Below are 72,089 nucleotides of genomic sequence, written 5' to 3' on the forward strand. Positions count from 1 at the left end.
TAAAGCTGGATGACTGTTTGAGAGGGAAAAGGAAAAGAGACTTATCTGAGTGGAACAACTGGCACCAATGATCATGACATGCATTTCGGATTAATCAGCCAGCCTATTAAACCAATCGCCTTTCAGTTGTCATAATTTATGCCCCGAGATCTCCAAAACCCAATTTCTTCACCAAATCACTGACCCTGTTTGGCCTGCGGTGCCCTGAAGGGTTTTCACCAACAAACCTCTCTCATTTGTTCATCTCTCAACTCACTATCGCCATACGGTGCCCGTGAGGGTTTTCACCAATAAGACTCTCATTTTTTATTTTCTTGCTCAAAACAGAGTGTTGCCCCTGATATGAGTCACCTCTACTGGCTCGAATCAGCATCTCTCGAAGACTGGTCAGAAGGTCTTTCTTTGGACCATAATGTGGGCTTTTGGATATGTTTAAAAAGAAAGGATATCAAAAGGCTCAAAATAACTTGAATGGGTTCAAAATTACAACTCTTGGAATCAGATTTCTTACAACAACCACAACTTTCTGCCCCAATTTCTTTACTTGGGGGCTTTTGGATTTTTATTTTGATGGGACCGAACCGTGAGGCTGCCTACGTATCCTTAAAAGGAATCAGGTCGAACGTATAGGAATTACTTTGTTGTTGTGATTCTTTTTCATTCTCTTCTTTTTCTTTCTTCTTTTTCCTTTCTTTTTCTTCTTTCTTTTTCTTTTTCTCTTATCTGTTTTTCTCTTTTCCTTTACTTATCTTGTGCGTTCGCGTTTCTGAATTTTATTATTGATTCCAAAAGAGAGGTATGAAGGAAATAAATAAGGCTCAAAGGGGTAACAAATGATAAAGTGTTTAGATTGCAGAACAAAATGTCTTCATCATTCCAATCTTCAAAATATGTCAAGTACAAACAAACACAATTTAAACCAAAGAAATCATACATAATATCTTTTGACTGCATCAGAATTGATAGCCATATCTACACATTTGCCTTCTATATCTGTTAAATACAAAGCACCATTGGACAACACTCTTGTTATGATGAACGGCCCCTGCCAATTTGGGGCGAACTTGCCTTTTGCTTCAACCTGATATGGAAGGATGCATTTCAATACTTGCTGACCCACTTCAAATTTCCGGGGATGCACCTTCTTGTTGTATGCTCTTGCCATTCTCTTTTGATACAACTGGCCATGATACACTGCTGCCAATCTTTTCTCATCAATCAAACTTAATTGCTCCATATGGGTTTTGACCCACTCATCATCATCAATTTTGGCTTCAGCAACAATCCAAAGGGATGTGATTTCAACTTTCGCGAGTATCACTGCCTCAGTGCCATATACCAACAAATAAGGACTTGCACCTACTGAAATGCAAACAGTAGTGCGGTAGCCCAACAATGCAAAAGACAACTTTTCATGCCATTGCCTGGAACCCTGCACCATTTTCCGAAGTATCTTCTTTATGTTCTTGTTGGCTGCCTCGACTGCTCCATTCATCTTGGGGCGGTATGAGGTGGAATTGCGATGCGTAATCTTAAACTGTTGACACACCTTTTTCATCAGATGACTATTAAGCCCTATTATCTGTGATGATCACCTTTGGGATTCCGAACCGACAAATGATATTCAAATAAACAAAATTGACCACCACCTTCTTTGTCACAAATTTGAAAGTTTTAGCTTCAACCCACTTAGTGAAATAGTCGATGGCCACCAGAATGAACCTGTGTCCATTGGATGCTGCTGGCTCAATTGGTCCGATGATATCCATACCCCAAGCAACAAAGGGACAAAGTGCAGACATTGTGTGCAATTCAGACGACGGAGAATGAATCAAATCCCCGTGTACCTGACATTGATGACACTTGCGCATAAAACTGATGCAATCTCGCTCCATGATGAGCCAATAGTAACCTGCTCGGAGAATTTTCTTTGCCAGAACATACCCACTCATATGCAGTCCACAAACTCCGGAATGTACTTCAGTCATGATAGTTGATGCTTGTCCGGCATCTATGCATCTTAACAAACTGAGATCTGGAGTCCTTTTGTACAAAACTCCTCCACTGAAAAAACCCACTTGCCAAACATCGAATTGTTCTCTTTTGATTCCCCGTGGCTTGTACCGGATACACTCTCATTCTGATGTACTCTATGATGTTGTGGAACCACGGCTCACCATCAAGTTCCTCTTTAATCATATTGCAGTAAGCATGTTGATCACGGACCTGAATATGCAAAGGGTCAATATAGGCCTTATCTGGATGATGTAACATCGACGCTAGAGTAGCCAAGGCATCGGCAACCTTATTATGGATCCTTGGAATGTGCCTAAATTCTATAGATTGAAACCGTTGACAAAAATCATGCAGACATTGTCGATACGGTATAAGCTTTAAATCCCGTGTCTCCCATTCTCCTTAAATCTGATGCACCAGAAGGTCCGTGTCTCCTAAGACCAAAACCTCCTGGATTCCCATATCTACAGCTAGCCTTAAACCCAATATGCATGCCTCGTACTCAGCCATATTATTGTTAAAATAAAACCAAAACTGAGCCATAACAGGGTAGTGATGCTCTGTTTCAGAAATGAGTACAACTCCTATCCCAATGTCTTTCATGTTAGCAGCCCCATCAAAAAAGAGTTTCCAACTGGGATCTTCCTCCTTCTCGACCTCGTCAATGTGTATTACCTCTTCATCAGAAAAATAAGTCTTTAAAGGTTCATATTCTTTATCCACCGAGTTCTCGGCCAAGTGATCAGCCAAAGCTTGGGCTTTCATCGCCGTTCGAGTCACATATACGATGTCGAATTATGTGAGCAAGATTTTCCACTTTGCAAGCCTTCCTGTAGGCATGGGCTTCTAAAAGATATACTTCAAAGGATCAAGACGAGAGATGAGGTAAGTAGTGTAGGATGACAAGTAATGCTTCAACTTCTATGCCACCCAAGTCAGGGCACAACACATCCTCTCAAGGGGAGTATACTTAATCTCATATGATGTGAACTTCTTGCTGAGATAATAGATGGCCTGCTCTCTCCTTCAAGTGATGTCATGTTGACCCAATACACATCTAAATGAATTATCCAAGACTGTCAAATAAAGAATCAAAGGTCTTCCTGGTTCTGGTGGGACCAATACAGGTTGGTTTGACACATACCCCTTTATTTTATCAAATGCTTCCTGACACTCATCAGTCCACTTGGCCGCATCATCCTTCTTTAGCAGCTTAAAGATGGTCTCACAAGTTGTTGTGAGCTGAGCAATAAACCTGCTAATGTAGTTCAACCTCCCTAACAGACTCATCACCTCGGTGTTGTTCTTTAGCGGTGACAATTCCTGAATAGCTTTCCTCGGTCTTGTTCTTTAGTGGTGGCAATTCCTGAATAGATTTAATCTTTGATGGATCCAATTAAATGCCCCGCCGGCTGACTATGAATCCCAACAGTTTTTCGGATGGGACGCCAAATGCACACTTTGCAGGGTTGAGTTTAAGATTGTACCTGCAGAGCCTTTGGAAGAACTTTCTCAAATCTCTGACGTGGTCAAACTGCTTCCTGGACTTTATGATCACATCATCCACGTAAACCTCAATCTCTTTGTGTATCATGTCATAGAATATGGTCGTCATTTCCCTCATATAAGTTACCCCGACGTTTTTTAATCCAAAAGGCATGACCCGATAGCAGTATGTTCCCTATTGTGTGATGAATGCCGTCTTTTCCGTATCTTCCTCATCCATTAAAATCTGATGATAGCCCGCATAGCAATCCACGAAAGACCCAATCTCATGCTTGGCACAATTATCAATCAAAATATGGATATTTGGTAGTGGGAAGTTGTCCTTTGGACTTGCTTTGTTGAGATAACGGTAATCAACACACACTCTGGTCTTGTCATCCTTCTTTGGTACAGGCACAAAATTGGCTAACCACGTCGGATACCGTGTGACCCGAATGACCTTTGCATCAAGCTGCTTTGTGACCTCTTCTTTAATCTTCACACTTATGTCAGTTTTGAATTTTCTCAACTTCTATTTGGCGGGAGGGAATGCTGGATCAATTGGCTATTTATGGGCTACCAGATCGGTACTTAATCCTGGCATGTCATCATATGACCATGCAAAAATATCCTTATACTCAAACAATGCTTTAATTATTTCTTCCCTGATTTGTGGTTCAAGATGGACACTTATCTTAGTTTCTCTCACATTATCTGGGTCCTCTAGATTGATTGATTCTGTATCGTTCAGATTAGGCTTGGGTTATTCTTCAAAATGACTTAGTTCCTTACTAATCTCTTTAAAGGCCTCATCCTCATCATATTCTGATTCATCATACATGCTATTTCTTGGATTATTATTTCACAATTATATTGACTTTTAAGACTAGGCTGAAGATTCCACATGCATGTCATGTCATTGAAATTAGCATAAAAAGAACTGTACAGAGAAGAAATGAAAACAAAAATAAAACTATCAGGAATGATGGAAAAGGGAAATTGCATTTCATTGAAAATAAAGGATAACAGGGTTTGTATATCAACAAGCGAAAAATAAAAGTCTGGATCACAACCCTGGAATGACCTAGCTAGAAAGGAAAACAACACGAACTACCAAGACTCCTTCCGGGTAGGGAGAGGAGTAGCCTTCCAATTGTTAAGCTTTGTATTCGGCCCAACGAACTAAACGTCCGCGTTGCTAGAACCTTCTCCAACCTCTACCAAGTTGACATTGTCAAATAACCTCTGGAACCTTTCAATTAACTCCTCATCTACGTCAATCACAACACTTGGACCTGTCGTCACTGGGCGTTTCTTGGCACTGGGCTTGACAAAAGACCCAGCGAGACGCAAAACAGGCTTTGGAAGTGCCCACACCTTCTATTTCAAACTTTTAGCCCTTTTCACATTTGTCACTGTAGGTTTGAACCCAAGATCGAACGTACCTAAATTTTTAGGGAGGCACACTAGCTGTATGATACCCTGTAGAGATGCACCCAGACCTTTATCGGGCACAAAGCCATTTTTTAGCATTTTAAAGGCCACCATGACTGATGCGGAGGTTACCTTTGGAGTTGGAACACATTTCCCTTCTGGAACTTTCTCGACTGGCACTGTTTCAAAAACCTGATAGACCTAGGGCCCTTTGTCATTTTCAACCTCAATGAAAGGGACAAAGGCATCACTGTGAGCACACAAGTTATCTTCACCGTGCACGACAATCTCCTGTATATCCTATTCGAACTTGACCATCTGCTGCAGAGTGGACGGGACTGTTTTGGCGGCATGAATCCAAGGTCGACCTAACAACAAATTATAAGAGATGGCTACGTCCAGCACTTGGAACTCCATGGTGAATTTCACCGGTCCTATTGTCAACTCTAGCACTATATCACTAAGTGAATTTGTCCCTCCACCGTCAAATCATCGAACGTAGATGCTATTCTTCTGAATCCTCTCATCATCAAATTTCAATTTGTTTAACATAGAAAGAGCAAAAATGTTTGCACTGGAACCATTGTCGACTAACACCCTAGTAACCATAGAATCTTTACATTTTACCGTAAGATAGAGAGCTATGTTGTGTTCATTACCTTCCACTGGCAACTCATCATCAGAGAAGGTGACCCTGTTCACCTCGAATATTTTGTTGGCGATCTTTTCCAGATGGTTTACTGAAATTTTGTTGGGAACATAAGCCTCGTTCAGAATTTTCATCAAGGCCCGACGATGCTCGTCCTAGTGGATTAGAAATGACAACAATGAAATATGAGTAGACGTGTTTCTCAACTGCTTCACGATGGAATAATCTTGTACCTTTATTTTTCTCAAAAACTCCTCCGCCTCTTCTTCAGTCACTGCTTTCTTCACTAGAACTGGGTTATCTCTGGATGTTTTAGCTTTACTTAACTCTTCCGGGGCAAAGCATCTCCCCGAACGAGTTAATCCTTAGGCCTCATTGACTTCTTCTTTCACTTCCTTTCCCTTGTAGGTCACTATCACCCATTCATAGTTCCACAGGATAGCCTTGTTGTTGACTATCAGCAACTGGGTTACAGGCTTAATGATTGTAGATATGTGATTTTTGACCCTCCCCAAGATCTTTTACATATTAGCGTAAAATATTTAATTTAGGCATAATATAGACATTTTAAGTAATTTTGACTCTTTCACTTTATTTTAGTACAAGAAAACAAAATTACAACAAAAAAATAAATATATAATAATATAATAATAAGTTCATTAATATTTGTAGTCATTTTTAATCCAAAAGAAAAATATAAAAATAGTATCGTATTTTTATTTTTAATATAATGTTTGAAAATACAAAAAATAGATTTGTTTTAATGATTAGTTTTGTTTTAATAAATTATTTTAATAGTAGGACTAATTAATAAATGGGCGCGTATTTTTAATCTCATTCGCGGCAAAAGAATAGAGCTTGGGCTCGAGCAACCCATCGTTAGGCCTAATTTTGGACCTAGCCCACAATTGTCAAGCCCATAATTCCTAGGCCCATACCCCTTAACCTAAAACCCTACAACCTAGACTCTACACTATAAAAAGAAGAAAAAAGAATAAGAAAGAACGGGGAGGAAGAAGCTGGAAAAGCAGCCAAGCTGCGCAACAAAACAACCCACCCCCACCCGGATCATCTCCTTCGCACCCCACCACCTCCCTGAACCCAAACATCCCTACACCTGAAAGCAACCCCTCCTGACTTCGTCGGAAACAAGAGAAGGAAACGCAGAGGAGCAGCAGCTGGAAAAGCTTCGCAACACCAACGACCCCACCCTCCGACCATCATCCTCTTCACGATCCACCATCCCTTGCGTCGTCTTCTTCGAGCACCCAACGACCCTCGACCTCCCCTCCTTTTGCGCGTCGTTGTTCAGTCCGAACGACCAGCTCACACATTTAGCAGCCATACACGACCCATGCACGCCAGAGGAAACACCAACGACCTCGTCTCAGCCCGAAACTCGCCGGGAAAACAAGCTTCACCTGCTCGTCGGATCAACGAGTTCTAGACGTGACAAACAAAACCAAGCAACCTCATCCCACTCACCATCGTCGCTAGACCCTCACCGCAAAGCCACTATTTCTGGCAAAGCTTCACGTCACAAACAGCTTGCCATAGAATCCGGCGAACCGGGTTCGAACCCAGTGGTATACCTAGCTCCAAAACTCCCTGAAATACCTCCGAACAGACACGAAAACAAGCGTAAGAGCTATGTTTCCACTCTAGAAATCAACTGGTAAACATTCCAAAAACCCATGGTCGAACAAGGTCAGTCGAGGTCGCCGTCTTGCGTCGAGGTCCAGTCAAGCGCTCGTAATTTGTTGTAGGCAATTCACTGTGCAGCAATAAAGGTCCATTTCTGAGCTTCTCTGTTTTGTTTTAATGGGTTCTTGTTTCTCGTTTGATTTTAATTGATGTTCGGAAGTAGTTGGTTCATCTCTAAATATCATTAGGTTAGATGATTGGATTTGATTGAGTGTTTCTTGGGTTGCTGTGATATTTTCTAATTTCTTGACTTTTGGGTTAATAAGAGTTTTGTGGTCACAATTATATGTTGAAGTCATTTGCTCTAATATCTGTGTTATTGCATCCTAAAACAAGTGAAGATGATAACTGCATTAACTAAGAAATAAGGCTCAATAGATGACTACATGTTTCTGCTTGTTATGAGAGTTGCGGATGAAGTAAATTTCCTTTGCATCTTGTTTCATTTAGTTGGTTCATTAGTAAATTCATAGTTCATATTATCACGTTGGTTATCTTAATTAGTTTTAGGAGATTAGTTAATTCAAAGGCATCGTAGTCTCATTTAATTAAGTAAAAATCCTTTTAAAATAATTCAGGCGTGCCATGCCAAATAAAATTCCAAAACTCATGGCCCTCATTTATTTATTTACTTCAAATCCTTAGAAATCGAGGTGTGCCATTTAGTTGAAATTTCATGGCCCTCGCAAAGTGCAAACGTGTTGTTGCTTTAAACGCGCTCTTAATAGAATTACCTTCCTAAACTCGAGTGCGCATTGATGCGACCCAAATCCAAATCTCGATGAAGTCGAAATGTGTTGACAATCACGGGCGCACTGATTGCGACGGGGTTCGATACGCGTTTTCACGACATTGTAATTCTTAAAAATAAATAATGATAGAAAAGAGGTTCACAATTGAGACGAGCCTCACCGCACAAAAATAAATAAATGTGGGGTCCTCAATAAATAATTATCGAAATAATTAGAATTTGGAATGGCCGTTTAGCGAACTTCATGGCTGTTCCCCAAAATAATATTACGTTAGAACCTTTAGGCGCGATTTAATTAAACTACTTCCTTAAACTCGGGTGCGCATTGATGCGACCCAAATCCAAATCTCGAAAAAGTCGAAATGTGTTGACGACCACGGGTGCATTGATTGCGACGTAGCTCGAAACGTGTTTTCATGACGTCGCAATTCTTTTAAAATAAATAATGATAAAAAGCGGCGTAAGATTAATAAAAGGCATATAAACTAGCATGTATTAAAATCAGATAAAATCAAATACAATAGTTAAGCGACCGTGCTGGAACCACGGAACTCGGGAATGCCTAACACCTTCTCCCGGGTTAACAGAATTCCTTACTCGGATTTCTGGTTCGCGGACTGTTAACATAGTCATAAATTTCCTCGGTTTGGGATTCAACCGGTGACTTGGGACACCATTAATCTCCCAAGTGGCGACTCTGAATAATTAATAATTAAATCCCATTCCGATTGTCCTTTAATTGGAAAAACTCCTTTACTCCCCTCTTCCGGGGGTGTAGGTATAAAAAGGAGGTGTGACAGCTCTGGCGACTCTGCTGGGGATCGAACCCACGACCACGTGGTTCAGGGTTCAGAATTCGAGCTTAGAAAATTGTTGTATTTAATTATATCTGATTTTCATACATATTTTGTGCTGAATGTGCTAAATGTTACCGCTTTGATATTATCTGAATTGCATATAAACTGTGACGACACCCTTCTCTCTTCACCTCCGGGGATGTGCTTACTGGTTGAGACTACCTATTCTGTTAGTGTCATACCCTAAAATAAGAAAGAGGTCGGACAAGTTACGAAGCCGGATGGCCTTTTTGTTCCCGGTAAGTTGCCCCCTCCTCGACTCGAGTTGTCCGCTCGGGAACATAGTCTAGAACACCGACCCAGGTTTTGAACATAGAATAACGTGACTTTATGCCGGATCCCTAGTAGGAATGCTTATTTGCATCACGTTGCATTTGACTTAGGGGACTCAACACAGGGGTTGGGTCCGTCTAGGACTAGCAACCTGAAATGAAAAGACCATCCTGATGCATCCTACTTGCTCTGTACATATATTTGTTTCGAACCTGCATGTTGACCGATTTCTGAATCTCGGGAATGTTGGAAAATTGAGGAAAAAAAAGAAAAGAGGAAAAAAAAATATCAGTTAGGGAGTTAATTGATTATTTTTGAAATAAAAATCAATGACCAATTACTGGCGAAACTCTGCCAAAATTTTGAGGAAATAAAAAAAAGGGAAAATATTTTATTTTGTTTTACTAAAAAAAAAGAGCAAAGAAAATAGAAAAAAAAAAGAGTCTTTTAATTTTGGAAAGTTGGTTGTTGAAAAAGAAAAGGATAAGAAGAGTCATTGTTTTAGTTTGAAAAACATAAGTTGTTTCATTATTTGTTGAAAAAGAAAGGAAAAAGAGTCTGTTATTTTTAGCTTGGAAAAATAGGCTGTTTTATTTGTTGAAAAGAAAAAGGAAAAAAGAGAGTCTTGTTTCTAAAAATAGTTTGTATTCGCTTATGAAATGCCAAAAATAAAAATGGAAAAGAGTCATGTTTTAAAATAGTTCGGTTAATTCGCCCGAACTACGCATGGTTTGATTCTCACAGTGCGTGAGATACGTAGGCAACCCTCATCGGGTCCAACCTCCACTTTGCAAAAATAACCAAAAAATATCAAAATTTTAATTTTTGTCATAAATAAACCAGGTGATGCCGTTTTTGTCAAAAATAACCAAATGTTCCCAAACGGGGCGCCGGAAGGCTGACTTTGCATAAACAACCACCTTTGGTCGTATTTTGATTTTTGACCCTCACAGCCTTAAAATCTTCGCCCCCGAGGCTCAGGGAGGCCGTGTTTGCAATACCGGGTCATTTATTTTAATTTGAAAAAAATAAGAAAAAGAGTTAGTGGTCAAATGAATACCGTTCAGATTTTGGGTCAAAATTGGCATATAGGGGAAGGAATCTGTCATTTTGGGGTTTGTATTTCTTTTGATTAGAGTATATGGGTCTTTTGATTTTCGAGTCTGTATTTCATCATTAAGTTGGTTAGTTTTGTTGTTATTATGAAAATGGGAAATTCCAAAAAATGTTTTATTGTCGTTTACCTTTTATTTGCAAGAACTACGCACGGTCTGATTCATGCGGGGTCATGATACGTAGGCAATCTCCATAAGATTCGACCGCAACCAAAAAAAAAGAAAAAAAAGAGAAAAAAATGAAAAGTGAAAAATAGAAAAGAAGAATTGAAAAAATGGGAAAAGATGTTGTTAATAATGAGGACCGACTCAATCCATTCTAACATGTTTTGTTTTGAATTGTGAAGAAAGTTGAGGTGGTCGGTTGTGGTAAGCTGGAAACACAAGATCCAAGGAAAATGATAACTGACATCGAAGCTGTTACGAGTGCTCAAGAGACTCAGGGTCAGAGGGTTCAACAAGGGTCTACTGTGGTTGAGGAAAATAGAACACTGAAACAACAAATGACCAAAATGCGTCAAGTCTGGGCCAATGGCCAAGGACAACCTTGTCACGAGTCACGATTTGCTACACAGCAAGAACAGTACCACTCTCCCGAGTACCACTCGTATTCGTTTAAGCTTCCTGTAAACATCGAGAAGCCTGCCCGAAAGAAAGTACATGAAGAAATAACTCAAAGAGTGAAAAGATTAGAACAACGGTTGAAAAACACGCAAGCAATGGCAGGTCAAAAGAGTGTTGCCTTCAGAGATCTATGCATGTTCCCCGATGTCCACTTGCCGCCTGGCTTCAAGATCCCTAAATTCGAAAAGTACAATGGAGATGGAGACCCATAGCCCACCTGAAAAGGTATTGCAACCAATTGAGAGGTGTGGGAAGAAATGAGGAATTGCTTATAGCTTATTTTGGGGAAAGCCTCACGGGAGTAGCATCTGAATGGTTTTTGGATCAAGACACATCTTGCTGGTACGTATGGGATGACATGGCAAGGGCCTTTGTCAAACAGTTTCAATACAACATCGACATCGCCCCAGACCGCATTTCCCTTTCTAACCTAAAAAAGAAACCAACTGAGAGTTTCAGGGAATATGCCATCAAATGGAGAGAGCAAGCAACTAGAGCTAAGCCACCCATGGATGACCACGAGTTAATCACTGTCTTTCTACAGGCTGAAGAGCCAGATTATTTTCAATACATGACATCTGCAGTGGGTAAATCCTTCTCGGAAGCAATCAAAATGGGAGAAATGGTGGAGAACAGTCTTAAGACAGGCAGAATTATAAGTCAAACAGCTCTCAAAGCTGCAGCTCAAGCTGTCCAAATTGAATCTGGTAACACGAATGAGAGGGATGAAGAAATCATGGTGATATCAGGGTCGAGAAGAGGTCCTGGGAGAACATCTCGAAGGTATGTGCAGCCTCATCAGGTTTTCCATTACCCCCCTAAGCATTACTATCCACCTCCGAACCCCTCATACTCACCACCAAATCACCCAAGAAAGCGAGCACGAGTATCACAAAATCTCCACCAACCTCCGCAAAATTTTCAATTACCTTGTAACCCACATCCAAGCCAGGGGTATAGAAGGGAACAAAAGTTGAAAGATAGTTTTACACCAATAGGAGAGTCCTATGCAAGCTTATTTGAGAAGTTAAAACAACATGACATGATTGCACCCATTCCTCCAAATCAGGTGGACCGACGTGCGAGAAGCTTTGACTCATCTAAAAGGTGTGAATACCACTCCAATGCTCTGGGGCACAATGTGGAAAATTGTCGGGATTTGAAAAGAGAAATAGAAAGGATGATCCAGGAAAATTTGATTCAAGACAGTGGCACCCAGAATATCACGCTGCATCCCTTACATGAGGAGGCACACTTGGTGGGGATGATGCCCGGTGACATGGGGTATGAGAATACTCTTGGGAACTTGTTGACTGAAGTTGAAGATACTGAAGCAGATAGTGGTCATGGCAATATGGATGCGAAGCTTAGTGGCTAAGATGACGTGCTTGTAATTGGAAAGACGCTCCATTCCCAAGTCAGCTAGGGAGGAGCTTTGGTGGTCCATTTGGCTGTCATTTCTGTTATCCGGATTATTTGCAGGGTTATAATCCGGATATTGTCTTGTGATCAAACCCTCTTATCCTTTCATTTTTGTCTAGCTTGTTTAGTCGTAGTGGTTCGTTTAGTGCTGTCCATGGGTGTTTTAGGTTCATTCTAGGGTTGTACTCCAGTTTCTTTGCTTGTTTGGTTATTCGAGTTATTTCATCGTTGTTTAATGCAAATTCCGGTCTTTGTTACTTCCAATCATTTTTCTTTGTTTCGTTCTTTTCTATCCTTTTGTTTGGTCTTTTGTCCAATGCTAGTTCTAGTGACATGACATGCATGCATAATTCTCAATCGGATCTTTAAAAGCTATGTTAGTCGGGAAGCAATGAAACCATTTTTGAAACTATGGGGGTACTTGAGAAAATGAGAACAGATTGGGACATTTTGAGATTGTTTGACGTCCGAACAATGTGAAACTGGGGCAAGTAAAATATAAAAATTCCCGTAAAAGCAAGTTGGCCAAATTGACAGGGGGTCGGTCGTGGTAATAAGAGTAAGAGTGTTGTTGAATGGCACATTATATCTGACAGATGTAGAAGGAAAATGTGTGGAAATGGCCGTCAATTCCGATGCGGTCAAGAGATGATGTGTATGGTTTCTTTATTCTGATTGTACTTATTTGTATTTGGCATATTTTGAAGTTTGAAATGACGAAAGCGTTTTGTTCTGCTATCTAAACACGTTACCCTTTTGTCAACCTCTTTGAGCCTTATTTGTTTTCCTTCATACCCCTCTTTCGGAATCAACGGCACAATTAAAGAAATGCAAGTTCCGGAGATACGCTAATGGAAAAAAGAAGGAAAAAGAAAAAAAAGGAAAAGGAAGAAAGGAAAAGGAGAAAGAAAGAAAGAAAGGAAAAGAAAAAAAGAAAAGGGGAAGAAAAGAAAAGAAATAAAGAGAGGAAAGAAAAAGAAAATGAAGAAAAGAAAGGAAAAAGAAAATAAAAGAAAAAGAAAGGAAAAAAAAAAGAAAAGAAAGAGAGAGAAAGAAAATTGCAACAACGTAGTTTCTATGATGTGAACTACGTTTGACTTGATCCCGAAAGGGTACGTAGGCAGCCTCTCTGAGGTTTAGTCATACCAAAACAAAAATCCAAAAGTCCCCAAGCAAGAAACTGGGGCAGAAATTGTGGTTGTTATGAGAAGTCGGATGCCGAAAGTTGTAATTTTAACCCATTTTGAAATTGTTTTGAGCCTTTTTATACCCTTTCTTTCTAACCCATCCAAAAGCCTACATTACGGTCCAAAGAAAGACCTTCTGATCAGTCTTTGAGAAATGCCAAGTCAAGCAGGTAAGGTAATTCATGTCACGGGCAACACTCCGGTCCAAACAAGGAAAATGAAAATGAGAGAATCTTATTGATAAAAATCCTCATGGGTATCGCAAGGTGATGAAAGCTGAGAGAAATAAAAAATGAGAGAGTCTTATTGGTGAAAACCTTCACGGGCACCTTGAGGCGACAATAAGTTGAGTGAAAGAACGAAATGAGAGAGGTTTGATGGTGAAAACCCTTTGGGGCACTACAGGCTGAATAAGGAATGCGAATCAAGTTGGATAAGTGGAGCAATGAAGCCCAGTTTCACGGCAAAAGGAACAAGAGATGAACATCAGATTTGCTTAACAGAATAGGTCGCAGGTGCATGTCAAGGTCATTAGAGTCGGTATCCACATCCGATAGGTTTCTAAAGTGTAGTTTTCTTGTTAGGAATCATCTCTTTCTATTGTCCTTTACTCTGTTCCTTTTGTTTTGTTTATTTCCCCTTTCTGAGTCTTTTGGTCGTAACAAGTGAGGAATGACTTTAAAATTGGCCACCAGCTTTCCAATTGCACAAAATGGGGTCGCAAGTTAGGAAAATAACAAGAGCACTGAGCTGGTAATAATCCACATACTTTGGGATCCTTATGAAACACAAAGTTTGGTAGATGTCGGTTCAGGAATAATGCAACAGATAGAGGGTATTGGGATTGAACGGGGAAAAAGGGTATTTCAGTGACACAGATGACGGGGAAAATGGTTAATCAGTAAACATGCAAGACCTTTAAGAAGAATCAGTTGTCACAGAAAACATATGGGGGTCAGGTAAGAAGACTAGAAGTGATAATTGAGAGATAGTCGTCAAGAATGGCGGAAGTTATCAGCCAAGTTTCAAAGATGGTCGGACCACGCAAAGCAGGGAAAGGAGAAAAGGAAAGCCATCCCAGCGGGAGTGCCACAACCAACCACCGTACTTTTAAACTGACAGAATTTTCTTTGATTTGAAATAGGGGCATGGAAATGTTATTGATGGCAGAAAGATATGCTATAGGAGGATTATCAAACTGGGGCAGAAAATGTTCTGTCGTGTTGAAATTTTTCTTGAAGTCGGGTACCTATCTGAAGAACATGAAGGTCAATACAAGTTTATTTTTTTAAAAAAAAAAAGAGAGAAAAAGAGAGGGAAGTAGTTTTCAGGAAAGAAACACCAGTTCTAAGAAAAGTAATTTTTGGAGGAATGAAACACTAGTTTTTAGGAAAGTGGTTTTTTGAAGGAGGACAACACCAGTTTTTAGGGAAGCGGTTCTGAAAGAAGATAATTCAAGTTAGTGGGTAGATAAAGCAAATTTTGAAGGAAAATGGTTAAGATGAAAATCTTAGTCTGATGAATTTTTCACCTAAGATAAAGAAATCTTAGTCTGTTGAATCTTTCACCTAAGACAAAGAAATCTTAGTCTGTTGAATTTTTCACCTAAGATAAAAATCATAGTCCGATGAATATTTCACCTAAGATAAAGGCAGAAGTTGAAAAAATGAAAGGAAGGCATAATTTGGAAAAAGATGAAGGCAGAATTTGAGGAGAAAGAAAGGAAGGCATAATTTAAAGAAGGGGAAGGCAGAAGTCGAAAAAAAAAGGAAGAAAGGAAGACCTAATTTGGGAACAAGAAAAGAAGGCAGAATTTGAAAAGAAAGGAAGTTGGAATTTGGAAAATTAAGAAAGTCGGGATCACACAAAAATGGACCTAGTCTGATGAATTATCTCCTAGAGTCAAAATCTCAGTCTGATGAATTTTCCTCCTGAGATCACACAAAAACAGACCTAGTCTGATGAATTATCTCCTAGAGTCACAATCTTAGTCTGTTAAATCTTTCTCCTAAGATGAAAATCTTAGTCTGATGAATTTTTCACCTAAGGTAAGGATAAGAAATCTTAGTCTATTGAATCTTTCACCTAAGATAAAGAAATCTTAGTCTGTTGAATCTTTCACCTAAGATAAAGAAATCTTAGTCTGTTGAATTTTTCACCTAAGATAAAATCTTAGTCCGATGAATCTTTCACCTAAGATAAAGGCAGAAGTTGGAAAAACGAAAGGAAGGCATAATTTGGGAAAAGATGAAGGCATAATTTGGGAACAAGAAAGGAAGGCAGAATTTGAAAAGAAAGGAAGTTGGAATTTGGAAAATTAAGAAAGTCGGGATCACGCAAAAATGGACCTAGTCTGATGAATTATCTTCTAGAGTCACAATCTTAGTCTGTTGAATCTTTCTCCTAAGATGAAAATCTTAGTCTGATGAATTTTTCACCTAAGGTAAGGATAAAAATCTTAGTCTGTTGAATCTTTCTCCTAAGATAAAAATCTTAGTCCGATGAATCTTTCACCTAAGATAAAGATGAAAATCTTAGTCTGTTGAATCTTTCTCCTAAGATGAAAATCTTAGTCTGATGAATTTTTCACCTAAGATAAAGTTTAAATTTTAAGATACATTGCAGTATTTAACTCTTTAAAAGTTGCATTTCAGTCTTATCACAATTCAAGTTTTAGTTCTTATTAGTATGTGGTAACAAACAACCAGTTTTCCAAACTGGGGCAGAACGTTTTCTTTGTTTTGTCTATTTTTGTGAAGTCAGGAACCCGCCTGGATAATAGAGGAATACATTCGATTTCTAATTTAGCAATCAGGAGCCCGCCTGAAGAACGGAGGTGATATAATTCAAAGTTTAGTTTTCATTCGATTTTTTGTCTTTTTGAAGTCAGGAGCCCGCCTGAAGAACAGAGGCATACAATTCAAGTTTCGGAAGTCAGGAGTCCGCCTGTATAATAGAGGTATTTCAAGTCAAGTTTTAATCAAATTCTTATTAATATCAAGTAACATGTACCCAGCTTCCAAACTGGGGCAGAAAGTTTTCTTGGTTCGTTTATTTTTATGAAGTCAGGAGCCCGCCTGGATAACAGAGGAATACATTCAGTTCAAGTTCAGTAGTCAGGAGCCCGCCTGAATAACAGAGGTGATACATACAATTCAAGTTTCAGAAATCAGGAGCCCGCCTGGATAATAGAGGAATACATTTCAAATTTCAGAAGTCAGGAGTCCGCCTGGAGAATAGAGACATACAATTCAAGTTTCGGAAATCAGGAGCCCGCCTGTATAATAGAGTCAGGAGCCCACCTGGATAACAGAGGAAAACATTCAATTTCAAGTTCAGCAGTCAGGCGCCCACCTAAAAAAAAGGGAATTCAATTCAGAATGCAATTCAGAAGTTGATGAAGGATGTAAGCTGCTCAAGACATGGCCGAGGTCACAAGCACTACATGCCCGGTCCTGACCGAGAAGCTATAGAAGAACGAGCTAGCACCTGCAGCTAGCAAGTGTCAAGGTTCAAATCTAAAGTCTGTATGAAGAACCATTCAAGACTCAAGATCAAGCTTCAGGAGACTTGTAGATAGGAATCTTGTAGCTCGTAGTCGATAGGCTTAGCTAGTCTTTTTCATCTTTTGATTTTTGATGTAATAACAGGGACCGCAGACTGGAACCTCGACGGAACGGCACCTCGACCGGATCTCCGCCTCGGCATACCTCGTCATCTCACTCATCTCTGAACTACACGTGGCCTGATTCCTTTATAGCCAAGGATATGTAGGCAGCTCAGATACCGGGGCTCGGTCACACTCCCTTCTCTCTTAGCTTTAGTCTCTCCAAATAAGGGTCGGGTCAAAAACCTGTCTAGTCAGTCTTTGTCTGAAAACTCTGTACGTTTCCAGTCAAAGAGGGGCAGCTGTAGACATGTGATTTTTGACCCTCCCCAAGATCTTTTATATATTAGCGTAAAATATTTAATTTAGGCATAATATAGATATTTTAAGTAATTTTGACTCTTTCACTTTATTTTAGTACAAGAAAACAAAAATTACAACAAAAAAAATATATAATAATATAATAATAAGTTCATTAATATTTGTAGTCATTTTTAATCCAAAAGAAAAATATAAAAATAGTATCGTATTTTTATTTTTAATATAATGTTTGAAAATACAAAAAATAGATTTGTTTTAATGATTAGTTTTGTTTTAATAAATTATTTTAATAGTAGGACTAATTAATAAATGGGCGCGTATTTTTAATCTCATTCGCGGCAAAAGAATAGAGCTTGAGCTCGAGCAACCCATCGTTAGGCCTAATTTTGGACCTAGCCCACAATTGTCAAGCCCATAATTCCTAGGCTCATACCCCTTAACCTAAAACCCTACAACCTAGACTCTACACTATAAAAAGAAGAAAAAAGAATAAGAAAGAACGGGGAGGAAGAAGCAGGAAAAGCAGCCAAGCTACGCAACAAAACAACCCACCCCCACCCGGATCATCTCCTTCACACCCCACCACCTCCCTGAACCCAAACGTCCCTACCCCTGAAAGCAACCCCTCCGGACTTCGTTGGAAACAAGAGAAGGAAACGCAGAGGAGCAACAGCTGGAAAAGCTTCGCAACACCAACGACCCCCCTCCCCATCCGACCATCATCCTCTTCACGATCCACCATCCCTTGCGTCGTCTTCTTCGAGCACCCAACAACCCTCGACCTCCCCTCCTTTTGCGCGTCGTTGTTCAGTCCGAACTACCAGCTCACACCTTGAGCAGCCATACACGACCCATGCACGCCAGAGGAAACACCAACGACCTCATCTCAGCCCGAAACTCGCCGGGAAAACGAGCTTCACCTGCTCGTCGGATCAACGAGTTCTAGACGCGACAAACAAAACCAAGCAACCTCATCCCGCTCACCATCGTCGCTGGACCCTCACCGCGAAGCCACCATTTCCGGCAAAGCTTCACGTCACAAATGGCTTGCCATGGAATCCGGCGAACCGGGTTCGAACCCAGTGGTATACCTAGCTCCAAAACTCCCTGAAATACCTCCGAACAGACATGAAAACAAGCGTAAGAGCTATGTTTCCACTCTAGAAATCAACTGGTAAACATTCCAAAAACCCATGGTCGAACAAGGTCAGTCGAGGTCGCCGTCTTGCGTTGAGGTCCAGTCAAGCGCTCGTAATTTGTTGTTGTAGGCGATTCACTGTGCAACAATAAAGGTCCATTTCTGAGCTTCTCTGTTTTGTTTTAATGGGTTCTTGTTTCTCGTTTGATTTTAATTGATGTTCGGAAGTAGTTGGTTCATCTCTAAATATCATTCGTTTAGACGATTGGATTTGATTGAGTGTTTCTTGGGTTGCTGTGATATTTTCTAATTTCTTGACTTTTGGGTTAATAAGAGTTTTGTGGTCACAATTATATGTTGAAGTCATTTGCTCTAATATCCGTGTTATTGCATCCTAAAACAAGTGAAGATGATAACTGCATTAACTAAGAAATAAGGCTCAATAGATGACTACATGTTTCTGCTTGTTATGAGAGTTGCGGATGAAGTAAATTTCCTTTGCATCTTGTTTCATTTAGTTGGTTCATTAGTAAATTGATAGTTCATATGATCACGTTGGTTATCTTAATTTAGTTTTAGGAGATTAGTTAATTCAAAGGCATCGTAGTCTCATTTAATTAAGTAAAAACCCTTTTAAAATAATTCAGGCGTGCCGTGCCAAATAAAATTCCAAAACTCATGGCCCTCATTTATTTATTTACTTCAAATCCTTAGAAATCGAGGTGTGTCATTTAGTTGAAATTCCATGGCCCTCGCAAAGTACAAACGCGTTGTTGCTTTAAACGCGCTCTTAATAGAATTACCTTCCTAAACTCGGGTGCACATTGATGCGACCCAAATCCAAATCTCGATAAAGTCGAAATGTGTTGACAATCACGGGCGCACTGATTGCGACGGGGTTCGATACGCGTTTTCACGATATTGTAATTCTTAAAAATAAATAATGATAGAAAAGAGGTTCACAATTGAGACGAGCCTCACCGCACAAAAATAAATAAATGTGGGGCCCTCAATAAATAATTATCGAAATAATTAGAATTTGGAATGGCCGTTTAGCGAACTTCATGGCTGTTCCCCAAAATAATATTACGTTAGAACCTTTAGGCGCGATTTAATTAAACTACTTCCTTAAACTCGGGTGCGCATTGATGCGACCTAAATCCAAATCTCGAAAAAAGTCAAAATGTGTTGATGACCACGGGTGCATTGATTGCGACGTGGCTCGAAACGTGTTTTCACGACGTCGCAATTCTTTTAAAATAAATAATGATAAAAAGCAGCGTAAGATTAATAAAAGGCATATAAACTAGCATGTATTAAAATCAAATAAAATCAAATACAACAGTTAAGCGACCGTGCTGGAACCACGGAACTCGGGAATGCCTAACACCTTCTCCCGGGTTAACAGAATTCCTTACTCGGATTTCTGGTTCGCAGACTGTTAACAGAGTCATAAATTTCCTCGGTTCGGGATTTAACTGGTGACTTGGGACACCATTAATCTCCCAAGTGGCGACTCTGAATAATTAATAATTAAATCCCATTTCAATTGTCCTTTAATTGGAAAAACTCCTTTACGCCCCTCTTCCGGGGGTGTAGGTATAAAAAGGAGGTGTGACAATGATGACAGGATCCGTACGGGCACCCTATACAATTATGATACGCTTGTTTTCCACTCTTGGCACAACCACTTTTGACTTTTCTTATTTTGCGGTGACATCACTTGGGGGGCCTTTGACTAACACAGATGGTTCACCGTTTGCCCTGCTTAACTTGTTCTCTGATCCTTCAACTGTTGGTTTTTTAACCGGCTTGACCTCACTTGACCGAATCATCATGAAGGCCTGTGAAGGCTTCTTGGGCTCCCCTCCCTTATGTACTATCTCGATCATGTTTGTTTCATGATGGGTTGGCAATGAGTTCTAGTTGATGTTGGGTGCCTTTGGAGTTTGGACTTCAATCCGGTTTGTGTTAATGAGCTCCTGGATGGCATTTTTCAAGTGCCAGCACTTCTCCGTATCATGCCCCGGAGTGCCAGAATAATTGGCCTCAGCATATCCAATTGCCTCAGTCTGTGGAACAAACTAGTATAAGACTCCCCTAATGGGGTAAAGGTTTTTTTCCGCTGTATCCTCTCATTTTAAATGCTGGATTGGGTCGGAAACCTGGGTCGGCAGGGTTTCGGTAGGCTCGTGGAGGTGGGTAAGCATTCTTTAGAGCTAGGTAGGTGTTTTATGGGGCACGCCATTGTGCGTAAGCAGGAAGTTAAGTATATGTCTGGGCGTGGTGGATAGAAATATGAGGGTCTGGTGATGGGAAGTAATGCTGGGGTAGATTATACGGGGTTTGGGTGTAGGTTTGGTGGTGGGTTGAGGCTGCGTATAATGGTGTGACGGGCCCCTAGGTCCAAACCATGATCCTGAATCAATTGTTGCCACATCTTCTTTCCGATCACTCCCCCAGCACCGTTTTGAATGGCTTGGGTACTTGCCTTAATAGCCGAGTAACTCATGATTTTGTTTGATTTAAGCCCTTCTTCCACCATGCCACCCATCTTCACTACCTCGTTGAAGGAATTGCCTATGGCCGATACCAGTTGGCCGAAGTAAGTGGGCTCTAGAGCCTGCAGAAAATAATCCACCATTTCGCTCTCCTTCATCGGAGGGTTAACTCTCGCCGCTTGTTCTCTCCAACAAAAATCGTACTCCCTGAAACTTTCGCTAGGCTTCTTCTCAATCTTAGCCAGAGACAAACGATCTGGAACAATCTCAAGGTTGTATTGGAAATGACAAGTGAATGCTTGAGCCAAATGATCCCACGTATACCATCTGTTGTGATCCTGACAAGTGTACCATTCCAACACTGCGCTGCTCAGACTCAGGCTAAAGTATGTCATCAATAGCTCTTCTTTCTTGCCGGCTCCTCCCATTTTACTGCAGAATCCCCTCAAATAGGCCATCGGGTCTCCGTGCCCGTCATATAGATCGAATTTAGGCATCTTGAATCCCACCGGCAATTGAACATCGGGAAATAGACACAAATCTTTGTAAGCCAAGCTCACCTGGCCTCCCAATCCAACTCATCGGGAAATAGACACAAATCTTTGAACATCGGCATGTTTCTGAATGACTGTTCTAGGCTTTTAGCCTTCCTGAACATCTCTTCCTGTTCTGGATTTTTAGGTGGTTTATCAGTCTCAACTGGGAGGTCGAAACGAGGAGTGTAGAAGTAAGGTTTTGGGGCCTTGAAAGTCGGCTTCGGGGGGTAGTATTGGTTATCCTGGGTCTAGAATAAGGACTCACTGGAGGATCAGTGGAGTGTAGCAGGTGGGGGTGCCACGAAGAAGGGGTGGCTAGTGGAGGAGGGTATGGGACTGGTTTGGGTGGTGGTGCTTGTGGGGTTTGGGAAGTGGTGCCTTGGTAGTGGTGGTAAATGGTAAAGCCTGGAGATGAATCAACAGTGGGAGTTTCTTGGGATTGAGCCAGCAGTGGGACGAAAGCAGGGTTGGCGGGGTATGATGTTGGTGGATGCCCTTTCACCCATGACGGGTCAATAACACTTACATCCAGTTCTTGGTTAGCCATGATCAACTTGTCTTTGGACCTGGTATTGTACGGGTGAGTTACCAGAATGCCAAACAAACTAACCACCTGCCTGAACTTGATGACAACAACAAACTTGTTAGTGATTAGAGCTTAACAGATAGGCAACCGCACGTTGGTGATGCAGTGCACCTAAGCAGTTAACCATTTCTATTATGCATTTGACTGATTGCTTGTGTCATCTCGGCTTTCCCTAATTTTCATTTTGCAACTTCTTCTTCTTTTTTTTCATTCCTGCTTTTCTTTGCTTGATTCTTGCTTTTCTTTAGTCTCTCATCTTCCTCTCTTGTTTTGCCATTATTTCTTTCTCGATCTTTCTTGTTTTCTCTCTTTTCTTTTGTTTCTCTCTTTTTTCTCTTTTTTTCATGGTTATGATCGAATCCTATGGGGATTGCCAATGTATCATGACGCCGCATGAATCAAACAAAGCGTAGTTCTGGGGATAACTGTAAAATAATAAATAAAAATAAAGAAAACATTTTGGGATTTTCAAATTTTCATAAAATAAAAACATCTTGATTACAATGACTCATCCTACAGAATTTAATCATAAAAGCTAACAGACTCGAAAAAGGGGACTAACAGATTCCAACAGAAAGATGAAAATACTGACTCAAAAACAAACTAACAAACTCCAACTAAAAAATATGAAAATAGAGACTCGAATAAAAATCATGAATACATCAATGCTTCAACTGCTCCAAGGGACCGTAGGACATCAGTCAGTCTCGTTACGAGCCTATGCGCAAGATCCCCTTGAAGACGCTCCAGGTCACTTATTATTTGGCGAACAAAGGTCATTACCGCAGCAAAGGTGGTTCTAGTCATGTCTTCACATTCATGTCACTTCATGACGATGTAGTAAGCGATGGCTCTAACAGCGATGGCTCTAACCCTCTCCCTGATGATACCCTTTTCTTGGAGCAAACGCCTATTTGCTGAGTCCTAGCTTCTAGCACCTGAGCATCCCCATGGTTTTGACCTTTCAACTGTTGCATATCTTCCTCTAGCTGTGACATTAATGCATAACAATGTTCCCTTTCTGCTTTAAAGTTCTCAGATTGCTTGGCCATCTCATTTTCGAGGGTAGTTAGCCTTTTCTTCAAATTGGTGGTTGTTCCCTCGTATTTCCTCTTCAACTGCAGGACAAACTCTGTTTGCCCCTTGCGTTCTTCACTAACTGTGCTCGGGCTTTCGCTAGATTACCCTCAGATTTTTTCATATCATCCTCACACTAGCTATTTTCCTCTTGATACCACTTATTAGTCTTTCATCCTTCCGGCTCCTTTCCTGATTTTCAGCAACTATTCTCATTTTTTGGATCTGTGCCCGGAGGGCCTTGTTTTCTTGAACCAATTTCTTCTTCTCCCCTTCATCGGCCGCGGCCTGTACACTTTTGTCAAATTTAAGATCTCGGATCTGTCCCTCCAATTTGCTTATGGTGGCTCTGTAGTTTGCCTCTTTTGCTAACCAATCATATTGCTCCTGTGCTCCATTAGTGAATTGTTGGACATGAGGCCTTTTTGCAGGCCGTTCGGGCTCTAGATAGATTTGGGACATTTTACCGTACCAAGCTGTGTAACTAGGCTCCCACTCACCTCTGGATAGATCTCGTACCTGAGTTTTTGGCTCTAAGAACCTACATTGATACCAAATTCGACGCACCCTTTCTTCTGGGAAAGCAGCTTTTGGTTCCAATTCGATGACCTGCTAACTCAAATCCTCGTCATGTGGGATGGTCTGGTACCTACCTAACTAGCATAGAACTTTGTGCGGGGCATAAGACTGAATGCTCCAGAGACCCATAAATAGAAGAAAACACACCTTGGCCAACATATAAATGACTTCACTGACTGAGATCCACTCGTATCCATTCAATCTTTTTTGCAGTCAAGGAGCTCAAGTGTGCAAAGCATGCTTCCGTACCATCCGGGAACTCATAGACCTCCACCCGTTGTTCATGTTTTTCAATGCATTCAAGACCGGTCATGCCACAGTTCATGTACCCGGGACGGTGGCAAAGGTGTTCCTCCATCCAGAGTTGTAAAAATATATTGCATCCTTCAAAAAACTTTCCCCCTTCTCGGCAGACAGTTAGAGCTCGGTAAATCTCCGCCAAGATCATCAGTACAATGGTGCCATTTGCCTTTTTAGTCATGAAGTCGGCTATTCCCATGAGCCCCAATTCTATGTTTCCATCCTTTCTTGGACAAATCAAAACACCCAAGAATGCCACTATAAAAGCCAATCCCCGCCTAGCTTCCCACTTGTCTTTGTCTCCCAAATGTGTAAGATTGGTATCTGGCATCCCAAAAACGCGGGGATTCCCGTAAAGTCGGTACAAGAAATAGAATGTGTAGAATCCCTTGGCTAAATTTCCGTCTTGAACTTCTCGACTGATGCTTAACAGGTCCAGAAACTTATGAGGAGTCACTGTTCTAGGTGCCTGCTATTTCACTGATGGAGCACAGGAGCTTAACAGGTCCAGAAACTTATGAGGAGTCACTTATGAGATTCTCACTGAAACCAGCGTAGCCTGCTATTTCCTCAAGCGTAGGAGTTAGCTCAAAATCAGCAAAATAGAACATGTTATGTGCTGGGTCGCAGAAGGGTATCAAAGCCTCAATTATATCCTTCCTTGGCTTAATCTTCAAAAGCCGAACAAGACCACCCAAAGCTTTTATCACAGTTTTTCTGCTGACTTCTCCCAAATCATGCCACCACATATATAGTTCTAACGGGATTTCCTCGCGGACTATGAAAGGTTCATCTTCAATTGTGCTCATCCTGCACATTTGTTTAAGGTGATTGATTAAAAGACTGTGATTTACTTTGACTCAAGAGAAAAACACCCATTTTTACAAAATTTAGAACAAAACATTCTTGCGAATACAACCCTTCAGCACCTCAAGAGAAAAAAAATTTACGGATGTTTTTTGTTTAATCAACTAAAATTTTGAAAAAGGACTCTAGGTGGCTATTCTTGCAAAACCAGCCTTCCGGTGCCTTTTGGGGCATTTTTGGATATTCTGGACAAGAATGGTGCCCCCTAATTTATTTATGACAAAACAGCGACACTTCATATTTTTGGGTTATTTTTGCAATAGGAGTTGGACCCGATGAGGGTTGCCTACGTATCCCGCATCCGGTGAGAATCAAACTTGCGTAGTTCAGCCAATTTTTGACGCAACAGAAAACACAATATTTGAAATAACTTTTTTTTCTTTTTCTTTTTTCTGAAAATTTCGACAGAGTTTCGGGGTATTTTGGACACCAGGTTTTTCACAAGCGGGTAATTTCCTCTCTTTTACCTTAATTTGGTTTTTCTCAATTTCTCCCTTATTCTAGAAGCCAGTCAACATGCAATCCGAGTTAAATAAATGAGCAAGTAGCAAGCAAAATGCATTAAGATGGTCTTTTGATTTCAGGTGCACCTGTCCTAGTTGGACCCAACCCATGTATTGAGTCCCCAAAGTCAAAATGTGCATGGTGCAAACAAGCGCTCCTACTAGGGATCCGACATGAGACTATGTTATACTAGGTTTGAAAACCTGGGTTTATTTGTTCTAGACCTGGCTTACCCGAGCGGACAGCTCGAGCCGGGGAGGGGACAGCGTACTGGGAATACAGAAGCTTCACCGGCTTTGCAACTTGTCGAACCTCGTTCTAAAATTGGGATATGGCTCTAACAAAAAAGAAGTCACACGAAGTGCACACTTCCCAGGTGATTTAGAAGACTCAGAAAGAGGAGAGATTCGTAACAATTTATATATAGTTCAACAATATCAAAGCGGTAAAAAGCAACATTTAGCACATTAGGCCCAAATATGTGAATAAAACCAGATAATAAATAAAGCCAAATATAATAATTATTCTAAGCTCGAATTCTTGAATCCTGAACCAGAAGTTCTGGGTTCCGTCCCCAGCAGAGTCGCCAGAGCTGTCACACCTCCTTTTTACTACCCACGTAAGGTATATAAGGAAGTTTTTGTTCAATTTAAATGACAATCGAAACGGCATTATTTTATTTAAAATTCAGGGTCGCCACTTGGGATAATTTATGGTGTCCTAAGTCACCGGTTTTAAATCCCGAATCGAGGAAAGATTGACTCTGTTTTACAGTCCGCGAACATAGAAATCCGGGTAAGGAATTCTGTTAACCCGGAAGAAGGTGTTAGGCATTCCCGGGTTCCGTGGTTTTAGCACGGTCTCTCAACTGTTATTATTGGCCTAATTATCTGATTTTAAAACACTTTAAAACCTATGTGCATTTTTAACTTATTAACCGCTTTTAATTATTTTAGGAAGGTTCAACGTTATTTAAAACATGCCTCGAACCGTGCCACATGAAATGCACCTGCGGTTCGCGACACGTTCTATTTAACGTTATTAAGAATTGAAATTGGGTCACATGAAATGCACACCCGGATTTAATGAAAGAAAATCAATTTAAATAGCACGCCTAAAGAAACTAAGAAATTTCAAATTGAAAACAAGGTTTGCGAGGGTCATGGAAAATTCAATTGATGTCACACCTCGATTTTTAAAGAGTTAAAATTAATTAAATGAGGGTCATGGGTTTCAGGATTTTATTTGGCATGGCACACCTCAAATTATTCTATAAGATTTCTTTGTCTAATCTCTGGGGGCCATAAGTTATAGGTTTTGCTAATATGGAGCACCTCGATCTAATTGAAGGAGTCTAATTAATTGATTAAAAGACTAAAGAAATTCTAATTTATTTTAAGGCTAATGTTCAAACTAAAGCTAATAAAATAAAGGCTTGGTGTTAAAAGAAATCAGCATTTGGTTATTTGAAAAACCCAATCTGGCAGCAGGTCCAATTGCCTTTGAAAAATAGGTCCATGTTGAAGCACAAGGGACAACCGGGCTCACAAGAAGCCCAGAACGTATATTGGACCAGCGAAGGGGTATTTGGCACAGCTAGGCCAATGCCAAAGGCCCAATTGCATGATAATTGGTTGAAACAAGTTACACTTCTTCACAAAAATCTTAAGATTGAAACAGATACTAGCAATTCTTGCCAGTTCTATACAGATGCATAACACATTTTTTAAGCCCAAATCACATTCCATAATAAAATGCAACCCTTAATGTTATATAACTCGTACACCAATTGTTTCATCATTTAATATAACAGAACTCGAATTTCAGCCAGAAAAACTAATATGATTTTAGAAAGAATACATCTACTAGCATGGACTTAAACCTGTCCAACTCCAGATCTTAAAGAAGAAACGAATGCCTACTGATTTCATCAAAGCCAAATAGAACCCAAAAACTGATTTAAGATTCAAAGTTGATGCTTTTCAGCAGAATGTCTAACAGTAAAGGCTTCAGACTTTTGCCTTTGACATTTACAAAAAATACAAACAATAAGCATTGAAGTTATTTGAAAACCAAAATTAGAGCAAACAAAATCATAATGAAATCGACCTAGAACCTTAACATCACCATAAAACTTAATGTTATCCATCTAAGTTATGTCCATATCACAACAGTCCAGGATCAGATATACAATGATAAAAGTTCAAATGACAAGACCCAAAGTCCAGCTACAACATACATGACAAGAATACTGGACTCACATGCTAAGTAAAGACTTAATACAACCCCTAGAAGGGTACTATCAATTAGCACATGAAAAATACAATTAATCAAACAGTAAAAGAACAATGTAGTGCAGAAAATAAGGCTAAATTCTAAACAAATAAGTTGACGTTGTGCTTAAATTTCAAATTTCAATTTCATGCTTCAAATCGATCTTCACATTCAGTAGGATCCAGAAAAGTACCTGGATGTCAAAAGAAAACAAAGAAAATGAAAAGCTTAGCAGCAACAACAGAACAAGTGAAGCAACAGCTCCAAACATAGCAAGATTCAACTCTTTTGAACTATTTTTAAATCAGAATAAATCAGAAGTGCTTTGAAGATTTCAACTATGGAGATTCAAAAAGAAAACAGGAAACCAAAGCCAATTTCTTCACCAAAATTGCAAGAGACTTCAGTATTTTAGAACTCAGCTATTTTCTAAAGTTTTCTGTGTTATAATTCTCTAAAATATGCCTTGAAAGAGAAGAAAACATGCCCTTTATAGAACACTTTTAGGGCAGCAGAATTAGTTTCTAATTTTACCCATTACCTAAGGGTGGGCGTTCGGTACTTCGGTACGGTATTTATGAATTATGGTTCGGTACTTCGGTATTCGGTATATCAATTATGCATGCCAAATACCGTACCCAAGTAGTTCGGTACGGTTCATTATTTTCTTGTTTGGTTTGGTACGACTTCGATACGGTTTCAGTATCACATCATCCCTATCTAATATGACAAGTTGTAGCACTGCCTACTGGTAATTCGGCGAATGAGTGGCACTTGACATATTATGTCTTCCATTGAGCAGAAAGAAGAGTCAAAAGGGATCCAATATACTCGTCAATTTCCATAATTTTCTCCACACTGCTTGGCTCCTAGAAGAATATCAAAACTATGCCATGAATAAAGAATACACCAAAACAAAATATCTGGAGATTAGTGGTTTCTCTATTTTTAAGCACACAAATTTGTGTCATAACCAAGCAAGCTAATAAAAATATTACTATTATTCATTATCAGGAAGATCTCCAATCCTATATTCCACAACATCCATAATTCAATTTATTAGGTGAAGCTCTACTAGCACTTCTAATGGGTGTTCTGGTGCTAAATAATTCAAACTTCTCAGCCAATAACAGTCTGGGAAGTATAAAAATCAGCTCATGCACAAAAACATGAACCTAATCATCAAAACCATATAGAAGTACTATTAAATAACCATCCCCAAATAATACTAATAATTAAAAAATACAAGAGAAAACAAGGTTTACAAACCAGAAGTGGTGAAGTAATGCGCTTCTCCACAGCAAGAATGACTCATTCGTTATTCTTTAATTCGGTATTTCGGTATACCGAAATATCGAAACCTCAATACCGAGGACCGTACCGAAATACCAAAAAATTGATACCGAAATACCGAATTAATTCGGTCCGGTTCGGAATTCGGTTTTTCGGATTTTATGCCCACCTCTACCCCTTCTTCAATTTTCAATTTGTTCACTTTTACCCTGAATTTTGGTTCTGTTTGTTAGGTCAGTCCCTTTCCCCACCTTCCTAGCAGCTTCCTATTCAGTTACACAAGATTCTTTTATCCAAACTCCCCAAATTACCCTTTAAAACTCTATTATTTACCCTCCAATTGCTAACATGGGTCAGAATAAACTAAGATCCAACTGAACCAGTCTCTTAACTAGGTCAGTGATGACCATAGTTAATATGACAACTTAAACAATCAGAAATGATAACATAAAACCAATGAAAAGGAACAAATCCAGAAAATAGAAAACAACTCAAACAATTCTGATTTTTGGGATTGAACTTATTTTAACTCTAAACTTAAAAGGAACTCGACTAACAAAGAAAATCGGTCAAAACAAAGAAACAAACAAAAACTAAACAAATGAAAGTAGAAAATCCTACAATGCATGAAATTAGTAAGAAAATGAAAGGGAAAATACCAAAATGCCGGAATGCCTTGACAATGTGAAATACATCAGCGGGAGTGAATATGTGACCGGAATCCGATGAATTCTCCCAAAATCCGGCATCTTCAGAATGAACTAGAACCAATGCTAATTGATTGCTCTCATTAAGAGCAATCAACTAGCATAGATTATGGTTCAACACGAGTCTGGCCTTGTGCGGAATCGGAAGAAAAGAGAATATTAGGGCTTGAAATTTTTTAGATTTGGAATTGGGGAAATCTTGTTGAGATTTTCGGGAAATAGGTGCGGGGATAGGTTTTGGGAAAGCGTGGGGATTACCTGGTAGGAATTTGGGCAAATTAGGGTTCGAAGGCCCAAGCTTTGATCACAGATTCGAGGAGCTCTGCGATGATTCGAAGGAAACGGGTAATTGATTTGATATGAGGGGACGAAGGGGATGCTGGGGCGTGATTTTGAGACGGATTGGAGTGGCATAGGGCTGCGCCGCCACCGGAGATGGTGAGGCGTTCTAGGGTTCTGGAGTCTCTGAGGTTAGAGATGATGAGTGAAGAGAGATGAAACGGGGGGGGGGGGGTAAGGCCATTCGGACACTTATATGGGGAACTAAAGGCCAATTCCGGGACGTCTGATCAAATGAAATCTACGGCTCAGATTAGAGGATCGAAAACGGGGTCGTTTGATTAGGTAAGGGTTTGGACCGGGTTAGGGGCATGGTTTGGGCCTGGATTCAAACAGTTTTGAGGAAAATTATTTGGGCTGGCAAATTGGCCCAAAATCAAAGCAGCCTTTTGATTCTTTTCTTTTTTCTTTTAATTTCTAATTTTCTTTTTCTTTTTACAAATTAATTTAAAACCTAAACTAACTCTTAAAATTAAATTAATTTACCAAATTAAGCTAATTACTAGTCATAGTATTTACAAAAATTAAATAACTCCTAAATTAATAGAAAAATTATAAAATTCAAAATTTAAAAGTTAAAATGCAAAATGAGTTATTCTTTGTAATTTTTTTCATTTTTGTAAAACAACTAATTTACTAATTAACCTAAAAATGTAAAAATAAATCCAAAATGAAAATACAATGTATTTTTGTATTTCCATGAATTAAATAAAATTAAATATGCACAGAAAAAATACAAATAATTAAGAATATTCTACAATAATTCCTAAAATGGCAGACAATTAAAAGAAAAATCTAATTCCTTGGGATTCTGTGGGTGTATTTCATATGGGCCAAAAATCACGTGCTCACAATTAATATTAAAATAAATATTAATATTAAATCCAATCCGTTTTTCAGTTGTGTAACTGAAAATTAAACTACCCTCTTCAATTTTCCCTCTTTATTGTTGAGTAAATAGCCATTTATGTTATGACATTTATGATATGGCCGTTTTGCATAAACAACCATTCTGAAGAGTTGCACCTCTTCAGATTTCAGCCCAACTTTGGCTATAAATACAAGACTATTCTGATCAGAATTCCATACGATTTTCTGAGTTACTCTTCCTTCTTCTGCATACTTTTAACATCAAATAAAGCAACAGTAAGTGATTTACTACCGAACTTTGTGTTCACTGAAACACTGGGGTTTGAAGTACCACTACACTAGTGTGTAATTCGTTCTATCCTGAGAGGAAATAATCCATAACTTTGGGTACTAGGAGGGGATTAAATTCCTTAAGGAAACACTGTGAATTCAGTGGGCTCGAATTGATTTTTATATCTTTACATTTTCTATTTATATATTATTCTGCTTTTTTGTTTCCAGAATTAGTTTACAAATACAGTTTACTAACAAGCTTAAGAAATTTAATATATTTTCTTATTTGTACTCACTGTTTCTGGGGAGTAAAACCTTTGTGGTTTTGACTCTATTGGAGATTAAAATCTACGTGATTTTAACGTTTGTATCATTCTTTTACAGAAATGACTAATGCCTCAACGAGCCGAACAACGCCTGCAGCATTGGCACCGACGGAGAAACCTAGAAAAATTTTCGGGATTGATTTCAAGCGCTAGCAGCAAAAGATGTTCTTCTACTTGACTACTCTAAGTCTCCAGAAGTTCATCAAGGAAGATGTTCCTGCGTTGTCTGATGAAACTCCAGAGATTGAACGCTTTCTCGTGATTTAGGCATGGAAGCATTTTGATTTTTTGTGCAAGAATTATATTCTAAGTGGGCTGGAGGATGATTTGTATAACGTCTATAGTGGCGTGAAAACGTCAAAAGAACTGTGGATTGCTCTTGAAAAGAAATACAAAACTAAAGATGCCGAGTTGAAGAAGTTCGTTGCTGCAAAGCTTTTGGACTACAAAATGGTAGATAACAAGTCTGTTATTACCCAAGTCCAGGAATTGCAAGTGATTATTCACGATCTCCTTGCTGAAGGTATAAGTAGAATTAATACTAGTGTTGGTAGTATTAATTTTATTATGTTTACTAACAGAATATTCATTGAAGGTCTTGTTATCAATGAAGCATTCCAAGTAGCAGCGATGATTGAGAAGTTGCCTCCGTTGTGGAAGGACTTCAAAAGTTATTTAAAACACAAAGGCAAGGAGATGTCCCTTGAAGATCTCATTGTTCAGTTGAGAATCGAAGAGGACAATAAAACTGCTGACAAGAGAGGTCGTGGAAACTCAACAATAATGGGAGCAATTATTGTTGAAAGAGAACAAAAAGAGGAAGAAGACTTCTAGACCGAAATATAACCCAAGCAAGAAGCGGTTCAGTGGAAATTGCTACAACTGTGGAAAAGTCGGAGACAAATCTACGGAGTGTCATGCTCTGAAGAAAGGCAAGAAGAAGGGTCAAGCAAACATGGTTGAAAAACATGATGATGTTGATGACCTATGTGTCATGCTTTCCGAATGCAACTTGGTGGACAATCCTAAAGAGTGGTGGATTGATTCTGGAGCCACTCGCCATGTTTGTGCTATTAGAGAAACTTTTGCTACTTATGCTCCTGTTGGACATGATGATATGCTTTCTATGGGAAATGCTGCAAATGCCAATATTGAAGGATGTGGGAAGATATTTCTCAAAATGACTTCCGGCAAAGTGGTGACTTTGAAAAACGTCCTTCATGTTCCCGAGATTAGGAAGAATTTAGTCTCTGCTGGACTTCTTGTTAAGAGTGGTTTTAAATGTGTTTTTGTTTCTAATAAGGTTGTAATAAGTAAGAACGAAATGTTTGTAGGAAAAGGTTACCTCACTGAGGGCCTTTTCATGCTGAATGTAATGGTTGTTGAAGATAATAATAAAATTTCAGCTTCATCTTACTTACTTGAGTCAAATGAATTATGGCATATACGTTTAGGTCATGTTAATTATAAAATCTCGTGAAAAATAATTAATTTGGAAGTATTGCCTAAATTTGAATGCGATAAATCAAAATGTCAAATATGTGTAGAATCTAAGTATGTTAAACATCCTTATAAGTCAGTTGAAAGGAATTCAAATACTTTAGACTTAACTCACACAGATATTTGTGACATGAAATCAATACCATCTCGCGGTGGAGAGAAGTATTTCATAACTTATATTGACGATAGTACTCGACTTATGGTTGTCTAGATATACACCAAAGTTCGACGGTTCAAAGATATAAAATCTACCGATTGACCGAGTATATCCGACATAAGTTCACTACGAAAAGTTCAAAGGGAAACCTACTTATCCAGATGCAATTAATCCTTGCTTGCAAATCAGACAGTTTTTCATGCATATTTCTGTGATATAGCCATTCCCCATTCATGTGGGGGATTGTTGGGATTTTTAAGTATATGATATGCTTAAAATAGGGTGAATAGGAAATGGAGGGAAATAAAAATTTTAAGTTTCTCCCATTGGCAAAGGGACATTGTCCCATATTGGAAGAGGAAGAAGTTTCTTATGAGTATATAAGCAATTGCTCTTCTTCTAGTTCTTAAAGAGTTGAGAAGAAGGCAAGCCTCGCGCCGTCGTCGTTGTCGCTTGCTCGGCTCGGCTTCGGCTTCGGATTCGAATTTCCCCATTCATGTGGGGGATTGTTGGTATTTTTAAGTATATGATATGCTTAAAATAGGGTGAATAGGAAATGGAGGAAAATGAAAATTTTAAGTAAAATTTTAAGTTTCTCCCCTTGGCAAAGGGACATTGTCCCATATTGGAAGAGGAAGGGGTTTTTATGGGTATATAAGTAATTGTTCTTCTTCTAGCTCTTAAAGAGTTGAGAAGAAGGCAAACCTCGCGTCGTCGTCGTCGTCGCTCGCTCGGCTCGGCTTCGATTTTGGCTTCGGATTCGGATTCGGATTTGGATTTAGATTTTGTCAAATGATTGATTGATTATTTTTTTGGACTAAATTTATTTGTTAATAGTAAAATATTAACAGAAATATTGTTAAATATTTATTTTAATAACAGAATATTAATATTATAATAAATATTAATATTAAATCCAATCTGTTTTTCAGTTGTGTAACTGAAAATTAAACTACCCTCTTCAATTTTTCCTCTTTATTGATGAGTAAATAGCCATTTATGTTATGGCATTTATGCTGTGTCCGTTTTGCATAAACAGCCATTCTGAAGAGTTGCACCTAGGGGTGGGCGTTCAGTCGGTTTGGTTCGGTTTGAAGAAATTCGGTTCGGTTATTCGGTTTTCGGTTTTGTAAAAGTAGTAACCGAAATCGAACTGAAATAAGTTCAGTTCAGTTCGTTTTTTCTAATTTCGGTTCGGTTTCAGTTTGAACATTATCATATTGGGCTCCTTCTATGTAATAATAGGACCAGCTAATTTGTTGTTTTTCCCAAAACTTCGAAATTGTTGGAAATATTGTGTTTTAAAAAAATAGACTAAACTTTGCACACTATTATGGATCATAAAATTCAAACATAGTGTAAATTACAACTTTGTGTGAGATCCTCCCGGTATCTATCATATATGTTACAGAGGTTTTAATAGAGTGAAAGTCTTTAAGATTGGAAAGTTGATGGACTTTACTTAATTGGGTTAAGTCTTTGATAGATTGGACCTAATAGTATTAATTTATTACCTATGGGCTTAGCCTATATATAACTTAAAGTACCTATATGCTAATAATTCGGTTTTTCGGTTAACCGAATTAAATAACTTAATAACCGAAAACCGAACCGAAAAATTGAAATTTTAAAATTTTAAACCGAAACCGACCAAACAAACTGAATAACCGAAATCGAAATAATTTTTTTTTTGGTTCGGTAGGTTTATTCGGTTCCGACCGAAATATGCTCACCCCTAGTTGCACCTCTTCAGATTTCAACCCAACTTTGGCTATAAATACAAGACTATTCTGCTCAGAGTTTCCATACGATTTTATAAGTTTCTCCTCCTTCTTCTACATACTTTTAACATCAAATAAAGCAGCAGTAAGTGTGATTTGCTACCGAACTTTGTGTTCGCTGAAACACTGGGGTTTGAAGTACCACTACACCAGTGTGTAATTCGTTCTATCCTGAGAGGAAATAATCTATAACCTTGGGTACTAGGAGGGGATTAAATTCCTTAAGGAAACACTGTGAATTTAGTGGGCTCGAATTGATTTTTATCTCTTTACATTTATATATTATTCTGCTTTGTTTTTCCAGAATTAGTTTACAAATACAGTTTACTAACAATATGCACGTTACCTTTTAATTTTCTTATGTTATGCACATATATGGTTCAGGTTGAATGGATCCGAATCTTGGTAGATGGTTGGAAAGGATAATCTATATCTATATCTATCTATCTATACTATATTAAAAGCACGAAGGCCCTTACCAAAATATCGTTCGTCTTTTTTACCCCTTATAAATAGATTTTATACTAGACAAAACAGTCATTAACTATTTTCCTAAGAATTAGGATTTTAAAATTAATTAAAGTTTGCCTTTTAAATCTAAATAAATACATACTTACGTTAGAAAAATACATCAATAAAAACCTAATAGTGAACGTAACATGAGTTAGCGGCTAAGTTTACCCACAGTTCTACTACGTATCAAATTGTCAATTGTCTTTGATTCTGGAAGGTTTGATTCTCATATCTAGCTAGATTGTGAAATTTGACGCTTATATAATTCTGAAATTTTGCTTTGTATGTCTATTTCCTTTACTGTATTTTCTTAATAATTTGATGGTGCTTTATATGCAATTTTTGTTTCCATGCTTCCGGGAATTAACTTTGAACTACGTGGGGTATTAAGAGAAAAAAAGTGTTCTTCAAGGAAATATATATATTTATCCAGCAAACTCCAATTAGCAGAGTAGAAGCCATAAGTATTTCTAGCAGTGATATTTGATGCTCCTGACATTTTGAAATTTTTTGCTTTGTATGTCTATTTTCTTTATATTTTGATGGTGTTTTATGTGAAGTTTTTGTTTCATGCTTGGCAACTTAGGGAATTAACTTTGAACTATGTATGGTGTTAAGAGAAAAAAATTATTCTTTAAGGATGTATGTATATTTATCCAGCAAACTCTAATTAGCAAAATAGAAGCTATAAGTATTTTTACTAGAATAGAAGTTATAATGAGTGTGGATTATTAAATGTCCTCTGTTGGAAACCAAATTTCTGCTTTATAAGGTTTTGGGCATATTAAACCTTGAGTTTTGGAAAAAAATATTTTTTTTCCACTTGTGAATTATTGCCGTTCACTTTTAATTCAGAAAGAAAATTATAATTGGTGTTGCTTTAATGTTAGGAATATGCACTGTTCTGCATAGATCTTGAAAATTTCTATATTCATCGATTATATTCATTTAATTTTCATTATAGTCTAAGAAGAAATTATTTAGAAGCTCTTTGTTGCATGTAATTTATGTATGAGTTATATCGGACTTTGTGTTTGCTTATTTAGTTTTTGACTTGATAAATTGTCTTCTATTTTTTTTGAACCTCACCTCAAATTCACAAAATAATATCGTCAAGTATATCTATGAATTGTAGTCTTCTGATTATATGATATTATTTCATTACCAAACAACGATTCTTTCCTTATTATTTTTGTTATTATGAAGATGCGGTTGAAGCAAAATAATTTTACCAACAATGACTTTCTTTTTGATTTTTTGTGTTATGAAGGTGTGGTCGAAACAAATAATTTTTTTTAACTGTAACAGAGAAAAGGTATCTGCAGATTTTTCTTTATTCCTAATACACTTCTCTTTCTGAAAGTTCTTCATATATATTTTATATTCTACGTTTTTATGTGGGACTTAATGCTATTACAATTTTGGTGGACGTATATGGTTGAATTTGATTGTTATATTTTTTTCTCAACCGGAGAAATTATAATTTTCACATAATAAGTATTAGAAGTATTTTTTTTCTGGTTGTGAGGAAGAAATTCTTATCAGATATGAACTGGTTGAACCAAACTGTTAATGATTATCAGCAATGGGTTGAATAAAAAAAAGGCCCTTTGAGAGAAAGTGAAGGACAAAACTAGAGAGTTTTATGCTCCTAGAACAATATTACGTTGTTCTTGATACTTGTGAATTCACATTAGTTGCTCAAGCTTTAAAAAACTGCTTCTAAGTATATTTTTCTCAAAAGTGCTTCTCAAAAAAGTGCTTTTGGAGAGAAACAATTTTTTTCTTCTTCTCTAAAACTGTTTCTGCTTCTCCTCAAAAACACTTTTTTCATTCCAAAAGCTTGACCAAACACCTCAATTTTTGGCAAAAAAAAGCACTTTTAGCCAAAAAGAAGCTTGGCCAAACAGGCTATTAGATTCTATGGATTCAATTTTCAAGGTTATTAACATTGATCAATTTTCAAGGTTATTAACATTGAATCCATGCTATTTGTCAAGTTCTGTGTTCATATTAAAAATACTATTATTTATTTTCTTCAAGATATTTCTTCATGTTGTCATATTTATGGTACTCTTCGTATTAAAGATATTGATCTTTTAAAATTGTGCAAGCTTGTGACATTCAAATTTGACTTTTTAAGTCGGGTTCTAACAAAAATGTAAAGGCCATAAAAGAAAATTACTCTTGCGATTAATGTGAATACAAGTCCGTCTTGAATCTCTTGACTTCCAAATCAAATAAACTCATATATAAAAACTACAATAAGGCATTCACAGACTTATATGTAGTTCGATACCTCCTTTTATTGAGTTTGGTAATATCTTCAACGTTCATCATTTCCAGAAAGTATATGTTTTAAATCTTTATTTTTTACCGCAAACATATTTAATATTATTTCCATAATTTTTTAAAATATTTGTGTTTATTGATTTGGTGTACACGCGCAAAGCGCGTACCTTAAAACTAGTTTTTAATAAAAATGAGATCTCACTTATAAAATACTCCTTTAACTCAAATGATGCAATTTAAGTTGGTAGATTATCAAAATGAGATTTGCAAAAATTTGCATCTATACCCGCTTTTTGTGTCACGTTTTAACTTGTGTTTGCTTTGCAAAAAAAATTGCAAGTGTACCTGCTTTTTCGCATAACTTCAGCATACGAGGCTGAAGTAGCAAAGACAATAATGCAAAACTTCAGCATTGTAGTAGCCGGGCCTAAAGTTCAGCTCTAGAGCTGGAGTTTTTGTTTTTGTAATTGGCGAACTTCAGCTCTAGAGCTGAAGTTTTTGTTTTGTAACTGGCGAACTTCATTTCTAGAGCTAAAATTTTTGTTTTGTAACTCGCGAATTTCAGCTCTAGAGCTGAAGCACCACAATTAGTAGTGATTTTTTTAAGAAAAATAGTGTACATCTTCTCAGCTCAAACACGAATAAACATACAAAAACTCCAAAATTTTACAGCTCATCCTACTGGTAACTTAAACTTTTTCCTAAGACTAATTTGCTGTAAATTTGGAGCAGAAGTACAACTGATGAACTGTTCAATTAAAAAAAATTGACCTTATAACTAAAGCAGCGTTGCTTCTGGAGATAAATACCAGTTTGTTTTGTAACTTGAAGAAGAAAACGAAGGAGGAGAAGGAGGAAGAGAAAGGAGGCTGAAGTTATTTTAAAAAGTGGGTATAAATTAAATGTTTTTTAAAAAAATGGGTATAGGTTAAATGGGGGCGACCAAATAGGGCGCCCAGTGCAATTTTTACGGTTGTTTGCTCCGCATGGGGTTCTAAGAATTATTTTTTCCTTTGAAACTTGTGGTGTTAAAAGCTTTAAAAAGATTTAACTTGTACCCACTTTTTAAACAACTTCAGCCCCTTTCTCCTCATCATTCTCCTCCTTCGTTTTCTTCTTCTTCTTCTTCTTTCTTCTGTTGCTGTTGGTGCTGCTATGAAACTTCAGTTCATAGGATGATTGTCATAAATATGTTTATCATATCATATTATATAAAAATAAATTATAAATAATTACGTAAGTTAGTAGACAATAATTTGTGAATATTTCCACGTACGTAAGCTAGGATAATTCTGTTCTTTTCACGTTTATTGTTTCCAAAATTTATGATTTAGATACTGTTGGCAATCTGATTATTTATCTAGTATGTTAGAAAAAAATTTCAAAAACTTCAGCTTATATAGTGCTGAAATATTTACAAAAATGAACTAAATAACTTCAGCATCTTCTGCTGAAGTTTTTGAAAAAGCTTAGTGACAAAACTAATGAATCCAAGACAAAAAAAACTTTAGCTTTTAGTGCTGAAGTTTTTACAAATGAACTAAATAACTTCAGCATCTTATGCTGAAGTTTTTGAAAAAGCTTATTCAGGACAAAAAAAACTTCAGCTTATTTAGTGCTGAAGTTTTTATAAATGAACTAAATAACTTCAGCATCTTCTGCTGAAGTTTTTGAAACAGCTTAATAACAAAACTAATGAATCCAGGATAAAAAAACTTCAGCTTATTTAGTGAAATTACAAACAAAAATTTCAGCAAATAAAGAACAAAACTTCAGCTACTATGCTTAAGTTCAGCAATTACAAACAAAAACTTCAGCAAATAGAGAATAAAACTTCAGCTACTATGCTTAAGTTTAGCAATTACAAACAAAAACTTCAGCACACTTGGTTCAACACACTTGCTACTTCAGACCCGTCTACTAGAATGCTGAAGTTTTGCGTGATTGCCTTTACTACTTCAGCCCCGTATGCTGAAGTTACGCGAAAAAGTGGGTACGCTTGCAATTTTTTTTACAAAGCGGGCATAATTTAAAACGTGACCCAAAAAACGGGTATAAATGCAAATGCCCCGCCAAGTTATTAGACCTATAAATAGGAGTCACCTGACTTCAGCCCATATTAATTTATGGGATTTTTTCCTATCTATACCATATATGAAACCTTATTACTAAAAATGTGCATATTTCCATCATTACCCGCCATGTTTATATTTTTCCTACAAAATTTATATCATTCATTAAATACCCAATATTAAGAGCTGATTCCTTCCATATTATGAGCCTACAAATCTGGGATAAAAATTTGAATAGCTTATTCTTTCCAAATTAGGCGCCTAAAATTTTGGGACTAAATATTTTTTCATATTCACATTAGATTTGTTTCATCCTTTTTCTGCAGGCTTCTCTTTCCTCATTTTTCACGTATTTCTGTTTCTCTAAGTATATACCAGTCTTCCCTTTCTAAGGCTCAGAGTCTTTTTGATTTGGTTCTCCTCTTTTTTCTTTTAGAAATGGCTGAGCATATTTAAATATGCAAGGCTCTGTTTTCGTCAACTATTCGAAGGGAGGAGCTCTTGTTCCTGACGGGAGTGAGCTGATGCGCTTGGGTCAACAAATTTTCTACAAAAAATCTACAAATAAACTACAAATCAGTTTAAGTATGTATAAAGCAATATTGTTTTAATGGTATCTACAAATTACTATATTTATACTACAATTAAACTGCAATCTATATTGAAAAAAATGTTGACTACAAAATTTTCTCCTAATCTACAAATTTTCTACAAAAAATCTACAAAGAAACTACAAATCAGTTACGTATGTATAAAGCAGTATTATTTTGAAGGGTATCTACAAAATTACTACATTTATAGTACAATTACACTACAATTTATGTTGGAAAAAAAATGTTGACTATAAAATTTTCTCTTTATCTACAAAATTTTTACAAATAAACTACAAATCAATTTTTCCAGGATTGATGAAGAACAAAACAGCAGAAGATGCAGAAGATGGGCCACCGGAGTTGCTCTTTATTCATGGTGGCCATACAAATAAAATTTCTGACTTCTCATGGAACCCATGTGAAGACTGGGTCGTCACTAGTGTTGCTAAAGACAATATACTACAAATCTGGCAGATGGCGAAAAACATCTACCACGATAAAGATGATATACTCAATGGGTCTCATCTCTGTATTTTTTGAGAAGAAGAAGGAATGGAGAAGAGAAAGAAATGGGAGGGGAAAACGAATATGGTCAGATCTTAGGAATTAAGGGGAGAGAGAAACGTGGGATATATGGATACCTTTAATTAAGGAGTAAAAACTGCCCATTAATTAGACCCTTAATTAAGTATGGTATAGAATTGGTGATTTGGTATACGGGTTTGTAATTAAATCAAACCTTAAACATTGAGGGTAATAAGGTTTCATATATGGTATAGATAGGTAAAAATTTAATTCTGAAACTTTTGCAACCTGTTGGGAACATCTACTCATATTATTGCTAGAAACTGATTGTCCATGAGTTGCTAAGTTGAGCTCTAGGCCCATCGCAACCCCATAACGGATTTAGAAGTACCATTCGAAAGCCCATTCATCACCACACCTTTAAACAATCAAGATACATCACGTGTAACAATTAGCATAAATACTGCATATTTTTTATTTAACTTTTTCCACATTTCAAAAAGATCATGTAAATGGCTATTTACAGGTATAGTTTCCCTTTGTTACTACTTGATATAGTGTTTTAGCATATCGCACTCATTTAGTATATCTCTGTTGGTCCAAGTGAAGTTTGTTTCGAAGATTGATAAAGGAACTCAAGCATGAACCATGTTTATCCACAGTATACACAAATACGGGCAGATTCAAGCATACAGGATGCACGTGAGAGAGATAAGCTTAACTTGTTATATCTGATATTTTCTGATTGAAAATGTTGCATAATTAATAAAGAGAAGTGTTTACTGTGAAAATGGTAATAACAATTAAATTTGATTTTGTTGTTCTAGAAATACGTGATCTATTTTTATGTTAGATGTGAGGGCAATAGATGCTAAGTGAGGTACTTGGAATCAAGATATGAGCTTAAAACAAGATGTTAACCAAACCGAATGGATGTCGATCGGAGCCTCGAGCTTGCTTATTCGGGACCTCGGGGTCGAGTCTAATGCCCCGCCGAGGGTAGTCGATGGAGACTAACAGTTATAAATAAATCAATGACGGCTCTTTATGACCAATAATAAGCAATAAATGAAGAACAATAAATAGCACACAATGAATATGAACAATAAATGCAAGTAAAGAGGTAGGGAGAATGTGTTAGAGATCAGAGAGAATGTTCTTGAGTATTTAGTATTGAGCAACAAGTGTTTACAAAATGACAAGGATCCCATTTATATATGAGGGGGAATCCCAATTCCCAACATAGTTTAGTTGCATTGATTACAAAGATATGGGGTTGGTATAGCCATTTAATATCTTGATTCATTTTTTGGACTAGTCCGCTAGGCCTTGTCAGCTAGATGCACGCGCCTTGGGAACTTCACCTTGATCCACCGAGACCGTCGGTCTGTACTGCTCCAAAGTCGAGCGTCGATGGCCTTCAAGGGATGAAACTCGATCGTAGTCTCGAGCTTCCGAGACATGCTTACGAGGCGTTGTAATGATAGAAAATTGGACCCTCCAATTTTACCGTATACAGATAGTCCGAATGTTTCTTAGAGTAGAACGATAAGAAACGACCTTGATATCCAGCTCCTCGAACTTCCCGCGATGATGCTATACTGATGATGTCATACTTATGACATAAGCCTTTGTGACATATGAGGCGTCCCGTCGAATACATATCTAATTTTTCCCTATATTTTTTTTACATGCAAATACTTTAAAAATAGCATATATATGCATATATAAGTATGTCCAAGTGTTTCAATAATTTTCCTAATTTCTAAAAGATTTTAAACTGATTTATTGCCCATTTTAGCAGCACGAAAACCAATAATTATTTCCTAAAATTATCATTTTGATGCATAACTTACTTTATTCTTATATTTATACCAAAATATAGCTAGGGTAATTTTTATACATTTTTTACAAATTTATTTGGTATTTTAAAAGCTAAATTACATATAATTGTAATTTTAGCCTATTTTAAGACTAATAGCATTTTATAATTATGAAATTGGTTCCAATATTTTTAAATTAATATTTATATATTATTAACTGATCTAGTACTTTTCGTTTGCTTTTAAAGTCATTTTTACTATTTTTATAAAATAGAAAGGGAAAAACTGGTAATTTAAAATCTGACCCATTTTTATTTCAATTATAGCCAAATTTGATCCCCTTAATTGACCCAATTTCAAGCCTAATCTTGGACCAGCCCAATTTAAATTTAACCCTCCCCTAACCCAACTAATTTAACCTGCCTGGCCTTCCCTCTTGATCCAGGCCGTTGATCATTTTGATCAACGGCCACGATTTTCCCTTTCCTTTTTAATTCACAAACACTACCCTAATCCCCTCATTTTTCTCAGGCCATGGGAGTCTTAAACTCACCTCCCTTTGCTCTGGTACACTTGGTACTTGAAGATTCGGGGTCTGACCTTGAAGGTTCTCACCCAGATCTTTGCCGGATCGAGGTTTCACGACCTTCTCCGGCTTTGCTCCGGCGTATCCTGGTCTTATGAGCATGTTTCTGACTTCTCCGACTCAGATCAGAGACCTTTTAAAAGCCTTTCTCATTCTAGGGTTCTTCTAAAACCCTAACCCTTCGAGGTTTCTCCGATTTTTCTTAATCTGTTATATATCTATGCTCTACTTGGGTTTTCAAACCATTTCCCCAATTTCTTCTTTCAAAAATTATTTTTTTAAGGTCTTTCTTTTCTGATCTAGGGTTTTCTAAAATGTTTAAGTGATCTCTGACTTTCCTTTTCCTTTTCGTGTACTTTCTCCTATTGTGTTCTTGTATTAATCCTTTTATCATGCTCTTGTATGACTATCTTACTGTGTTCTTCTATATGTGCTTTTCAGCTATAATTTTCTGATGTTTTTGTGTTCTTCTACTGTACTTTCCTACTAAGTTCTTAAAGTTCTTTGTTTGCCTTATACTGAGCCCTGTTTAAGTTCCTTTTAGAAAAACTCGTTAAGCATGTTTCTTCTACTATTCCTATCAGTATTTCCATTATATTCTGTGAATCTCTCTACTGTATTTTTCTACCGCGTTCTTAAGTGTGCTTACTAATTTTCTTCTACTGAACTTTGTTTTAGTTCTTCTAAAAGAGCCTCTTAAGCATGTTTCCTCTGCTATTCTTATCAGTATTTTCCATTCTATCCTCTGAATCCTACTACTGTTTGCATGTTACTTTGCTATCATGTTCTCTCATGAGTTCTGAAAGAAGCATGTTAGAAGCCTTAATTCTCCTCTAAAACCTCTACTCATGTCTCGACTTAACTTGCTTGCCTTCTCCTTTATGTTTTTTGGTTTGTTCGAACTAGGGATTTATTTCAAAGACCCCTTAGCTCTTTTAGACTGGTTTTAAACCTCTGAATGAGTTTGCATATCTTTGTTTTCATACAATGTTGAACCTTTTCTTTCTACTGATTTTACAAAGGCATGACAGTTCTTTCTTGTTTAAACATGTCTGTATGCTTTTATATGTGTGTTGAACCTTTCTTCAAAAGGCTTTCCAACTTATGATTGATTCAGAATCTTTTTTTTAAGATTGATTGATTGTTACTGATTTTCCTTAAGTAAAACCTTTTCTCACTTTTCCTGACTTGGTTCATTCGTACAAAGCCTTCAATTTTGATTACTTGGCTGTTAACTGATTTCCTTTCCTTACTTGCGCAAAAAGTGTGCTATCAGACTTTTTCCTTAAATAAATCTCTATGTATTTACCCTTTTTGTACTGCTTTGGAAAAAGTTTTGATCATTCCCTTTCCTTAATTAGTTTTGCCCGGTTGAAATTAGAATCCCTTAATCAAAGGGAAATTTTTGTAATTGATTTTCAAATCATTCTCCTACCTTATTCTGCTTGCCTTCTACACTATAAAAGGGCAAGACCCTTCTGCACTTTAACACACTGTCAATTTAACACTTTTATACTACTCAAGTATCATAGTTCTCTAATCATAACATTCTGACTATTTGCCTGCACTTTGGCTTCACAAGACTACTGTTTTCTTTTCTTGTTTCCTGAAACTGGTATGTTCTAGTTTGATTTTCAGCTTCATCCCAATGTCTTTATTTTACAACTTCTATACCCCTGTCTGCTTTACTGCCTATGTTTAATATTAATTTCTTTTACTTGTTTCTGCTATGAATCTCTGTACCCCTATTCCCCTCTATGTGATTTGAGTTGTAGTTCATGACATGACAATATGCAAGTTATTGTTCATGTCTGGACATGATCCCTTAGAGGATCCTGACTCCCAAAACAATGTATTCTAACAGGCTTGTGGGGTGTGCCAGCACTTCCCATTGCTTGGTATGCCTACTAGCATGTCCCTGTTTCTCTACCACTTCCCTTTTCCCCTTTTCAAACTCTGTACTTACACTTAATCTTAGTTTCTAAGCTCTGGCCCACCTCCTGTAAGCTTTTCCTTGGGACCTTGAGTTCCCTCTGAACTTGGATACTCGAGAGCTGACCCTTCCACACTGCACTATGTTCTTAATCCTATATGTGGTTGGGTGTGAGCATTGCCCGGAGTCCATTTGAGGCTCTTGGGGAACTCTTACACATCCAAATAAGAGAAAGGCTTTGGTTCATGATCTCTTGAAGTTGGTTCATCTCATATTTCAGACTTGGAGTCTGAATTAGGCTCCCCTTGGTTGTACTTTAATTTCTGATATAAATTTGCTTTTCTTATTCATTCTAGGTTGTAATAATTTGTAATAACTATTGGGGCTATTAGTGAAAAAAAGGAGGGTAAATCATGCATGCAATAGGGGTAGATATCATGTTCATAGGTATTTATTATACTTCTGCAATCATGTCCTGCTTTCACTTCTACGTTTTCATGTAGAAATCCTGTTTATAGGTTCTGCATTTTCATATAGAAATATCGTTTATAGGTTCTGTATTTTCATATAGAAAACATATCTATAGGTTCTACATTTCATAATGCTACATATCATATAGATAACCTATCTATCGGACATCTTGAATTCTGCATATGCATCTATCAGTAGGCAAATGTGTTCACAGGTTTTAATAACAAACAGAATTTGAGATACCATACCTATAGGACTCCTGCATTTTTATTTCGAATATAAACGTTTTTAAATCAATTACGCTTAGAAAGCATGCCTATAGGGGTAATCAACCAAATCTAAATCGCCTCGCTCGTTCTAAGTTAATCTGCAGAACTTGGTAAAAAACTGGCAACCTTTCTGTAATCAGTTTACATCTTTGTTTCTTTGACTAATAGATAGCATGCCTATAGGTTTCTCCTAACACCTAGGCAAGCTTTAGGGTAAAAGCTATAACTATGTCAGTCTTTGATAATTACAACCAGCGGGCAGGCCTAATTCAGACTTCTTATTTGAAAATATGTGATAAATTAGTCTACTTTAACGTTTTTTTAGTTTAATTCAGACCATAACCAGTACATGTAAGACATGCTAAACAATCTGTCTTTAAGTCGAGGAGGCCTATTTGAGCCTTTTAATGTTATGTGTTTTCCCATATCAGCCCTATGTGTTTTGTTTGTCGCCCTAGATTTTGTCCTTTAAACCATAAATGCCCAATCTCCCTTCCCTTTAGGACTAGTAGTCCCAAATTCCTCCGGGACTGATAGGATTGGGATGGGTAAGAGCATGCAATAAGTAACAAAACTATTCCGCATTTTAATACCTTAACAGGGTGGGAAAGGGTAGATATGGATATGATGACTGATGCGCTAATACCACGTGTAACCCCTCTTCTGAGGAGTGATTACCGGGTATTGCATTGATGTAATCCATATTATTTGTAAACCTAGGACTCCCTTCCCTTTACTTGTGTATTTTATTACTTTTTCAGAATTTTCGAACTATTTCCTCAAAATTTTCGCTTTCTTTGTTTCTTCAAACTTTAATTTATTTGCAGCCATAATGTGACAATCCCTCATATTTGAAACCTTTATTAGCATACTTGTTACTTGTATTTAATATCACAATTGTAGCCTGACCGGGAACCACACTAGTGGATCCTGAGGGGTGCCTAACACCTTCACCTCGGGATAATTTCTAGTCCTTACCCAATCTCTGATTTTCTAGATCAATTTCTTTCTAGTGTCCTAATGCACTTTAATCATTAGGTGGCGACTCTTCAAAATGCAAACCCAATTCCCAAAAGGGAACGAGTTGCCCTCCCAAATGTCATAAACCCGATTTCGCGAGAAAAAGGGGGCGGGACAGCATGGCGACTTTGCTGGGGAAATACTTTTAGGCTTTTTCCATTTCAAGCTATTACTGTGACTTTACATTCTTCTGTGCTTTATTTGTTTAATACCTTTAAGCATTTAATTCCCCCTTCCACTGCAAAAACTAACTTGTCTCTTGTTTCTTTCCCATGTTTCTTTCACTGCTTTCCTTTACTACACTCCTTTATTACTGTTTTAAATTATTGTAATTATTACTTTATGAACGTGCAAATACGTGACAACTTGTTTTAATTATTATATAAGCATGTTTTCAACATCATATTCCATTCATGCCAAACAAATACCATAGCAACGCATATAATGAGTGGTTGTGCTCTTCCGATATTATCACCCTTTAAATTCGGCAAAGGCATATTTACGGTAAAACCAGTCGATCAACGGTGTAGTCGACGGTTCCGTGCCTTTCCCTCTTGAGTTGTCCGCTCAAGGGTACCAGTCTAATACCCCATAGAAACCTTACTCTGTTTAATTTTGCATGCATCATGGTCAAACATAGCCGAGTCAGTTACGTTGTCCGCATACTGACTCTTTAAGACAGCCTCGTCCAAAGTCCACTGGGTTTCCCAAAAACCCAAACGGACACTATCACGTTTTGTGCATTTATTTGGAGAACTAAATGCTTTTATGCCGATTATTAGTATTTAATAGTCGAGTCTGGTGGGGGTAAGGGCCTAAGCCTTTTGTCTTGCAGAAACATGAGGCACGAAGTCCCCAGATTCAGCATAGTCACAAACATCCATCTGAGGTTGCTAAGCTGGTGGGGGATCTTCATTCCAGTAATCAGACTCTTGTCCGGAAATACATAGGAAATCTACCTTCCCTCCTGGAGGTCCAACCCAACAACAAAATCATAGAAGCTGCTACTCTGTTCTGGGATTGTGATAGGTCTGTGTTTCGCTTCTGAGAGATTGAGATGACACCCCTGCTAGAAGAAATAAGAGGATTGGCTGGTATACCATGGGAGACCCCGGGTTTGATAATGCCGAAAAATCACAAGGGTAGAGGTTTCCTCAAAATGATGGGCCTAAAGAAAAATCCAGACTTGACGTGCTTGAAGGAGTCTTACATTTCCTTTGATTATTTGTACGAAAGGTACGACCACAACAAATCCTACCGTACTTATCCAGATGAGTTTGCCCTTACATCGTTAGGGCATATTCATCGAAGGGTCTTTATCTTCATGTTCTGTTTCTTGGGGATGATAGTGTTTCCAATGAAGAAAGCAAGGATCCACACCAGGCTAGCCATGGTCACCAAAACTTTGATGGAGGGAATTGGGGGAAAACCATTTATCATAGTGCCCATGATCATCGCAGAGATATACCGAGCCCTAGAAAAGTGTCAACAAGGAGCCCCACACTTCGAGGGCTGAAACTTGCTACTCCAACTCTAGCTCGTGGAGCATCTCCAAAAAGGTGAATATCGGCAAGAGATTTAGCGTAGAAACTGGGATGATCATATAGCCTTCCATCAACCAAGGCGAATGCACTACATGCCCAACATGTTTGCTCAGATAGAAGATGCCAAGGGATGGGTGGAGCTGTTTGAAAATCTGACTGAGGATCAAATACAATAGATGTTCGAGTGGTTCCCTACTGAATAGTTCATCGCCCGATCCAGGGACGCACCATTTCTGATACTTATCGGTTTGAGAGGAACTTACTCTTATGTCCCTCTCGGGGTTATGAGACAGGATGGTAGAAAACAGGTTATACCAAGGGTCGACAAGATGAGTCACTTCCGGGCCGACTTCCAAGCTGATGACAGTCCTTATAAGTACCAAGCTCAGCATATGTGGCATTGCAAGATCATCATGGGGAGAGATACTATTAAGCTAGACAGATACCATGTTGGCTGCACCCCATACTATTCAGGATGGCTGGAGGACAATCACAATGGCCTGGGCCAACCTGGGTTTGTTCGAGGTCACAGAATCATTGATGAGAGGGCTGAAGCACAGGTCAAATACAATCAACTACGCAAGAGGATTCGGGAATGTGAAAGCGAGCACTATGAGATTCATGAAGCCCACCAAAAACTAATTGAAGAGTGGAAAGACATGGTTGTCAGTGCCAACAAGCAATTAGGATACCTGGAATGAGGTTTAGTGGAGCTGGAAAGGAAGTTTCTCAAGAGGATCGAGGACTGCCAGAATGCTGAAGGAAACAAGGGTGGACACCTGGCCAGAGCCTACCTGTTGCTGGGACTTCACGAGCTGGTGAAGCTGTTCGATGGAGCCAAAGATGCCGAGTCTAGGGAAGGTCCTTCTGGGACCAAATAGACAGGAATTTACCTTTTTGTTTTATGAATGCAATAAGGTCAATGGCCATTAGTGACATGTTTATCTTCTGTTATTTAGTGTCGTTTTGTGATTCGTCTTATTTTTATCAATAAAATGAGACATTTAACATTATTTCTCCAAATCAACTTGTCGCTAGGCCTACCTCGGGCACAATGAGGCTCCCAAATTAGGACACGACTTACATTCTTGCACTACGTGTTTAAATATCGCAATGTTTCTTTTCATAATCCTCACTGACTTGTTGCCTTTTTGTTTTTATTTTTTCCGCTCCCCAAGGTTAATTCGTGCACTCTAGCATCATCATATTCCACAAGATCCAAGGGCCCTCCACCCACTACTCCTCCTAGCTCCATCAGAAACAGGAACAAAGGAAAGATGGAAGATTCGAACAACACCAGAAAGAAAAACTCAGCTGAACGGGTAGAGGTCACTCATGGTACTCTGGTTCCCAAGGAAAGTGCATCCCCGCTTGAACAAAAGCTATTGAAATTCCAAGAAGAACTTGATCAAGTCTGAAACTTGGCGAGCTTATCATTTTCCCTCACCACCTAAGATGTCAATTTTCCTAACGCTTAGAACCCTACACCTCCACAAAACATTCCAAAACCACAAAACCATCTCTCTCCTCACCACCACTGCAACACCTATCATACTTCCAACAATACTTCAGTGCTCATCCCAGAACCGGTGAACTCTACAAATGACCATTTCCACACTCATAAAACCCCCATCTATGTGGAAACCATGTCGCACTCCACCTCACTCATCAGGAACCTGGCTGCGAAACTCAAGAGATTGACTAGTTGAATTCAGGGTGTCGAAGGAAGTAAGGGGATTGAAGGGTTGAACTACGAAGATCTTTGCATACAACTGGATGTCGAACTGCCCGAGGGGTACAAACCTCCTAAGTTCGAGATGCTTGATGGTACAGGGGATCCAAGAGTCCACTTGAGAACATACTGCGACAAGCTGGTCGGAGTAGGAAAGGACGAAAGGATCCGCATAAAACTCTTCATGAGGAGTCTGAAGGGAGATGCTTTGTCTTAGTACATTAGCCAAGATCCGAAGAAGTGGTCGAACTGGGTAAGCATGGCATTTAATTTCACGGATAGGTTTAGGTTCAACACAGAAAATGCGCCAAATGTGTTCTACATCCAGAACCTAAAGAAAAAACCCACGGAAACATTCCGCGAATATGCCACTCGCTGGAGTCAGAAGTTGCCAAAGTCAGGCCTACTCTAGAGGAAGAACAAATGAATAGGTTTTTCGTCCGAGCTCAAGAACCCTAGTACTATGAAAGGTTGATGCTGATTGAAAGCCAGAAGTTTTCCGACATCATCAATCTAGGTGAGAGGATCAAGGAAGGAATCAAAAGTGGTATGGTCACAAACTTTGATGCTTTGCAGGCTACCAACAAGGCTCTACAGTCTGGTGGCACAACCAAGAAAAGGGACGTAAGCGCCGTGATGGTTATATAGAGAACCAAGTCGCCTATCAAATACCAAACTTACCTGATGCCTCTACTCACATATCAATCTACCCCAAATTACCAAGCACCCTTGCCCTCTTACCAAACTCTACCACCTACTTACCAATCACCTCCACCTCTTACATATTAGCCTACTTCACCCAGATATTCCCAACCCGCACATGTCTACCAAGCCTACAATACTCAACCCTCTCACTATCAATCACCTCCCACTCGCCAAAAATTTCCTAGATCTCGACTGAATTTCGACCGCAGACCTCCTAAACAATATACCGCCATTGCCGAGCCAATTGACCAGCTGTATGAAAGGCTCAAAGTTGCTGGTTATATCACCCTCATCCCCGCTATAGCTCCTAAAAACCCTTCCCAATGGGTCAATCCTAATAAATCCTGTGCATACCATTCCGGCATGAAAGGGCATACCATTGATGAATGCCACTCTTTGAAAGATAAAATCCAAGCACTGATTGATAACAAGATTATTGTGGCAAAGGAGCCCGCTCCGAATGTCTGCAATAACCCTCTACTGGACCACACGGGTGGAGGCATTCACATGATTGAAATAGAGAATGACTGGGATCCCAAGGGGTCAATAGGTTTGATCACAGAAGGCGACGACCCAAAGAAACCAACAGTCACCCTTAATTCGATTGTAGTCCAGATTCAGCCTTCTGGGGACGCTGAAGTGAACATGTCTATACCACTTGAGTTTTAAACACCATCCTCTGCAATAACGCCAGCACCGATCGAGGTCGAGTTTGGGTCCTCGACAAATGTACCTGAACCATTTGAAGTTGCGGTCTTGCCTTCCAAAATACAGGCTCCGTTCGGAGTAAAGATGCCTATTCCAGTAGCAATGTCGGCTATAACGCCATTCCATACAAATGTCATACCTTGGGACTACACAACCGAGGCAAGAAGGAAAGGAAAAGTCAAATCTGGAGAAGCAGTCGCGGCACAGGGTATGACAAGAACCGGCAAAGTATACACCCCGGAACATTTGGCTGAATCAAGTAAGAAGGCCTCTGGACAGCCGACCATCACTGAAGCTGGGCCTGATGATCTCTGGAGAAAAATACAAGCAAAGGAGTACTCAGTCATCGATCAGTTGAACAAAACACCAGCACAGATCTCTATCCTAGCTTTGCTGCAAAGCTTCGATACACATAGGAACGCCTTGTTGAAGGTGCTGAGTGAGGCATATGTACCGAGAAACATCACTAGAGGAGAAATGGAAAACATGGTAGGGAAGGTATTGGAGAGTCACAAGATCACTTTTCATGAAGATGAGTTCCCACCAGAAGGGTTGAGTCATAGCAAGGCGCTGCACATCACTGTGCAATATGAGGATTATTTCATCACTAGAATCCTGATCGACGGTGGGTCCAGCCTCAATATTTGTCTGTTGGTAACACTCAGAACATTGGGAAAGAGTCTGCATGAGATCAAGGACGGGGCCATCAACGTCAAAACTTTCGACGGTTCCCAAAGATCCACTATTGGGGAAATTAGCTTGTGTTTGCAGATGGGGCCTACTTGGTTTGATGTTGTATTTCAATTAATAGATGTGCTGACATCTTACAACTTGTTGTTGGGACGTCCGTGGATCCATACCGTTGGGGCCGTAGCGTCAACACTGCATCAGGCGGTGAAATTTAAGTGGAACCACCAAGAGGTGATCATTCACGGCGACGGTAGCAATCCCATATACAGACGTCAAACCATCCCAGCAATTGGAGGAAGGAGAAAGATAGACGGGGAAACCTATCACCACATCGAACGAGTCAACGCCATTGACAAAGACAAATGGTGGGACAACAAAATTGAAAGCATATTGAACTGGAGCAGATATGAGCCTGGCAAGGAACTTGGAAAGAACCTCCAAGGAATCGCCAAGCCGATCAAACTGAAGAAACATGGAACCACTTTTAGTCTAGGATATGAGTATACTTGGGAGGAATTCAACAATTGGTCGCCACCATAGCACGGTCCATAATACCCGCTGAAGCAGCCAATACCATATTTAGAACAGACTTTCCAGCCAACCGATGTTATATATGGGTCGGAAGAAGAGGAAGCACTGGCAGCAATGAGGAATTTATTCGTGGAAGATGATGACATAGATTGCTGTGTCATTTTCAAGGAGGAGGGGGAGGAAGGCCCTTCTATACAAGCCATAAGTCGAGGAGCATGCCTCAATAATTGGACCATCAGAACCACTAGAGCTCGGAAAGCCTCGGGGTAGCAAGGCTGAACAAAGCATCATGCACTATCTTTCATTTTTAATAGTTGATTTTCCTTTCGCATTTTTGAATTTTCGCAATAAGACCTTCAATATTCAAAACAGTTATGGAATTTAGCAAAACATTTCAATTTTCCCTATAAATCTTACTCTTATTATTTTTCTCTCATTACTTTACTCATACATCATTACTATTACTAATCTTGATGAACCAATGACTGTGACATGCAACGAGAAAATGCAACAAACGGACATAGATTCAGAGAAAGATAACATACCAGAAGAGATTGTTAAAGAGGTTGAAAATTTTGAGAATATACCTAAGTCCAACCTGGATGAGACCGAGATTGTTAACCTGGGTGATGTAGAGAACGTCAAAGAAACGAGAGTCAGTGTCCACTTATCACCATCAGAAAAGAGGGAATACACAGAATTTCTAAAGGAATATGAAGACATATTCGCTTGGTCGTATGATCACATGACTGGTATAAGTACATCTATTGTGGCTCACAAACTGCCAACTGATCCGACATGTCCACCGGTAAAGTAGAAGCTCAGAAAGTTCAAGCTTGACATGAGTTTGAAAATCAAGAAAGAAGTCACCAAGCAAGTCAAAGCTAAAGTTCTCAGGGTAGTAGAATATCCGACATGGTTAGCCAACATCGTGCCAGTGCCGAAGAAGGACGGGAAGGTCAGAGTCTGTGTCGACTACCGGGATCTCAACCGGGCAAGTCCAAAAGACGACTTCCCCTTGCCAAACATACATCCTGATTGATAATTGCGCCAAGCACGGGTTGCAATCATTCGTGGATTGTTTTGCTGGGTATCATCAGATCTGGATGGATGAAGAAGACGCTGAAAAACGACTTTCATTACACCGTGGGGAATGTACTGTTACAAGATGATGCCGTTCGAATTAAAGAATGCTGGGGCCACCTACATGAGGGTTATGACTACCTTTTTCCATGATATGATACATAAAAAGAACGAAGTGTATGTAGATGATGTCATCATCAAATCCAAGAAAGCCACTAATCACAAGGAAGATTTGAGGAGGTTCTTCAATAGACTGAGAAGGTATAACTTGAAGTTGAATCCCGTGAAATGTGTATTTGGGGTTCCTACCGGAAAACTACTTGGGTTCATTGTGAGTTGCCGAGGAATAGAACTGGATCCATCAAAGGTCAAAGCTATTCTAGAATTACCACCGCCAAAGAACAAGAAAGAAGTAATGAGTTTCTTGGGGAGACTCAACTACATCAGCCGGTTCATAGCTCAATCTACTGTCATCTGTGAGCCAATCTTTAAGATGTTGAAGAAGGACGCCGTTACAAAATGGACTGATGACTGCCAGAGGGCCTTCGATAGAATCAAGGAGTACCTGTCCACACCACCAGTTTTGGTCCCTCCCGAGCCGGGTAGACCCCTATTACTCTACCTTGCAGTGCTAGATGGAGTGTTCGGCTGTGTTCTTGGGCAACATGATGAAATAGGGAGGAAGGAGCAGACCATCTACTATCTTAGCAAGAATTTCACCCCTTACGAGGTCTGGTATTTTCTGTTACAATGCACCTATTGTGCTCTGACTTGGGTAGCTCAGAAGTTAAGGCATTATTTCTGTGCCTATACCACATATCTCATATCAAGGATGGATCCATTGAAGTACATCTTTCAGAATCCCATGCCCACTGGCAAGCTAGCCAAGTGGCAAATCCTGCTGAGTGAATTCGACATTGTCTACGTAACTCAGAAAGCAATCAAGGGATAGGCTTTGGAAGATCATCTGCCGAGAAACCCGTGGACGGAGAATACGAATCCTTAAAGATGTATTTTCCTGATGAAGAGATATCATTCATAGGAGAAGACATTGCAGAACTCTACGACAGTTGGAGAATATGTTTTGATGGAGCAGCAAATTTCAAAGGAGTTGGCATAGGAGCGGTCCTAGTGTCAGAGACCGGTCAGCATTATCCGGTGTCTGCCAAACTCATATTCCCTTGCACCAACAACATAGCTGAGTACGAGGCCTGCATTTTGGGACTCAAGATGGCCATTAACATAAACATTCAAGAGTTGCTAGTGATCGGGGATTCAGACTTGCTTATACATCAGGTCCGAGAAGAATGGGCGACCAAGAACTCCAAGATACTCCCTTATCTATATCACGTGCAGGAGTTAAGAAAGAGGTTCACAAAGACAGAGTTCCAGCATATTCCCAGAGTCCAAAATGAGTTTGCCAATGCATTGGCTACCCTATCATCCATGATACAACATCCAAATAAGAATTTCATTGACCATATTCCAGTAAAGATCTACGATAAGCCAGCTTACTGTACTCACGTCGAAGAAGTGGATGGAAAACCTTGGTTTCATGATATCAAGGAATACTTGGAGAAAGGAGAATACCCAGAGCTCGCAAACGCTATTCAGAAGCGCATGCTTCGTAGGTTATCCAACAATTTCTTTCACAGTGGAGGAATCCTGTACAGGAGGACTCCTGATTTGGGATTACTAAGGTGTGTCGACGTAAAAGAAGCATCTAAATTACTAGAAGAAATCCATGTTGGGACATGCGGGTCACATATGAATTGCTTTGTCCTAGCAAAAAAGATACTCCGAGCTGATTATTTTTGGATGACTATGGAAACGAACTGCATCCAGCATGTCTGGAAGTGCCACCGCTGTCAGATACATGCAGATATGATAAAGGTGCCTCCAAACGAGCTTAATGCAATAATCTCACCATGGACGTTCGCCGCTCGGGGAATGGATGTTATCAGACCAATCGAACCTGCCGCATCAAATGGTTACAGGTTCATCCTAGTGGCAATTGATTAGTTCACCAAATGGGTTGAAGCAGCATCATACAAGGCAGTGACTAAGAAAGTCATAGCAAACTTCGTCCGCGACCGTATCGTTTGTCGGTTCGGAATTCTAGAATCAATCATTACTGATAATGGTTCCAATCTCAACAGTGACTTGATGAAAGCCATGTGTGAAACCTTCAGGATCAAACAAAGAATTCTACAGCCTACAGACCTCAGATGAATGGAGTCGTAGATGCTACCAATAAGAATATCAAGAAGATACTGAGGAAAATGATAGAGAAGCATAAGCAGTGGCACGAGAAGTTATCACTTGATTTATTAGGGTATCGCACCACAGTCCGCACATCAACCGGGGCAACCCCCTATATGTTGTTTTACGGTACAGAGGCTATTATTCCCGCTGAGGTAGAAATTCCTTCCCTAAGGATCATACATGAAGCTGAACTCGACAATGCAGAATGGGTGAAAAGTCGTTATGAACAGCTAGCTCTTATAGACGAAAAGAGAATGAATGTAGTTTGCCACGGTCAGCTTTATCAAAACAGAATGATCAAAGCCTTCAACAAAAGAGTCAAGCCAAGATAATTCGCACCGGGGCAGCTGGTGCTAAAGAAGATTTTCCCGCATCAGGACGAGGCCAAAGGGAAGTTCTCTCCCAACTGGCAGGGTCTGTACATGGTCCACCAGGTTCTAATAGGAGGAGCCCTCATACTTGCAGAAATGGATGGAAAAGTTTGGCCGAAGCCGATCAATTCAGATGTAGTGAAGCGATACTATGTGTAATCTTTATGCTTTCCTTTATGATGTAATTTGAACTACGCCTGACCTAATTCCCATTTAAGAGGGGATACGTAGGCAGCCTTATGGGTTCGGTCACAATTCAATAAAATTTTCATTTCCCCCGCTATTGGAAACTGCGGCAGAATTTTTAGGAGGACCCTCAAAATTCCGAAGTGATTTCAGCCATTCGCCGCAAGCAGCCGCCAGAAACAGCAGCCTAGAAAACTGGGGCAAATTTTGAGGAGGGCCCTCAAAATTCCGGAGCAAGAGAGGTTGCAATGTCTTAGACCACGTCGCAGTCGTAGGTTTATCTAAGGAAAACTATTCTCGATTATGTATATTTTTTACTAAATCGTGCATGTTTGTTACCAAAGTTGCGTCGTTTAGCAAAGCTACCCGAATAATACGCACAATATCACCGAAATAGAGCCGAGCAGGTCAAGCAAAGCAGTGGGAATACGGACTAGCCTCCCCCCTTTACAAAACTCACGATTTTCTTTGGATGCAGGCACTTGAGATGCAAAATCATCAAATATACTATACACTCACAAGTCTCACATTACTCAAAAATACTACTCTCAGAACCGCCACACTTGCTCACAGCTACTATCCGCACGCAGTGTCCCCAACAGTCGCAATATCGCAATCCGCTATCAGCTAAGAAAATTCTATTATTATTTGCCTTTTTTACTTCCTACATAAGGCTACCATTCTGCTTTCCGAGAGTAAGCTCTTTCTCCATCTGCATTCTCTGTATTGCATAAGGCTACCATTATGCCTTCCGAGGTTAAGCTCTACCTCCATCTGCATTCTCTGCATTGTATAAGGCTACTATTCTGCCTTCCGAGGTTAAGATCTACCTCCATTTGCATTCTCTGCATTGCATAAGGCGACCATTATGCCTTCCAAGGTTAAGCTCTACCTCCATCTGCGTTCTCTGCATTACATAAGGCTACCATTCTGCCTTTCGAGGTTAAGCTCTACCTCCATCTGCATTCTCTGCATTCCATAAGGCTACCATTCTTCCTTCCGAGACTAAGATCTGTCTCCATCTACATTTCCTGCATTGCATAAGGCTACTATTCTGCCTCCCGAGGTTAAGCTTTACCTCCATCCTGCATGGCTGAAAGGTCGCCACCATCATTTACTTCTCGCATGGCTGAAAGATCGCCACCCTCATTTACTTCTTGCATGGCTGAAAGATTGCCACCTTCATTTACTTCTTGCATGGCTGAAAGATCGCCATCTCATTTACATTTGCATGGCTGAAAGATCGCCAAATTATCCGAGGGCATCCTCGTTTAGAGGCACCATTTTCATAGCCCAAGAACACCATGCCATGGCTCGAGGATCCCTTTTAATCTATTTCATATCATTATTCAAAGGCATCATGGTTCGGAGGCATCATCCTCATAGCCCAAGAGCATCATTTCATGGTCCGCGAATCCTTTATTATACGGTTCATGGCCCAGGACATCATGGTCCAAGGACGTCATCCTAACCGTCCAAAGACAGCATTCATGGTCCAACGGGAACTTGCATCATGTTTAAATTTATGTACAATATACACTTGTATTGCTTATTTGCAGGTAAACCGGCGAGCAACGGCCGTCTTACCAGGAGCAAGCCTGCTCCAGTTCCCACAGCTCTACTAGACTCTAACCATCCATCCCAACCCGAACATCTCATCCGTTCATGAAAATCTCCATCGGCATATTCCACCGACGAATCCCGAACTACATATGGCCTGATTCCTGTAAGACCAGGGATATGTAGGTAGCTCAGGAACCAGAGCACAGTCAAGTTCTTCAAACCGTTTCGTTCGGTCAAATTGGCCATCATATCTTTACCCAACAACTCTTTCATCCTTCCCGAGTAAAGAGGGGCAGCTGTTGATACCCAATTTTTCCGTATGTATTTTTATATGAAAATACTTTCAAAATAGCATATATATGCATATATAAGTATGTCCAAGTGTTTCAATAATTTTCCTAATTTCAAAAAGATTTTAAACTAATTTATTGCCCATTTTAGCAACACGAAAACCAATAGATATTCCCAAAATTATTATTTTGGTGAATAACTTAATTTATTATCATATTTATACCAAAATATATCTAGGGTAATGTAACGACCCGATCGGTTGTTTTGAGCTCTGGCGCGTCATTCAGCAGTTTGAGGCCATGAGCAGCTTCATCTCAGGTATATTGACTTGTGTGTATAGTCAGAATTAAAATTCAGGAAGTTTGGAGTCAAATCTAAATGGAAATTCTCATTTTGAAAGCTTAAAATTGAAGAAATGAACTAGGATTGGAATTTTGAGTAAACGACATCAGAATTGGGATCCGAAGGTTCCACCAGGTTCATATGATGATTTCGGACTTGGGCGTATGCCCGGATCGGGTTTTGGATAACCCGGGAGCGTTTTGGAGCCTATTGTGGAAGATAGCATTTTAGAAGAAATTGCATCAGTTTGGCTTAAAATGCATTTCAGAGTTATTGATGTCCGTTTGGAATTCCGAGACTGGGAGTAGCTCCGTATGGTGATTCTGGATTTGGGAGCGCGATCGGAAGTGAATTCGGAGGTCCGTAGGTCATTTTGGAGCCGTTTGGGTAAATATAGAAATTTGAAGGTTTTTGAGAAAATTCGACCGGAAGTGGAAATTTTGATATCGGGGTCGAAATGCGATTCCGAAAGTTGGGGCAAGTCCGTAATGTCGAATGTGACTTGTGTGCAAAGTTTGAAGTCATTCCTGAATGATTTTGGTAAGGTTTGAGACACTAAGCCTCTTTTAAGGAAGCTTAAGTTGGAAAAGTCAACCGGATATTGACTTATGTGTTAGAGCGCTCGAAATGCAAATTTTATGGTTCGGATAGCTTTGTTAGGTGATTTGGGACTTAGGAGTGTGTCCGGAATATTTTTGTGATGACCGGTGTAGAATTAAGCTTGAATCGGCAAAGTTAGTATTTTGGCGAATTCCCGTTGATAGGTAAGATTTTGATCCGAGGCTTGGAATAGAATTCCGAGGCTGATGTAGCTTTGTTATGTCATTTTGGACTTGTCTGCAAAATTTGAGATCATTCGGACTAGTTTTGACGTGTTTCGACATCGGATGTGAAAGTTAGAAGTTTCAAAGTTCATAGGTTTGAATTCGATGCGAATTTGGTGTTGTGATATTGTTTTGAGCGTTACGAAGATTGGAACAAGTTTGAACGATATTATGGGATATGGTGGCATGATTGGTTGAGGTCCCACTGGCCTCGGGTGAGTTTTGGGTGGTTAAACGGACTATTTCATCTTTGAAAAAATTGCAGGAATTTTTAGGTTTCTACTGTGCCCAGAAAATTTTAAGCGCGAGGTGTCCAGTTTGGAGGCTCATATCTTGTAATCTATAAATAATCAGAAAAAGCGCAAAACACGAAAGTTGTAGCCCTTATATTCTAGTTTTCAGAAAGTTAAACCATTAATGATTTAGATATTATCTCAGAAAGTTATGATGGATCAAAAATGGCTGGTAAAGCGATTTCGACAGAATTTACGGATGCGCTTTAGAAGCTCTTATCTCGGGATATATAAAGAGTTATATGGTTTACAACCTATCAAATTAAAGATCTTCGAGTCTAGTTTCTTTGTCTTCAAACCATTTGTCATTTGGATATTTATAAAAGACGTTATGGGTATTTAAGCAGAAGGTGTCCGACAAGGAAAAATTTTAATAGGATGTACAACTTGTATAGCACAAGTGCAAGGTACAACTCGACGAAGCACGGGCAGATTCTTTAAACACGGATTTGGCTTATTTCTTTCATTTCTCTCATTTGGCTTGGATTATTTTGGAGAGGATTTCAAGGGGGATTTCATCAAGCATCAAATGTGAGTTGTTTCTACTTATTTCCAAGTTAAATACATGGATTAGAGCTGAAAACTCACGTAATTTATGGACAAAAATGGTGGTTTAGGGCTTGAAACTTAAGAGGATTAAATGAAGATTTGAGGGGTCATTTGAACCTTGATTTTGGTAAATTCGATATGTACGGATTCGTGGCGAGACTGGGAATCCGGTGATGTGAATTTCGTAATTTTTTGAGAAGTGGGCACGGGGCTCGGGTTTTGCAAATTTCGTGATTTTTGATATTTTTCGAGTCTTTTCGATTGGGTTATATTCCCTTAGACAATTGTAATGTATTCGTTGTGGTTTTGACCAGATTCGATGCGCGAAGAGGTAAATTCGCGAGGCAAGGGCATAGCGGAGTAGTCGTTGGACCGTCTTGAGGTGAGTAATGATTTTAAATGATGCACTGAGGGTTTGAAACCCCGGATTGCACAACATACTACTATGTTGAGATGAGACACGCATTGTATGACGAGCGCGGGGTCATTTACTAATGGGGATTGTGACTTGGTCCATCCCAGATGATATTTTTACCGCGTAATTGATAAAGATTTATTGTTTTTCACTATGATTGGGCTTATTGCCATATTTGGGCTTCGTGCCAATTATCTGAAATCTTTTGTGAATTTACATCACTATTTTCCTCACGAATTGAAATATTATTTGAACTCAGTCCAATTGAATTATATTATTTTGTGAACTCAGCTACATTTATACTCAACTCGAGATTTAATGATATTTATAATGCTGATGAGCTGAGCACTATTGTTTTACTGATACCCAAGAGGCTTATGATTATTTTCTGGACTGATTGAGGCCGAGGGCCATACGTGAGGATAAGTTGAGTGATGTGAGGAGGCTTTCAGGCCTCGAGTGTTATGTGAGGAGGCTTTCAGGCCTCGAGTGTGATGTGTGAAGGCTTTTAGGCCTATTGATATTGCGCTTGGGCTGTAGGAGACCTTCCGGAGTCTATACACACCCCCAGTGAGTGAAGGGTACCCAGGTGAGTTGGGAGTGGGCTCGCGAGGCCGTTTCTTGTGTGTGGTGAGTTGGGAGTGAGCCCAAGGGGCTGATGTTGTGTGCTGGTGAGTTGGGAGTGAGCCCGAGGGGATGATACTATACTGAGATTTACATATTGAGCCCGAGGGGCAAGCTTTTGATTTATCCTTACTGTGGAATTTATTTGTCTTTACTGTTTTAAAAGAAGAATTATCTGATACTCACTATTTTACTGTATAATTGATTTTACTGCTTGGGATAGCATTATATTGTGCCGTTATGAGATTTCATGTTTTCAGTCGTTATTTATTTTTATTACTCACTGGGTCGGAGTACTCACATTACTCCCTGCACCATGTGTGCAGATACAGGCAGAGCTAAGTTCGCTCCTGAGCGCTGATTCTTTCCAGACCAGGCGATGACTAGGAGTAACGAGGTAGTTGTTGACGTCCGCAACCCCGTTTTTTCCCTTATCTTTGTTATTTATGATAATTCCAGACTTTGTAAAATATTAGTAAACTTTGTAGTAGCTCATGACTTGTGACACCCCGATTTCGGGCTGAGTTGGGATGGTTTTCCTTGTTCTATCACATTTATTTCGCATTTAAAATTATATTGCCCATGATTTAGACTTATTCCTGCTAAGTAATTATAAAGAGATGTATTGTTTTGTCGGTTGGATGGCCTTGTCCTCACGAGAGGCGCCATCATGATCGGGTTGGGATTTTGGGTCGTGACAAGTTGGTATCAGAGCCTAGGTTACTAGGTCTCGCGAGTCATGAGCTGGTTTAGTAGAGTCTCACGGATCGGTACGGAGACATCTGTACTTATCCTCGGGAGGTTGCAGAACCTTTAGGAAAAACTTCATATTCTTGAATTCTTAATCGTGCCTCCTTGATTCAGCTTGAAAAAGTAACTTTTACAGTTCCTTCCACATATTCGTATGCGCGAACGAATGCTCAGTATTAGATGTGCCTTGATGGCTTGTAATTCCCCGATCGATGGGCGAGGTGTAATCTCTGTGAGTTTGATGTTAGGCCAGTCGGGAGGACTTGAGGCCAGATCATTGCCTATGGCTTGAGCACCGGGGTGTTGATTATGTGAGCAAGTGTTTTGAACTTATATGTTCGGTATTGTCCCTATTAGTGGGAATGATGGATGGATAGCTACGTGATGAGCATGTTACAACTGCGAGATGTATCTATATGACTTGGAAGTGACGATGGAGACCTGTTGGATGATAGATGGACTATTAAGTGTTTGATTTTTCATTTTGATGGTTTGTCAAGTTGTGGATGTGTTGTTAGGATGGTTTTGGTGATTCTCTGGCAGGTGGATAGACCCAATTACAAAGGAAACTCTGCCGAAATTTTTGAAAAATTTGGGACTTAGTAAAAAAAAATATTATCGCCTAATAGTGGTCTTAACTGTTGTGTGAGTGAATGAAGGAGTGAGTTTAATCTCACCATGGTATTACGACAGCAATAGTGTATATGTGTTGTGATCTATGGCTTCGAGCCAAGTTGGGGAGTTTGCTATTGATTAGATAATTGTGTGGTCATGTGCTATGTTGGTTCCGGTTTGAGGCATGCTGGTGAATCAGCTCTGGTTACGGAAATTGGTCCGAAGATGGCACGAGTGAGGGAAAACTTGGACAAAGGCTACATGGTGCTTTATAGATGTGTGGAATCACAGTATGTCTTAAGTTGTCATTGGTAAAGAATGCTCGGTGCATGGAGCAAGAAGATGTTTGGTTGTACTGGAATGAGGTCATACCCTACGGTGTCAGAGTGCTAATGAGGCACGTGTGGTTATGTTCCTTGGATCAGGTGAATTGCATTTTGAATAAGAGTAAATGACTTGAGAGAATGGTTCTAATGTGTTCGAAAGTCGTGTAATAGTGGCTTTGAGCTAAGTGGGAGAGTCCCACCGCTTACGATTGGGTTGCATAGTTAATTACCTGCGTGAATTCTGGTTATTAGCGTATTGATGGGTTATTGCGGCTATGGAAAATGACTATGAGTGGTAATTTGAGTAAATGAATTGTTGAATGCATGTTATGGTTAGCCTTATTGGCTCATGTTCAGACTTGAGGGAAGATTCATGATTTATGCCTCGTATAGGTGCAGGCTTCGAGGGAAGTGATCCCGCTGGGTGCTTCATAGAGAGGGTATTCATATGTTATAAAATTCAGTGGAGTGGTTGCATTCGGGGCCAAGTCGGAGCGGGTGGCTCTCAGTAACGGTCCTCATGAATTCAAAGGGCAAAGTGTGGTGCCTAATGATGTCGACATTATAGATACAGATAAGAATCAAGCTTTGTAGCAGCTTATGAGAAGGTGCCCAAAATGTTCTATAATATTTTTACTTGCGGTGTAGCATTTGGGAGACATGAAATGGTTCATGGGATTTGAGACAGCATGGTCTCATGATTTAAGGTCACTCCGAAGGAGTGCAGATGGAGTATGTTATGTGTTGAATGGAGAAGTATTATTTCTAAGGCAATTAAGGGTAAATTGGAAGGAGGTAGGTTGATTAGCCATAGTTGAATTGGCATATTGGTGTCAGTGATCAGTTCTTTCAGCGTGAGCAAGTTATGCAAGTGATTTGTGGCGGTACGTGTGAGGCTTGTCGGCCACCATAATTGATTTTGTTCAGAAGCATTCTTCTGTTATGGCTTGTTATGTGGAGGCAAATCCCGGAAAGGTTATGGTGGCTTGGACCACTACTTAGATATTGGCATATTCGACGGTTATGAGAATTCGCCTGTATGTTGCTATAGTTCTCCCGAAGTAAGTTAAATGGAAAGTCTTATGTGATGAAATATTAGCCTATCGGCGGTTCCAGAGTTGTGATGGAAATCATGTCTATCATATATCGGCATGTGTGGTGCAGTGAGTGGTATGGAATTTGAAGTAAGGACCAAGGTCGCAGTTTGGTCAATGACTGTGATGTCACAAGCTCGGATGAGCAGGAAAGGAGTTCCAGTGTTTTGAGTAAGATGGGTATTGATGTCAGTATCACTTGAGACCGGTGTTCTGTGAGAAAGGCTTTGCATCCTGGTTAGGGATTCTTGATCACTTTTCAGCGTTAGTGCAGCCGGTGGTTTGAATGTGCGAACCCGTTAATTATTTCGGAAGATGGTGGGAGCTTGTCCCACAGGAAGATTGTATAAGTGTGACATGTAGTCACTTGATTAATTAGAAATTTAAACCAAGTATGAGAATTTTGGTAATATCATCCATTTGAGAATTTATGCCTGGAGGGCACTCTGCTTATTGGGTTATAGACTTGTGAAATATTATTGGCCTAGCTTGGCACGATCAGAATTGGCTTGAAGTCGATGGATAGATGTAATGTGAATAATGGCTCTATATCAGGCCAGATGTGTGCATTTTAGTAACGCGGTCCTCATGGAGGAGTAGTTAGGTTGATGTTTCATTGTCAGATATTTCGCGTAGTGATACATTGCGCCGTGTGAGTTGTGAGACGACTTGAGAAATTGCTATGTGTTGAGAATCTGTGTAGGAATGACGTTATATGAGCATCTTGGCTCTTGAAATTCAGATTGTACATCGCACCTCAGTTGTGCTTGAGTTTTGTAGCTTATAACGCTATATGTCCCTCAGAGATATTATTATACACTTAGCATGCTTACGACCGATACTCGGTATTTTGTTGTAATGAGCAAATTTGGCTCGATGTGCATCTTCTTATGTGAGATCTATGTGTGGATCGGGTGGCACGCCGCCATGGGTATGTTATCTGGATCGGGTTGCACGCCGCAACAGTGTGATGTTGAGTATAGTTTTCTATATGCTATTTTGTATGCCTTGCTTCCTGTTTTCTAAGGAAAGTCTGTATTAGTGTGTGAGATTGGTAATTCCTTCCAGAGTTTGTTTTTTTTGTATCGCATTTGAATTGGTATCCTATTGGCATATTAGGGCATCATATGCGGCTTTTGATTATGTCTGGGGTGGATTATTGCATGAGCAGTTCGTAATGGGTGAGACGAGATCATTGAATTCGAGATCAGCGCAATCTAAGTATATGAAGTAAATTAAGGGGCTAAGACCATTGTTTGGTTCATAATAAGGTGATAGTTCTTGCCAGAAGTATAGATCCAATGAATTGTTGATTCAACAGTTGATTATGAATTTCGGCACATCTCTTCAGTCGTATCGGTGTTGTAAAAACTAGAGCAATACCTATATAGGTCATGAGATGCAATGGGAGCATCATATTTGTGGAATTTCAACTATTATGTTTAAAGAATGTTATTGTGGTCCTATGAGTAAAGTGATGCAAAGTATGAATTCAGCAAAGTTATGCAGCCATGTTTGCGTACAACATGTGGAGATTGATATGGTGGTCGTATGATGGAAACAGGCTTGGCAGGAAATTTAGGATGTTGGAATTGGACCTAATGGCTTATTTGCTTGAATAAGAGAGTATATCTACAGAGTTATCGAGCTAATGTGCTCAACTGAGTGGTGGTAGCACGAGAAGGTGCATGAGGTGTTAAACAAGTGATTTCAGACTACTTCAGTGTAGTTCTCAGCACGTTCGAGGACGAACGTATGTTTAAGTGGGGGAGATTGTAACGACCCGATCGGTCGTTTTGAGCTCCGGCGCGTCATTCAGCAGTTTGAGGCCATGAGAAGTTTCATCTCAGGTATATTGACTTGTATGTATGGTCAGAATTAAAATTCAGGAAGTTTGGAGTCAAATCTAAATGGAAATTCTCTTTTTGAAAGCTTAAAATTGAAGAAATGAACTAGGATTGGAATTTTGAGTAAACGACCTCGGAATTGGGATCCGAAGGTTCCACAGGTTTGTATGATAATTTCGGACTTGGGCGTATACCCGGATCGGGTTTTGGATAACCCGGGAGCGTTTTGGCGCCTATTGTGGAAGATAGCATTTTAGAAGAAATTGCATCAGTTTGGCTTAAAATGCATTTCAGTGTTATTGATGTCCGTTTGGAATTCCGAGACTGGGAGTAGCTCCGTATGGTGATTCTGGATTTGGGAGCGCGATCGGAAGTGAATTCGGAGGTCCGTAGGTCATTTTGGAGTCGTTTGGCTAAATATAGAAATTTGAAGGTTTTTGAGAAAATTCGACCGGAAGTGGAAATTTTGATATCGGGGTCGGAATGCGATTCTGAAAGTTGGGGCAAGTCCGTAATGTCGAATGTGACTTGTGTGCAAAATTTGAAGTCATTCCTGAATGATTTTGGTAAGGTTTGAGACACTTAGTCTCTTTTAAGGAAGCTTAAGTTGGAAAAGTCAACCGGATATTGACTTATGTGTTAGAGCGCTCGAAATACAAATTTTATGGTTCGGATAGCTTTGTTAGGTGATTTGGGACTTAGGAGTGTGTTCGAAATATTTTTGTGATGACCGGTGTAGAATTAAGCTTGAATCGGCAAAGTTAGTATTTTGGCGAATTCCGGTTGATAGGTAAGATTTTGATTCGAGGCTCGGAATAGAATTCCGAGAGTTGCTTTAGCTTTGTTATGTCATTTTGGACTTGTCTGCAAAATTTGAGATCATTCGGACTAGTTTTGACGTGCTTCGACATCGGATGTGAAAGTTAGAAGTTTCAAAGTTCATAGGTTTGAATCCGATGCGAATTTGGTGTTGTGATATTGTTTTGAGCGTTACGAAGATTGGAACAAGTTTGAAAGATATTATGGGATATGTTGGCATGATTGGTTGAGGTCCCACTGGCCTCGGGTGAGTTTTGGGTGGTTAAACGGACTATTTCATCTTTGAAAAAATTGCAGGAATTTTTAGGTTTCTACTGTGCCCAGAAAATTTCAAGCGCGAGGTGTCCAGTTTGGAGGCTCATATCTTGTAATCTATAAATAGTCAGAAAAATTGCAAAACACGAAAGTTGTAGCCCTTACATTCTAGTTTTCAGAAAGTTAAACCATTAATGATTTAGATATTATCTCAGAAAGTTATGATGGATCGAAAATGGCTGGTAAAACGATTTCGACAGAATTTACGGATGCGCTTTAGAAGCTCTTATATCGGGATATATAAAGAGTTATATGGTTTACCTATCAAATTAAAGATCGTCGAGTGTAGTTTCTAAATCTTCAAACCATTTGTCATTTGGATATTTATACAAGACGTTATGGATGTTTAAGCAGAAGGTGTCCGATAAGGGAAAGTTTTAATAGGATGTACAACTTGTAAAGCACAAGTGCAAGGTACAACTCGACGAAGCACGGGCAGATTCTTTAAACACGGATTTGGCTTATTTCTTTCATTTCTTTCATTTGGCTTGGATTATTTTGGAGAGTATTTCAAGGGGGATTTCATCAAGCATCAAAGGTGAGTTATTTCTACTTATTTCCAAGTTAAATACATGGATTAGAGCTGAAAACTCAAGTAATTTATGGACAAAAATGGTGGTTTAGGGCTTGAAACTTAAGAGGATTAAATGAAGATTTGAGGGGTCATTTGAACTCCGATTTTGGTAAATTTGATATGTACGGACTCGTGGCGAGACGAGGAATCCGGTGATGTAAATTTCGCAATTTTTCGAGAAGTGGGCCCGGGGCTCGGGTTTTGCAAATTTCGTGATTTTCGATATTTTTCGAGTCTTTTCGATTGGGTTATATTCCCTTAGCCTATTGTAATGTATTCGTTATGGTTTTGACCAGATTCGACGTGCGAAGAGGTAAATTCGAGAGGCAAGGGTATAGCGGAGTAGACGTTGGACCGTCTTGAGGTGAGTAATGATTTTAAATGATGCACTGAGGGTATGAAACCCCAGATTGCACAACATACTGCTATGTTGAGAGGAGACACGCGTTGTATGACGAGCGCGAGGTCATTTACTATTGAGGATTGTGACTTGGTCCATCCAAGATGATATTTTTACCGCGTAATTGATAAAGATTTATTGTTTTTCACTATGATTGGGCTTATTGCCATATTTGGGCTTTGTGCCAATTATTTGAAATCTTTTGTGAATTTACATCACTATTTTCCTCACGAATTGAAATATTATTTGAACTCAGTCCAATTGAATTATATTATTTTGTGAACTCAGCTACATTTATACTCAACTCGAGATTTAATGATATTTATAATGTTGTTGAGTTGAGCACTATTGTTGTACTGATGCCTAAGAGGCTTATGATTATTTTCTGGACTGATTGAGGCCGAGGGCCATACGTGAGGATATGTTGAGTGATGTGAGGCGGCTTTCAGGCCTCGAGTGTTATGTGAGGAGACTTTCAGGCCTCGAGTGTGATGTGTGAAGGCTTTCAGGCCTATTGATATTGCGCTTGGGCTGTAGGAGCCCCTCTTGAGTCTGTACACACCCCTAGTGAGTGAAGGGTACCCAGGTGAGTTGGGAGTGGGTCCGAGAGGCCGTTTCTTGTGAGTGGTGAGTTGGGAGTGAGCCCGAGGGGCTGGTGAGTTGGGAGTGAGCCTGAGGGGCTAATACTATACTGAGATTTACATATTGAGCCCGAGGGGCAAGCTTTTGATTTATCCTTACTGTGGAATTTATTTGTCTTTACTGTTTTAAAAGATGAATTATCTGATACTCACTATTTTACTGTATAACTGATTTTACTGCTTGGGATAGCGCTATATTGTGCCGTTATGAGATTTTATGTTTTCAGTCGTTATTTATTATTATTACTCACTGGGTCGGAGTACTCACATTACTCCCTGCACCATGTGTGCAGATACAGGCAGAGCTAAGTTCGCTCCTGAGCGCTGATTCTTTCCAGACCAGGCGGTGACTAGGAGTAACGAGGTAGCTGTTGACGTCCGCAGCCCCGTTTTCTCCCTTATCTTTGTTATTTATGATAATTCCAGACTTTGTAAAATATTAGTAAACTCTGTAGTAGCTCATGACTTGTGACACCCCGATTTCGGGCTGAGTTGGGATGGTTTTCCTTGTTCTATCACGTTTATTTCGCATTTAAGATTATATTGCCCATGATTTAGACTTATTCCTGCTAAGTAATTATAAAGAGATGTACTGTTTTGTTGATTGGCTGGCCTTGTCCTCACGAGAGGCGCCATCACGACCGGGTTGGGATTTTGGGTCGTGACAGGTAATTTTTATACATTTTTTACAAATTTATTTGGTATTTTAAAAGCTAAATTGCATATAATTGCAATTTTAGCCTATTTTAAGACTAATAGCATTTTATAATTATGAAATTGGTTCCAATATTTTTAAATTAATATTTATATATTATTAACTGATCCAGTACTTTTAATTTGCTTTCAAAGTCATTTTTACTATTTTTATAAAATAGAAAGTTAAAAATTGGTTATTTAAAATCTGACCCATTTTTTATTTCAATTATAGCCAAATTTGATCCCCTTAATTGACTCAATTTCAAGCCCAATTTCGGACCAGCCCAATTTAAATTTAACCCACCCCTGACCCAACTAATTTAACCCGCCCGGCCTTCCCTCTTGATCCAGGCCATTGATCATTTTGATCAACGACCACGATTTTCCCTTTCCTTTTTAATTCACAAACACTACCCTAATCCCCTCATTTCTCATCAACCGCCGCCTCTGAATTCTCAAACTCTCTCAAATACTCTCTAACCTTCCCTAATCCTATCCCCCTCTCACCGTCTTCCACCATAAACTCACCGGAATCCATGGCTTCTCAAGCCATGGGAGTCTTAAACTCACCCCCTTTGCTCTTGTACACTTGGTACTTGAAGATTCGGGGCCTGACCTCGAAGGTTCTCACTCAAATCTTTGTCGGCTCGAGGTTTCACGGCCATCTCCGGCTTTGCTCTGGCGTATCCTGGTCTTATGAGCCTGTTTTTGACTTCTCCGACTCGGATCGGAGACCTTTTCAAAGCCTTTCTCATTCTAGGGTGCTTCTAAAACCCTAACCCTTCGAGGTTTTCTCCGATTTTTCTTAGATCTGTTATATATCTATGCTCTACTTGGGTTTTCAAACCATTTCCCCAATTTCTTCTTTTAATTTTTTTTAAGGTCTTTCTTTTCCAATCTAGGGTTTTCTAAAATGTTTAAGTGATTTCTGACTTTCCTTTCCTTTATTTATACTTGATCCTACTATGTTCTTGTATTCTTCCTTTTATCATGCTCTTGTATGACTATCTTACTGTGTTCTTCTATATGTGTTTTTCTGCTATAATTTTCTGATGTTTTTGTGTTCTTCTACTGTACTTTCCTACTAAGTTCTTAAAGTTCTTTGTTTGCCTTGTACTGAGCCCTGTTTAAGTTCCTTTTAGAAAAACTCCTTAAGCATGTTTCTTCTACTATTCCTACCAGTATTTCCATTATGTTCTGTGAATCTCTCTACTGTATTTTTCTACCGTGTTCTTAAGTGTGCTTTCTACTTTTTTTCTACTGAACTTTGTTTGAGTTCTTCTAAAAGAGCCTTTTAAGCATGTTTCCTCTACTATTCTTATCAGTATTTTCCATTCTATCCTCTGAATCCTCCTACTCTTTGCATGTTACTTTGCTATCATATTCTCTCATGAGTTCTGAAAGAAGCATGTTAGAAGCTTCAATTCTCATCTGAAACCTCTACACATGTCTCGACTTAACTTGCTTGCCCTCTCCTTTATGTTTTTTGGTTTGTTTGAACTAGGGCTTTATTTCAAAGACCCCTTAGCTCTTTCAGACTGGTTTTAAACCTCTGAATGAGTTTGTATATCTTTGTTTTCATACAATGTTGAACCTTTTCTTTCTACTGATTTTACAAAGGCATGACAGTTCTTTCTTGTTTAATCATGTCTGTATGATTTTATATGTGTGTTGAACCTTTCTTCAAAAGGCTTTCCAACTTATGATTGATTCAAAATCTTTTTTTTAGGATTGATTGATTGTTACTAATTTTCCTTAAGTAAAACCTTTCCTCACTTTACCTGACTTGGTTCATTCATACAAAGCCTTTAATTTTAATTTCTTGGTTGTTAACTAATTTCCTTTCCTTACTTGCGCAAACCGTGTGCTATTAGACTTTTTCCTTAAATAAATCTCTGTGTATTTACCCTTCTTGTACTGCTTTGGAAAAGGTTTTGATCAATCCCTTTCCTTAATTAGTTTTGCTCGGTTGAAATTAGAATACCTTAATCAAAGGGAAATTTTTGTAATTGATTTTCAAATCATTCTCCTACCTTATTCTGCTTGCCTTCTACACTATAAAAGGGCAAGACCCTTTTGCACTTTAACACACTCTCAATTTAACACTTTTATACTACTCAAGTATCATAGTTCTCTAATCATAGCA

At 39.0% G+C, this 72,089-nt stretch overlaps 2 protein-coding genes across 4 annotated transcripts; both read left to right on the forward strand.

Moving 5' to 3' along the window:
• Positions 1 to 6,154: 6,154 nt before the first annotated feature.
• On the forward strand, positions 6,155 to 18,947 carry LOC142162666 (uncharacterized). 3 transcript variants are annotated; one of them, XR_012693916.1, is made up of 2 exons: positions 6,155 to 7,374; positions 16,404 to 18,947. XR_012693916.1 is itself a non-coding variant. In XM_075219157.1 (2 exons), exon 2 carries the CDS (start codon positions 11,267 to 11,269, stop codon positions 12,284 to 12,286), a length of 1,020 nt encoding a protein of 339 aa, XP_075075258.1. In that variant the 5' UTR covers positions 6,195 to 7,374; positions 10,632 to 11,266; the 3' UTR covers positions 12,287 to 12,572. The 3 variants fall into 3 exon arrangements, 1 of the variants encoding a protein (XP_075075258.1); XR_012693915.1 differs by having other exon boundaries at positions 16,408 to 18,947; XM_075219157.1 differs by lacking the exon at positions 16,404 to 18,947 and adding an exon at positions 10,632 to 12,572 and having other exon boundaries at positions 6,195 to 7,374.
• A 9,200-nt stretch (positions 18,948 to 28,147) lies between these two features.
• On the forward strand, positions 28,148 to 32,600 carry LOC142163024 (uncharacterized). The gene is made up of 3 exons (XM_075220273.1): positions 28,148 to 28,213; positions 31,883 to 32,138; positions 32,211 to 32,600. Exons 1-3 carry the CDS (start codon positions 28,148 to 28,150, stop codon positions 32,447 to 32,449), a joined length of 561 nt encoding a protein of 186 aa, XP_075076374.1. The 3' UTR covers positions 32,450 to 32,600.
• Positions 32,601 to 72,089: the final 39,489 nt, after the last annotated feature.

The sequence above is a fragment of the Nicotiana tabacum genome, chromosome 8 (genome assembly GCF_000715075.1).
Source record: "Nicotiana tabacum cultivar K326 chromosome 8, ASM71507v2, whole genome shotgun sequence".
NCBI lineage: Eukaryota > Viridiplantae > Streptophyta > Magnoliopsida > Solanales > Solanaceae > Nicotiana > Nicotiana tabacum.

What these genes read in the sequence shown, in the direction of transcription:
- LOC142162666 (XM_075219157.1), top strand. Translation starts at nt 11,267, where the DNA reads ATGGCAAGGGCCTTTGTCAAACAGTTTCAATACAACATCGACATCGCC.
- LOC142163024 (XM_075220273.1), top strand. Translation starts at nt 28,148, where the DNA reads ATGGAGATTCAAAAAGAAAACAGGAAACCAAAGCCAATTTCTTCACCA. An exon ending in CAAAATTGCAAGAGACTTCA is followed by an intron (nt 28,214 to 31,882) that starts GTATTTTAGAAC and finishes CTCGTGATTTAG; the next exon opens with GCATGGAAGCATTTTGATTT. An exon ending in TCACGATCTCCTTGCTGAAG is followed by an intron (nt 32,139 to 32,210) that starts GTATAAGTAGAA and finishes TATTCATTGAAG; the next exon opens with GTCTTGTTATCAATGAAGCA.